The sequence below is a fragment of the Leptidea sinapis genome, chromosome 7 (assembly GCF_905404315.1).
Source record: "Leptidea sinapis chromosome 7, ilLepSina1.1, whole genome shotgun sequence".
NCBI lineage: Eukaryota > Metazoa > Arthropoda > Insecta > Lepidoptera > Pieridae > Leptidea > Leptidea sinapis.
Window position 1 is genome coordinate 1,708,120 of NC_066271.1, and position 72,089 is coordinate 1,780,208.

General features: G+C 34.3%; 1 protein-coding gene across 2 annotated transcripts; it reads left to right on the top strand.

Annotated features, from left to right (window-relative positions):
- Window positions 1-488: 488 nt before the first annotated feature.
- On the top strand, window positions 489-46,610 carry LOC126965508 (mitogen-activated protein kinase kinase kinase 15). Of its 2 annotated transcripts, XM_050809145.1 has the most exons (25): window positions 489-676; window positions 749-954; window positions 1,433-1,627; window positions 8,084-8,253; window positions 13,297-13,575; window positions 15,346-15,516; window positions 16,968-17,080; window positions 18,676-18,877; window positions 20,985-21,096; window positions 21,490-21,659; window positions 21,980-22,160; window positions 23,391-23,591; window positions 24,416-24,566; window positions 27,256-27,470; window positions 27,984-28,079; window positions 29,188-29,327; window positions 30,578-30,727; window positions 33,600-33,692; window positions 37,248-37,341; window positions 38,526-38,708; window positions 40,997-41,261; window positions 41,981-42,110; window positions 42,703-42,819; window positions 43,483-43,662; window positions 44,257-46,610. In XM_050809145.1, the coding sequence occupies exons 1-25, from the start codon at window positions 631-633 to the stop codon at window positions 44,495-44,497; spliced, it is 4,101 nt and encodes a 1,366-aa protein (XP_050665102.1). In that variant the 5' UTR covers window positions 489-630; the 3' UTR covers window positions 44,498-46,610. The 2 variants fall into 2 exon arrangements, with proteins under 2 accessions (XP_050665102.1, XP_050665103.1); XM_050809146.1 differs by lacking the exon at window positions 33,600-33,692.
- Window positions 46,611-72,089: the final 25,479 nt, after the last annotated feature.

Consider the following 72,089-nt stretch of genomic DNA (forward strand, 5'->3'; position numbering starts at 1 on the left):
TGATTTTCGTATATCATATTTAAAAAAATCACGAAATATCACGAGTTTTGTAAAAAAGTTATTGTACATTATTTGACTACTCTTTTAAAAGTTTACAATGTGATTAATTGATTTTAATAGAACCAAAATTGTAATTATCAACTTTATGCGTAGGTAATAATTTCCAAATAAGAACAGCTACGAGTAGAAATACGTGATTTCATGCATTTTATAGAGCTCGTCAAGACGATGGTCACGCAGTTATAAACTGTACTTAATGATTTTTTTGCAATCAGATGAGTTTTTGTAGTAAATCAACGATTTTATCTTTACACCATAACCATGCTTTAATTAATCATTGAGGGTAGTACTGCCACTGAATATGTGTCTGTATGGGGTTTAACCTTTTGCCTTTCTTAGCAATGGACGAAGAAACAAAAATGTCAAATATTGGCAGATGTCAAACGGACATCACTTCCTTGAATTAGGAATTTAAATAACAAGTTTCAAGCTGTAAGCTGTTCATACTTCGTGCTTGGTAGTTCGTTTATTAGTTATATTTCTCTATCATATTTATTGTTATTTCAATTATTTTGTGTTCAACAAAGTGAGTTTCAAGTAGATCCAAATGATTCGAAACTATTCAAGAAAATGATAACATTCGGTAATCCGAATAGTTCTACTGCGGAGGAGTCTGGTAGGAATTTGTAATTTTCGTAATATTGTTGCTTGTCTATTTTTCGAGTCTAAAGTAATATATTTTTTTTAGGTGAAGTTAGAAGTATCTGTGAAAGTGTATGTAGTGATGGGTCCAATGCTACAGTACAAGCCGGGACTTCCAATCAGAGGCCCCGGATGGATATAGCATGTGTTTTGGACGTGACCCAAACATTAAATCTAGCTCATAGAAAAAGAGCATTGGAAGAAGTACGATTGGCTTCCGAACTTGTCAATGCTAATTTACATCATATACATGTAGGTATATTATATATAGGTACATAATATAGTACATAAATAAGAACACCAAACTAAAATAATATATTCTGAAGTATTTATATATATTATATTACTTATATAGCAATTTATGCTTTATACATAATATAAAAAGGCTAATTCTACTGTATTGTTAAGAATATCCTTCTATGATCCTTCAGGACTACTCAAATTGAAGATTCTATAGATTCTGGCAATCAAATCAAGAAGTCCTTTAGACCAAAAATAAGATATTCCTATAACTGGAAGTTTGCGTTTTGAGTCACTATAACTTATTTTACCTTCATAATGTATTTCATCTGGTACAAAATACATGGACCATCATCAACTATAAAGTTTAGTGTTATATTAAAAGTTCTTGGCCTAACCTTCCTTCAGCCAGAAAATCTGCTTCAATGTTTTAAAAAAAAACTTATAAATATATTTTTGTTCTTGACACCTATATCTTTTATTGTTGTAGTTTGAAAAGCTGGATTTTGGTGAAACAAGTGTATTGGATACATTTTATAATGCAGATGTGGTGCTTGTGGACCTCAGCATCCAGTTACAGCAAAGCTCCTTGTTATACCATCTCGGAGTTAGAGAGAGTTTTGACATGAAGGAGAATGTATTGCTCTTTAATGACATTGATCCTGATGCAACACTAAGAATTAAGGTAGGTATTAATATAATTATAAATATAGTTCTGCAGCATACGCGGTTAAAAAGATTAGACAATTAACTGACATAGATACGGCGCGACTAGTATACTTTAGTTATTTCCATAGTATTATTTCCTATGGTATATTGCTATGGGGCAACGCTGCCGATATTAATACAATATTTGTGCTGCAGAAGAGGGCTATTCACACTATTTATAGCCTAGGTCCTAGAGAATCATTGAGAGCAAAATTCAAAGAAATTAACATCTTGACTGTTGCTTCTCAATATATTCTTGATAATGTAATGTATGTTCATAGGCACATAAGTGAATTTGCCAGAAACTGTCATAACCATAATGTTAACACCAGGAACAGACATAAACTGATGATGCCTATTACTCGGCTAAGTTGAGTTAGAATGTCTTTTGTGGGGCGATGTATATGCTTTTACAACAAGATCCCAGAAAATGTTCAAAACAAAAGTACTACGTAATTCAAAAGAATTGTTAAAAACGTTTGTGTGGTAAAGGATAAAGATAAATGACTTTCTTAATGATACCACAGATTGGGAATGGAGCGATCAGGCTATTAAATAATAATTTTAATTGTTAATGTTACTTTAATTGTAAAACATATTTTTGATGAAAAAAAAAATAGCCCTCTGAGTTTGTTGCGCCCATTCTTCTCAGGCCTGAGGCATTCATTTTGGAATGGGTGGTAGTTTTTTTGACTTTCAATAAGTGATTTCACATCCTATTTTAAACAAAAATATTTGAATTTGAATTAAAAACTACTCAAAATATTCTATAACTTCAATAGCTTCAATATAGCCAGCATCACACTGTATGTATCGAGGCAATATTATTGCAATCTATCAATCTTGCAGATATTCAGCAATATATGTAAGATTTTATTTAAATAAAGGGCTTGCATGAAAGTTGTCCAGTGACTGCTCCGTTTATTCTTGTGCCTCTCAGAGAAGGTCTTGAGAAATCCTTTTAGTCTACGATCAACTGTTTGGGTGTTCATCATATTGACTGCCAGTATATTTGGATGATTAATAATTTGCTTTTGTCCTTTCTGAGATTTCTTCTATAACACTTGTGATGCAGAGGTCATGATCGGGTCTAATGTTTGACATATACATAAAGGCATATAAAAGGCATTTATTTTCTCAAAATTGATTCCTTCAGAATTATTTTTGATGTCATTTCTAATAACTACTAGATACTACTACCGCTTCGGAAACAAATGGCGCTCTGAGAGAGAAGAAGAGGCGCAAGGAACTCTCCCAGCATTCTTTTTTTGCGCTCTTTTTAATAAAAATATACAATATTGTACAGTCATTATAATAATATCGCTATAAAATAATCACGATCTAGTCCCAGGCTGTCCGATCATTTAGATATTCAGCAGTGGAGTAATAAGATTTACGACAGAACCATTTTTTTTTATAAAACATTTAAATTTATTTATAGATAATGCCTGAACAGTGGCTGGGACTATATTATAGAAGTGTATACATTTACCCTTAAAGCTATTATGTATCTTATGAAGCCTACTAGAATTAGTTACAAGCGATCCCTTATTCTAGTGTTATAATAATGAAAATCACTATTAAGAGCAAAAAGGTGACGATTTTTGTGAACATATATTAAATTTTCATAAATGTACTGACAATGAACAGTCATAATATTTATTTCTTTAAATTTTTCTTTGAGAGACTGTCTATAACCAAGCTGATATATAGCACGAACAGCTCTCTTTTGCAGAGCAAACACTATATCAATGTCAGCAGCATGACCCCATAGTAAAATACCGTATGTCATGATGCTGTGAAAATAACTGAAGTACACTAATCTAGCGGTCGCAACATTCGTCTACTCTCTAAACTTTCTAACTGCATATGCCGCAGAGCTGAGTCTATCTGCCAGATGGGCAATATGTGGACCCACTGAAGCTTTTTATCTAACGTGATACCCAAGAAGACCGTAGTGTCCACAAGTTCCAATCCCTGGTCATTTATAAGTATGTTGGTTTGTACCTCCGCTGTGTTTGGTGTAATGAACCGTAAACACTTTGTTTTTTTACTGTTTAAGTGCAGATTATTCGTCTCAAACCAACGCACTATCTTTGAGAATGCATTGTTTACCTCGTCATCAATATCTGCACGTCGCTTCACTTTAAAAATATCTCTATCTATTTAAATCATCAGCAAACAATACAATCTCATGGCTATCATCTACTACAAACGGTAGATCGTTAATATATATAAGAAACAAGAAAGGACCGAGAATAGAACCCTGTGGAACACCTATTCCCACAGGTTTACCCGAAGGTCGTTTGCCATTTACATCAAACCCTACAAGGTGCCCCTGATATAATGTCCTGGTAACACCACACTAAAAAGCTCATTGCACAGCTTATATAAACATGGAAGAAAGTTCCTTTAAACTGCACTGTGGGGGAACGCTAGACATCCAGATAGTGAAGATGAATTTGTGATATGTTGTGGAATGTGAAATTTGGCCGCAAGAATCAGGTCAAATAGCTCTTTGGAAAACTCCCCGTCCTAAATGTGGAAGAAGACACACATGATGTCTCTATGTAGCACCAAATGCTCTAGCCATTCACAGAGCACTGAATTCCCGACAACTTAAGGTGGTTTATTGGACTTCCTTGCATATCCTTGGATCCCAGTTGAAATAACATGTGCACTAAGACCATAGATGAAATGGTTATAACCACCTTAATTCGGATCAAATCTTGCCCTGACTAGCAAGTAAATAATTATATAATATAAAGTAAATGTTATTACTTTATGAAAATAGAACAATAAATAGTGTTTTGTCACATACATTCACATTGGTTACCAAGGTGTTCTGACCCACCACATTAGATGTTTCCCATCAAACAGCTTGTAACACCTTAAAGTCTAAAACCGCTCTCGCTACACCATCACATGTGACCTGCATGGTTGTTTTTCCACCTATGACCTACTATTAAAATAAGACTGTGGAAAGTTTCAAATAATCCTTATTATGTGAGGTATCCTTTTTCACCTGTATCAGAGTAAGTAAAAATTTCGCTTCACTCTAAATAGGAGATACAAGAGGTGGTGCGCAATGGGTGTAGACCACCATTGCTGGCACTCAGCTACTGATCACCGAGCACTGAGCACTCAGGGCTAGCACATTTCAGTTATTAAATCATAAAATGATGTTGTTCTAATATGCCTTTTAAATAATCATAAATTAATTTCAAAAAGAAAGTCAAATTTATTTTCTAATATAGTTGTTTTATGTTGTGTAGGTGTATGTATATTTAAATGATCTGAGGTTTCAATAAAAAGTTTTTAAAAAGTCACAGAAGTTTAAGTACTTATCTTATAAATATGATGTTTGCAAAGCTACGAACAAAAATAAAAGCGTGTAAATAGATCAATCGAAGATTAATTATTCTTAGATCCGAGTGGACATCCGTACACTCGTTTCGCGTATACCTGCGTGAATCAACGTTATTAGTGAAGATGTTCATCTTACCGCGCGCTAAAAGTACTTTGCCTGTACCATTATTGAATTAGCGTCGCGGCCAAGTCCTCTGTTAGATTTATTGATTGCCTGGGTTATTGTTGTTAACATGTCAAGGATATTTAGATAGAATGTGTTGGTTCATGCTCGCCCGCTTACTACTCAATTAGCTACACAAAGGCTAGAGGATATATTTCCATCTGTATTGTGTGTTAATGCTTTGATTTATCGTGCTTGTTGGAACCATAAACACAGAATATACTAGTTTGTAGCTTGCTTACTTATTAAGAGAAAGATTTAAAGAAATAAACATTATGACTGTGGCATCTCAATATATTCTTGATAATGTTCTGTATGTTCATCAGCACATTAATTTGCTACAAACATAGACAATCATAATGTTAACACGAGGTACAAACATAAACACTTGTTATGCCTCTTACTCGGTTAAGTCGAATTAGTAAGTCGTTTATTGCATGACCCCTGAAAATGTGAAAAAACAAATGAGTTCCGAAATTAAAAATAATTGTTAAAAAACCTTTGAGTGGTAAAGGTTATTATAACATAAATGATACTACAGACTGGGAATGGAGCGAATACCATCAGGCTCTATAATTAAATTTCAATTTTTATTGGGTTTCTCAGCGACCAAAATACAGCCAACTAGGACTGAAACCGAACTGAACGACTCGAATAGTATTTATTATAAAGTTGTGCAGAATGGACGTCGAAGAAGTTGCAATACTATTACTATAGGAGTCGTTTGTGTGGTTACCCGGGTGACTAGCGACCAAATGCGTGTTTTAACTGTTTAAACCATGCACTTACAATATACTAGCGTATAAACATTATTAGGTCGTCTATACGCATGATATAACAATTAAATGGACGACAAAAATGAAAATCATATAAAATGAAAAAGAAAAAAAATTACCTACAATGGACTAAAAATCATTGTTAAACCTGATTGAAAATGTCCTCTTTAAGTAGCTGTTTTAGCTGTTACCTGCCTAATTGGAGTGCTGAACTAATCCAAGGCAAATTGCTTCGACAAGTCCTTGAAAGACCGACCCGCCCGCAATAGATAACTATTTTGTCTATAATCAGTTCTAGCTCCGGGAACATGCAAACGGCATGAAACATCTGGTAATCTAGCTCTCTACTTTTCATATAACAGAATTCATTTCAATCACACAAAGACAAACACGGGACGCATGAAAAGAAAACATAATTGACTCAGTAATTTACATTTGCATAATACAAGTGTTAATTCAGATCTAGTCGTAAGTAATATATGCGCTTATCTTTACGACGTGCAAAGATCTTTAAGTAATAATTAAATAATATGAATTCATATTATTTGTCAATAATTGTGGTAAATGTGTCGTTAAGATTTTTTAATATGAGAGGGGCTATCTTAAAAATATTATTTTAAACCGAAAACTCATTGGTTTTTGGCTACCGAGAATCGAACCAGGACACCGCAACGTGGTGAGAGTGAATGTTTGTAACTTATTGCACCACTGACGCTTCTAAATAATCTTACGCTTTTATAATATAACTAGCTGATATACAAAACTAATAAAAAAAAATGTTATGAAAATTGGGGTATGAAAAATAGATTGGCTGATTCACAGACCTACTGAATATACGTATATATACACTTTCATTGAAATCGCTTCGGAGGAGTTTGGTAACAAACACCGCGACACGATAATTTTATATATAACATCTATGCATTGTGATTAGCGACACAACAGAAAAAATCGAAAGTTTCAATACAGTTTAGTAAGTTAGAATAAAACGTAAACAAGTGAAATTAAAATAAATGTGTATGAGTACCTATATTAGATGTCTACACGCATTCTAAATAAATAAATGTTATATTACCACATAAAACAAATTTAGAGAAAAAATCGACAATGATAAACATTTTATTTCCTAGAAAAACACAATTTTCCATGGCAGGATCGAGTAGTCATCCCAAGAAACGTGGTGCCATATTTTAGGGAAAGGTACAGTCCACCCCAGGCCGTTGCGACAAGCAATTAAATTAATGGGAGCATGACAAATTTGCCATGGTATAGGCTCGAGATTCAATTACGGAGTATAGTTTAGAGCAGGGTCTATGTCCTATAATCTGAATATACATAATAATATGCAGTCTAAGGGATTCAGATTTATGCTAAAAGGAGCAGTCTTCATATAAAGTCCCAAATGTTGGCTTGGGTTGTTTATGCCCTGTGACCAGGTGGTGAGGTACTGAAAAGTCTTTGCAATTATTGCAAAAAGTGTTGTTGGGACGTTTCACAACACGACCTAAGACGGTCTCTTATAAACAAATAACTTTAAATTTAAAAACATTGAGCTATTTATTTTAAATTATTGAATCTACAATATGTTTGGAAAGGGTAGAGCTAGTTAGAAGAATATAAACGAAATTCAACGGCCACTCTTTTCAATCTTTAGAGTATTTTACAATGTCTGTAATATACAAAATAAATTAGTTTGTAGGAGAGGCTAACGGGATGGGGAGTAGTGAGGCAACCGCCTATGGACATCCGCAACAACAGGTGTCAAGAGATGCGTTGCTGGCCTTTAAGGTCGTATCGATTCGGGAAAACAGCAGCCGGTAATTGATTCCACAACGTGGCTTTGCGAGCCAAGAAATTTCTTGCAAAACTCGCGGTTGTGGAATGACAGATCGTCAACGTGATGCGGGTGGTATTTTGCATTTTGACGTAATATCCGGTGGTGGAATTCGGCTGCTGGAATCCACCCGAACAGCTCCTCTGAGCACTCCCCGTGATAACGCCAAAGAATGAAGCCGATCGGAGATGACTTGATCGTCGATGATTCGAGCCGCTCTTCGTTGTGTGCGGTCAAATGGAAGAAGCTGGCACATGTATACAACTTTATCGTAATCGTATTTCTTTGCAGATATCGTTACCGAATTTTCTGTTCGTATCATACAAACTTACTGACGCTGGCACGTGCGTCACCACGAATCCCGCTGCGACCAAGTTCAAGGGTGAAGAGACCGCCGACCCCAAACAACATTTGACTCTACGCCTGAAGAATATACTGCAGGATGTTGAAGTGCAGACCAAGTAAGTCTTGAACCGTTAAAATATACCATAATTACTTTTATTTTTGTTGGGATGCTTTAAAAGTTACATGTTTTCTAATTTTTACCTGAAAATTGGGTACCGACGGAAAATGTATGAAATGAAAAATTTACTACAATTATTATTAAAAAAGCTTGTGTGGTAAAGGTTACTATAATATAAATGACTTTATTGACGACACCATAACGTGGGAATAGAGCGATCGTCGCGAGGTTGATTCTAAGAACATATAATAATATGTTTGTATATTTACAAACTCATAAAAATAGATCTAGTTCATCTGGTAAATAAATTAGTCACAGTATTTATTATTATAAATGTTTTGTCGTTAATTGTATATAAAATTACACTATAAACCGATAATGCGCGGTTTCTATCTTACCGCAGTCGACGGAGAACTAAAATAATTATGACATAAACCCGCCCACAATATTAAGACCGCGACAAAAATTCCGAACGGACATTGGAATAACTATTATTGTTAATTGGAATTTGTTTCATTCTTAAATTAAGAAGATCTTTAATACTATAGACGGAGCGGAATATGTTAAACTTGAATTATTATTTCCCATTTATATTTTTATACGGAAAAAAATATTTGCTGCATGAGTTTATGATCGGTATGTTCTGTATCAGTTCGTTGCTTTGAAAATCAGTATTTTCCTGAAATATCTAATTATTTGATTTTGTTCCGCAAATGCTTAATATTTTCGTTAAAATAATTAAGAGAGTGGAATGGTTAGTTTTTGAAATTTTTTAACTATTTGATTTCAAACTCAAAATGTTACAGCTACTTATTAGTTCTATCCGCGTGGGATTAAAATTTTGGCATAAATTGTAGGTAGGTACCCTTCCTTTATCTCTTCATTACATTAAACTTTTTCCATAGAAAATTACATCGATTGTTCAGTTTAGCCGTGAAAGATTAACATACATACATTTATAATGTTAACATGGATTAAAGTAATGAAATAACAAAGGAAATGCTAACTAATTTTTCAAATAACACGCGTTCGAAACGCGCCACGATTGTAATATAATAACTCAATAAGATTCACGTTGTTATAAAAGTAAATTGGCTTCAATAGTTAATTCTATCCGTACAATCTATTTATACAGCGTCTATGGACAAATCGTATAGCAAAAAGGAACGCACGATTAAAATTACCATAAGACATTTCGCCCACGCGCAAAAGAAACATAACGTGCTGCCCGGCCAAAACATTACGAAAATGTTGTTAACATATTACTTTATTGGTTTGTCATTGTGATAATTTTAAACTTTATGAAGTGTCCTATGGAATGACCTAATAAACGCTTAAGGCATACATGCCAGCTACCTTGCTCATAGCGGGAGCGCTCGTGACCAGGGCGTACGAGTCGTATTTAAAGCTTAAAATAATACCATAATTAATAAAAAATTCAAACAAACACTCAATGTAATTTTCTTTTCTGTCATTTTATCAAAATTATATTATTTGGAGTAATAACCGTACATTTAGGTAAATTACCCAGATCAATTCATGATTTTTCACTTAGATCATTATTATGGGTACTAGATATCTGCTGATATATAGATAGCTGTGAAAGCGTCGAACAAATTTCGGGTTGACAGTTAACCTCTATTTTGAGCAATGCACGCACACTAACACACAATTACATACAAATCGCGAGTGGAAAACGTAGCTTGCCACGCACACTAAAATAATAAACCTGGCCTGTTTAGCAAGAGAAGAGACTCTGTGATAATTTAATTGTCTACATAGAGATCTAGACGTAGGTATAACGTAACTAAGATTTTTCAGTTACATGTGATTTGTAAAAATAAAAAGTACAACATTCGTCCGACGTATTTTATATAGAACTGCTAGTAATATTAATTTATAGTAAACCGGTTCTAACAAGAGTGAAATTTCGTTATTCAAAGTCAATTCAGGTTTAATACTTCTACCTTTACGCAAAATTATTATTTCAAATGCACATTTCGCCTACGCGCGAAAGATAACGCCTCTTTGTTAGTACGAAGTGGCCGCACGATCTATATACTGATGAATATTAAGTAGTTTGTAAAGCAACTCGCATTTAACGAACGACACCGCAAGATAAATGAGTTCCTTGTCGTGTGAATGGCTATTTGTGTTGGCCGCTTATTTTTGTTTGTTTTTCAAGCGTGTTGCTTGCACGATTCAATTGTGATGTGAACCACTTTATATTGGTTTCATTCACACTTATAATATGTGTAGCTGATGCTAGTGATAACCCGCGACTTCGTCGGCGTACACACAGGACTGAGAACGTAGTAGCGGCAATTCAATTAAATTTTTAAAATAAATTGGTAAATCTAAAAGTGCACGCCTCGAACGCTCATGCTATATTTTTTTTAAAAGTTAAATTTCGAATAAAATCGAATCACCTGCGTTTTTAAAAAAAAACGAGAAGGCCTACAGTAGTGATTTTCGAAAGGAACCTTCTCTGCTTAATTCTGAAAATTGTGAAAAATACATTAAGTCGTTTCGTCAAGTCGTTTTCGAGATATCCGCACCACGCCGTTTTTTGAACCACAGACTAATGGGCGTCCACGATAATTTTTTTATATTAATACGTATTCGACAACTTAAAAAAAGGATCAGAATTATTCATTAGTATCTCAGCTTTATATTGATGTGCTTTTTATAAACGGACAAACAAGCAAATTCTATGAAGCACTTTTGTGGTATCGCTATTGTTTGTAGCACACACAGTTAGCATTTAAAAAAATGTTTGTCTGTATGTAAATGTTCGCACGCCGCAAGTTATTCTTATATGTGTCAGGGTGTCGAATTAGCGTGACGGTATGCGGGCGCATCGTAATAATTTACTTTGTTAATTTTTCCCTGACGCGACAAAAGAAGTATAACTTTAAAAATATTTAATTTAAAGTTTTTACTTTGCTACGATTTTATCGTTGTTTAAATTTTTTAGGATGGTAATAGAATAATAAATGATTGCTATTGAGGAGGGGAATGAAGTCGTTGGTCGTTTAAAGAGGATGGTTAGAAGTAGTTTGATTGCATAGGTATATTTATAGAGCATTATCGATAGAAATAAAACTTCCATATTTTTGGGACAGGTCGACATAGTTACATATATCCTATACTCAGATCGTGAAAGTTCAGACAAGGGGTTAGTGTACCTAAGAGAGTTTGTATGAAAGGGTTGATATATAAGTACCACTATTTCTGCCGTTAAGCAGTAATGTGTTTCGATCTGAAGGGCGTCGTAGTGAAAACTAAGAATTTTTTGATTTTTCAAGAATCCTGAGAGGCACTGCATTGTAATGGGCAGGCGTATCAATTACCATCAGCTAAACGTCCTGCTCGTCTCGCCACTTATTGCCATAAAAAAGTGGAAAAAAAGAAAAAAGTATTTTCCTTAATAGGAGATCGGCGTAATGAATAATATCACTAAGTCCAAGTCAAATTAATTGATATTTTATGAGCGTAAAGCTCAGCACTCAGCAGTGTCCAAAATATCTATTTATTTTCTTTTTAATAGTGCGTACTGTAAGGTAAATATCAATATTTATAGATATTCTTCATTTAATTCATTATATTGTGCTATAATAAATATTTTGTTCTCCTAAATGCTTAAGTAAAAAAAAACTTAATAACTATATGCTGTCAAGGCATAAAAGGCGTCACTTGTCACACTACCACCGCTTCGGAAACAAATGGCGCTCTGACAGAGACGAAGCGGCGCTCCCTTTCTTTATTGCTCTCTTTTGAATAAAATATACAATATTGTACAGTCATTGTTATTGCTATAAAATAATCGTAATCTAGTCCCAGACTGTCCGATCACTTAGATGTGTGCTATTATTTAATAAAAGAAAAAAAATATTTCAACTAAATTTAAATAGAACAATTTACAATAGAAACACAAACAGCATATTTTTTAGCATGTACATATTTTATAGTAAAAATAAGAGTAAGCACTTTATTCTAGACCATTAGAAATAGACTTAATGATTCAACTTTCAGACTTCATAAAACTGGTCACTCATTCAGGGGGAAAATGTATACAATAATTTAAACTCATAACATCTATATATAAGTATAAAAATGAATTGCTGTTCGTTAGTCTCGCTAAAACTCGAGAACGGCTGGACCGATTTGGCTAATTTTGGTCTTGAATTATTTGTGGAATTCCAGAGAAGGTTTAAAAGGTGATTAAATATGAAAAGTTTCGGAATTAAATAAAAACAACAATTTCGTTTTTCCTTTGATATGTCCCCCGTCGATCAGTAATAGTAATAGTTTAAAATTAATAACTAATTAGAATCTTTGTATCTTCCTAACTTTCTCAGGAGGTAAAAAACAAACTTAATTTTAGCTACCTATACTTGGTAGATTAACTACAGTTGTTAACTATGACGGCAATACATCGTTTGCTGGGTCATGAATATAAATTTAAGCTTTAATATTAAGGAAATTGTAATAAAGAAAGCGTATTTTATAAGTACAGGATTATAAAGATGATAAAAATGTGTGGATAGGTATCTACTGTGATAAATGTAAAGCGATGATAAAGATTACTTTTCAATCTAAATAAGGTTTCAGACACTTTATTTTTCTCAAATATAATAATTACAAAATTCACTTAATGAGATAATACTATTCTAGTAATAGACAAAAAAAAAATTTATATGCTACTTATACCTACTACATACTTAACAATAGAACATAAATAAAAAAATAACATCTACTGTCTAAGTTATTGAAAGTACCTACTTAAGGGGATCCACATATCTAATAATTTTTTATTTTTATTTTATTTAATTACACAAAAAATTTAAATTATTTACTAAATGACACAATTTACAGACAATAATTGACAGTGTTAACGAAAAATCCGTTAAAATGTGTGTTTTTAACAATTTTTTTAAATTATTTACCGAGACTATTATTATTAAATGGACTATATTCAGTGTACCTTTTCATTTCATCTCTTCCACTCAAATTTCAATAAAAATATATCTAATTGCAGAGCCCATCTCCAAGAGAAATTCCTATCGGATTTACGGAAAGCGCGCGAAACATACAGCGGCCCAGATCTTGCCAACTATTTACACGCGATGAGGCGACGATTAGATGACCCCGGGGTTCTGTCCGGGGACACCATCCTCAACCTGCTGATATCATATCGGGAGATACAGGACTACGACGCCATTGTTCACATTGTGGACGACTTGAAGACTATAATGAACAGGAAGAACTATGTCAACATGCCCATAATACGGTTTATGTACGCGTTCGCTATGAATAGGTAAGATGGTTGGTGACGATCATTGTTTTTGTTTTAAATATTCTTGTTTTGTAACTGTATATAAATAAATAATTGCAGCTAGGTACATGGGAAAATGGCATAATATACCTAACATAAACTGTTTTAAATCCTCTGGGCCTAGGACTTTGACACTTTAACAGTGACACTTTAGGTTGTTTAGTATTATTATAGAAATTGAATTTGTAACCAACATTTATGAACAATGCGAGACTCGAACCCGCCACCTCGGATTCCGTTCGAGCGTTCTTACCAACTGAGCCAACCGTCTGAGTGACGCATGGTTCGTAAGTCTTGGTATGTCTTGTTCAACTCTCAGGTTGTGGCTCCATCAACATGATCTACTTTACACTCGATAACCTGTTCAATCCAAATAATTACATATTAGGAAATTGACTTGAAATCTAAAAATTTTACTACAAATTAAAATTTGTATAATTATACCCAGAAGTGAGTAAAAATAACAAATTGTTTTGTATTATGTTACTCAGCTTATAATAGCATTGATATCAGCAGCGTAACATCGCCTTCATCATCAGGTCGTTCTTCAATTACATTGGAAATAGCCTTCTCAAATATAACATAGTTTTTCTCTGAGCTGAAGCGAAAAATTCTAAAAAGTGAAGCAAGCTAATTTTGATTTCTTCATTGTGTCTTTTAATATTATATTATTAAGCATGGAATTGGTATAGCATTAATATTTATATTTATTTGATAGTACCAACTTGATTTTTATGATGTACATACTTTATTTTTGCTTCTATAGGATTTTATATAACATTAATATTAAGAAATTGTATGCAGACCAACAGTGGTACGAATTATGTACCTAAACCTAATATCTTGAAAAATCTTGTTACATATATACAATATCAATCAGTATATTCAAGCTAAAAAGCTTCGAAAAGATTCAAGCTAAATTGAAAAGATTCAAGCTAAATTTATAAGGCACCTTAACTTTCGTCATAAAATTTTTTCCAACTACAAAGATGGCTGCATGCATCATAATATAATTTCACTAGTAGACAGACGAACGTTATTAGATACAATGTTCTTATTTAATATAATAACTAATCTTCTGGACTCCCCAACATTACTTGCTAGTATTAACTTCAATGTACCACTAAAACGAACGAGAAATACGCCTCTTTTTTCATTATCATTTTACACTACGAAATATGGTAAAAATTCTCCCATTAACAGAATTTGTAAGCATTACAACGAAGTTTCTTCGAATGTCGACATTCATAATCGCAGTAAAAATAGCTTCAAAACAGAAATTATTAAAACATTAATGAAATACACTAGATACAAAAATTTTTGTTTATAAGTTAAAGTAATTTAAGTTGAAAACTCATTAGTTGATTTTTGTTTATATAGAGAGACCTGTAATTGGCTATTATATATACACTAATTTTTAAGACTAATTTGTAATATTTATGCTGTCGGTCTTTTCAATAAATAAATAAATAAAATATTGATAATGTTTGTGTAATTTAATGGACAGTTTTATTTATTTTAACTTTTCTAGTGGACCCATTTAATCGTGGAAAATTTCCAGTCACAAGAGAGAAACAAAAATTATAGACTATGCCAAAAACAACATTCACAATGTTGCTAGTTTAGAAATATGGCATCTAGTTATTTATGAATTAAATTAATACATTTTAAATTCTTACTACAATTTTTATGTTTAAATATTAATTTAAACTAAAGTAGTTGTATTCTTATAGTGTGATGTTTGTTTTTAAGGAGAAATAAAGAAGGTGATCGTGAAAACGCACTGAGAGTGTGCGTCAAAGCACTGGAGAAAAAGGAGAATAGATTCCCGGACATGTTGTGTTTGTGCGGCCGTATCTACAAGGACAAATTTGTTGAGTCCCAGCACAGTGATACGGAGAGTTTGAACAACGCGATACACTGGTAAGTATTTTATGGTGACCATGAAGAAGTATTCTCACCTTAGATCATCTATAAGTCTGGATTGACAGCTGTGAAATCGTCGAATAAAATTGAGGTTGGCTGTTGACCTCTATTTTGAGCAATGCAGACACACTAACACAAAGTGACATACAAATCGCGAGTGTAAGACGTAGCTTGTCACGCACATTAAAGTAATAAACCTGGCCTGTTTTCATCGGTTGTCTAGCACGAAGAGGCTATATCAAGACGTATAAATTATCTAAGATTCTCACTATACTTCACATGCAATAAACTTACACTGAAAAAATTATAAAACTATTAGATATATGATTGCATTATTTTGTCAATAGCGGCAAATATAAGCTTAAGAATGGTGATTAAATCATTGAATTAAATTAAGATTTGTGGATGTTAAGTTATAAGAAAGTAGAAGGGTTGCAAAATCAATAATTTATGGATGCCCCAAGAGTGTTTGACATAAGTCTATGCCTAAATTCGCTTTGAGTATGAATGAGTGGAATCGTAGATATCCATATCCTTATCTATAATAGTATCTATAATGATAAGCTTACACGTAACTAACTAACGAGACGGATAAGAGTGAGAGAAAACAGCAGCTTTAATTTGAATATAAATTCGGTAAAGACGGTAGAAATTCAGTTCCTGCTTAAGACTGCGTGCAAGGAACAGCGTCAAATTTGACATAATCACAGTTATATAAAATAGTGCTAAAAAAAAAATTATACAAATTATGCGAGCGCCACTGTTTTTTCCTGCTAAAATTTCGTCTACGTGGCAATCTGTCATTTGACGCGGATTTTATATTCACAATCTCAATTATTTTAATTTTGTTTAGAAGTAACCTTTATTTTCAGTGACGAAGGTATCTTTAGTTACGCATATGAGCTGAGCTGCCTGTTAGATTACTGTCATAATGTACGCCAGGCATTTCGCAGATTAGTTAGAACAGGCGGGCAAATAAAAATGATTAAAATTGTTTATTCTTGTATATTATTCGACGTTATAAGTTCACGATATATGATTGCTTTTTGCTTAAACGCTTCAAACATATCTGTTGGCTAGGAATTAGATCGGCTCCTAGCCAGTACCAGAATTATTATACTAAAATGTTCACCTATAATAAGCAAAATAGACTTGAATTCTATTTATTTCTATATCGACATACGAATGCTTTTGTTTTGGTTTTAGTAGTAAGAAATTTAATTATTGTTTTTTTTTTATTACTAACACGTCCAAAATATGACGTAAGCTATAAAGATTGTTGGGAATATGTAAAATTTTTTAATAGAAATGGTTTAAAGTCCACAGATTCAATGTGTAAAGAACAATTGGGTAACGGCTTGGTCGTATTAAGATATATCGATCGAAACAGATAATAATTGAATTTTTGTATCATTATTATTATTATTATACCTATATAATTTTTCTAGGTATAGACAAGGTTTCGAAGTGCAGCCAAATGAGTACGCAGGGATTAATCTGGCTACACTGCTCGTAATAGCTGGCAACGATTTCAAAGATTCACAGGAATTACAACATATAGGTATGTACGACTTCATTATTTCATGACGTAAAAACTACCGGTGCCAGAAATAACGGGATAAAGTATTTTTAGTTTAATTACTCTAAGATAAACTTTATTTTGTCAGTTCGATAAATTATTACTGTTATAGTAATATATGTTATACTCAAGGTGATGAGATTTGTGGAGAGAATTTGAAGGAAGTGTTGGGAAAGATCGACCCAGCCTCATATTCCACGGTCAGATTGGATATTTACTGTCACTTTACTGTCAAGGTCACCACTAAAACTGGGAGAGCTTGTAAGAAAGGAAAGGTTCATGCGACGGGTATGTCAGAAACGTGGTAAATATAGGGCAATATCAAAATCAAAATCTGATTTTAACCTTACATTTTCTTCTACTATCAATACGTAAAATATTTTGGTTTTCGACGTATAGTTGCTTAAACATCAAGTTGTTTAGCTAGGCACTTCAGAACGGGTTCGTTGAACACTGTGGCGTCACTACCCTACACACATGTTATGACGTAACGCGTTATTAATGCACACAGAAACTTTCCCACTTATGAATTTATTACACTTATAAATAAACAAAAAAATTCCTACCATAAAGATGGTCATTCAATGTATAGAGTTTCTTTACGACAGCAGAGGAATCTTGTTGATGACAATTATAAAAACGAATGTTGGAATGTGGTTATGAAGAAATTATGGTAACAAATCGCGTAGCAACAATAATGATATAATATCATACACGATCACTAATATAAGTACAAACTTTATTGAGTCTTAGGAAAAGTCTATACTCAATGGCCTAAAAAGCCTTGTTTAACGTACTATAATGTCGCCAAAAAAGCACAGTTTTTTAGGTGCCACAGGCAAATAAATCTAAATTAGGTATGGTAGGTATATAATCTTATATCTTTAAACGAACAATTCTTGTATATATATATAATCTGAATCTCGGAAACGGCTCCAACGATTTTCATAAAATTAAGTATGCAGGGGATTTCGGGGGTGATAAATCGATCTAGCTAGGTTTCAATTTAAAAAAAATGGTTTTATCCATGTTTGAATGAGAAACAGCTACAATAACATTAGAATACAAAGGTAAATTTCGCCACTATATACAAGACTATTATAGCTCAGATGGGACATTGGGTGATCCGGAAAGCAGAAGACCCCGGTTCGAATCCAGATGTCCTATTAGTTTTTTTTGTAACTTCATAAAAAACCGAGCAAGGCTCGGTCGTCCAGATATTATATATTACACAATATACGTAGTACATACAATATAACATACATAATGTTAACATGTATAAATAAACATCAGTCCAAACATTTTAATGTCACCTTAAGTTAAGAAAAAGAACTTGTTAATATAATTTGCCTAGATGCTGCTAGGTATATTGTGTAATTTTCACATTTCGCGTTGGCTGTATTCCTTAAAGTAAACATAAAATTACTCACCAGAAATAAGTACCTATGGCAGGCAACTCGAAAACTTGTGTTTTGTCCGACTCCGGCTTACATCGAAACCCACGCCACTCACATTTTTTGGCGCTTCTTAATACTGAAACTGTGCCATTAATCAAATGGTTTTTTATTCACTTCCAGGCAGGGTATTGAATCATTTAATTGGAAAAAAGGGCAGCTTGTCGTCACTAAGAGAATATTGGGATGTGGCGACATTCTTCGAGATCTCAGTTCTCGCTCAAGACTATGTGAAGGCGATACAAGCGGCTGAGTGTATGTTCAAACTGAAGCCGCCGAATTGGTATTTAAAGTCGACTATTGGGAATATCGAGCTAATTGATAGGTATGTATTGAACGGCATCGAAGTGTTAAACAATTAAAAGCGGAAAAAATCTACAGTTAGAAAGACCCTTGGGTCTAAGTGCTATTTATCATCAATACATTTGTTAACGCCACTATTTATCTGTCCTTATCCTTCTCCTATCACACTCTCTCTCTTCCCCACTTCGCTGCACCGCGCCATTTTGAAGCACGGATCCAGTCCTTCGCCAATGCCTTCACGGTCCACGCACGCGCTTGTTGCCAAGCGCCGCAAAATGAATTGTGAAGAGGAGGAAAACTACTTGAACCCGTTGGACTTCAAACAAGGACCGGATAAAGTGTCGCCGGCGTGTGTGTCACGAATTCGGGGATCAAAAACCAAAACAAATTATACGCCTCGAGGGCAGATTGATTAACTATTAGTGTCAAGTGTCATTGTGTCAAGAGTTTCTCGCCGCCTCCGCAGTTCCGCCGCGACCACGATTCATGCAATTAATTGGACCAAAATATCGCCATCAAATTCATAAAATATATTATAGCGTGAGTACTAATACTAGTGAGTAAGTACAATGTTTTGTGTCGAAAATTAGTGACGAGCGTTATTTTGATGTCGCACGGAATTTTGCGTTCAATCTAGAATCATGCGTAACACTTACCATCAGATGAGTGAGTGAGATTCCAACTTCGCTCAAATCAGGATATCCTCCCCACCTTCTGGATGTGTATACCTGTACAGTGCCTTTTTCAAGGAGCTTTCTTCTATGTACAAACAAACTGTGGATTGAGGTTCCCTGTGCGGTGTTTCCGGGACGACGGCCGGCAACGCTCCTGTGAGTCCTCTGGGGTTGCAAGAGAATGTGGGTAGAGGTGATCACTTAACATCAGGTGAACCGTACGCTTGTATATAGCCGCCATAGGCTCGTCTTTTTTTTTTCAAAAAAACGCATAATATTAATGGATCGTACGTCATTATCCATTCAGATCAGTTGTAAGCGTAATCTCGAGAGAGAAAATAAAATTTCTATAAATATATTATCAGGGATTAAAGAAAAAAGCCCGTGAACGCTGGAGTCCCCCAAGGCTGTGTGCTATCGCCCACGCTGTTTCTTCTGCATATCAATGATATGTTGGACACCTCCAACATACATTGTTATGCTAACGACAGCACTGGTGATGCCATAACACGGACCATGCAGTTCTCTCTCGGGGAATCGTTGACCAGTGCCGGTAGAATCTTATGTCCTCTATCGAGTCCTCTCTTGAGAAGGTCGCAGAATGGGGTAAATTGAACCTTGTCGAATTTAACCCCCCGAAGAATTAACTCAAGTTTGCGCGTTTACCACTAAAAAACCCCATTTGTCGTATCACCGCTCTTCGACAACACTTCCCTCAAAGCCTCGCCTAGTACGGAATTCTGGGTCTCGAAATCTCGAGCGAATGCCAATTCCGCGGCCATCTGGAAAGCAAAGCCAAATTGGCTTCGAAGAAATTGGGCGTCATAAATAGAGCACGGAAATACTTCAAGCCGGCCCACATTCCAGTTCTCTATAAAACGCAGGTCTGGCCACATATGGAGTATTGCTGTCATCTCTGGTCTGGCGCACCCTAGTATCAGCTCGATCCATTTGACCGCGTGCAACGCAAAGCAGCTCAAATTGTCGGGGACTGCTCTGTGAACGGCTAACTTGGCGCTGCGTAGAGACATCGCTACATTATGTGTCCTTTATCCCATTTATCACGGGGAGTGTTCCGAAGAGCTGTTTCACCTGATTCGTACCGCTGAATTCCACCTTCGCACGACACGCCACAAGTTAGGGTTTCATCCCAAACATCTGGATGTGTGGCGGTCTTCTACAGTGCGGTTTTCAAGGAGCTTTCTTCCCCGTGCTGCAATTCTGTGGAATGAACTTCCTTGTTTGTTTCTGGGACGATACGACATGGGTAACTTCAAAAAAAGCGCGTACACCTTTCTAAAAGGCCGGCAACACTCCTGTGATTCCTCTGGTGTTGGAAGAGAATGTGGGCGGCGGCGATCACTAAACATCAGGTGATCCGTACGCTCGTTTGTCCTCCTTTTTCTATAAAAAAAAATAAACTATTCTTGTTTAATTTTTATGGAACATTTTTAGATTCAGAAAGAAAATAGAAGAAACATCACCTGAGCAGCAGGTGTTTTCGTTTTGGATGGAGTTCTTTGTGGAGGCAACAAAGAGTACGTGTGATAATATCATACGATTCCCGGTAAGTTTTGATTAGTTATTGTAGAATATGATAAAAATATTGATAATACACCAACACACAATTAAATAACAAAACAGAAAGTCTTAGACATAAAAAAAACCTTTGATGGTATATGCGTCTACATAAACTGCGACAGCTGTGAAAACGTCGAAAAAAATTGAGGTTGACAGTTGACAACCTCTATTCTCAGCAATGTACGCACACTAACATAAAGTGACATACAAATGGACGTAAGTAAGACGAGTGTCAGACGTAGCTTGTCAATTTGTCATGCACACTAAATTAAATAAAATAAAGTACCTAAGGTAATAAAATAAATAATAACATATTATGCTAAGTAATGTACTGTGATTTATACGATGTTAGATTGTTAACAATATATTATTATGGCAGGTGGTGATATTAGAAACGACAAAAGAGTACATGCCCTCGTACGTGAATGTGAATATGGGTGCGGAACAGAAGTCGGTGGAGATACTGAACCTGTGTCTCAAGTCCATGAGGGGAGAGTGTCGACAGGTGCACCGGTGGCTCTTCACCTCCGAGATGATAAGGACGTATAGGTAATTATAACTGTTACACCTGAAAGAGATTACCATTAAGTTGCATTAAAGCACTACTTTCGGAAACAATTGGCGGTGTGAGAAAAGAGACTCTCGCAGTATTTTAGTTCTGCGCTCTTCATATTTTTTTGTATATTGCAGTTTGTCTTTGCTTTTGCTTTATAATAATCAGAATCATATTATTATGAACGTTTATTTGATACTTTATAAGGCCGGCAACGATCCTGTGATTCCTCTGGTTTTACAAGAGAGTACGGGCTGCGGTAATCACCTACCATCAGGTGACCCGTACGTGTGCTAGTTTGTCCTATTCATTTCAGTTTATACAAACGGGACGAACGCTGCCTGTTCTTATATGTGAGCGAGAATTCGGACGACTTCCAAATATTTTTGCCGTCGCAAATATTCCGACAGCGGCTGTACGACATGTTGGGCGAGCTCACGGCAGACCACGAGAAGTTGGCAGACCTCGACACCAGCGTTATGCACGACCAGTTGAAGGTACCACTATCAAACAAATTAAATTTGTAACCAAAATGTATGAACGATGCGGGACTCGTACCCGCGAGATCTCGGGTTCCGAGCACGCTTACCAAATTAAAAAATATTTTTCTTACAAAAGTATTAAAAAAAATGTTTTGTATACGCACGTACGGAACGTAGACTCGAAGATTATGCGAAACCCTTCGTGCACAAGTCTGAATCGCACTTTCTCTTTATTTTTAATAAAATTCTTGATGTAACTAAAGATAAAAAAGTTTGAAACTTGTATTAAAAATACACTCTGTAAGAAAGCGTATTACAAATTAGAAGAATACATGGAACGCAAGAATGCTCATTCAAAAGTGCCTGTCAGGGTAGTATTGAAATAAATATTTTTAATCTTTAATGGCAGTGACAGAATGAGATGAATCTATGCATAATAATGCCAATATGACCTAGTCTTAAAGCAATACAAAACCAAATCAGGTGTACTGTAATGCGATGCGACTGCTGTCACATTACATTGCATCTGTCATGGCGAATATAAGATGCGTTGTTTCATTTACAATAATGGATTGTCACGTATTTGAAATCTGCGTTGACGATCTGCTATGCGACTCCCACTGGTTGAGTTAAAAAATACTATGACGTAACATCACATTTTTTACTATAAATAAAGTATGCTTTATCTATTTTATGTTTAAAGATGTATCTGCATTTGTTTCCCATTAAATGAATTACAATATTTGTAAGGACCTTTCTATTCACTCTTTGCCGTTACGCAATTTCAATAATATTTTATATTAAAATAAATTTTTAGGTTAGCCAGTTGTTGCCTGCTGTAATAAAGTTTTTATACACCCATTCTTTAAATCCTCCATTAAAGATTTTAAAACAGTTAGCTTATTGCCAACATTAAAACACCCAATGTGCTAATAACCATTACATCATCCAAACGAGTGTTGTAATGAATTTCAGTACAACATTACAACACTCGTTTGGGTGATGTAACGGTTACTAGGACTGGCTTTTTTAATTTTAGCAGTTAGGTAACTGTTTCAGAATCTTTTATAGAGGATTCATATTATGGGTGTAGATAAAGTCTTGTATGCAACTGTTGATAATTAGGTATCAAAACACTAATGTGATACTATTATCACACCCACATTCGTGTTTTATATCCTTTATTTAACAACAGTTGCATAAATAACTATAAGAGATCGGTCGTTACTAAATGAATGCTTGTAGTTCGAGTACGAGTTGGACGACTGCAACAAGCGCGTGGTGCTGGGCAAGGGCACGTACGGCGTGGTGTTCGCCGCACGCGACCTCAACACGCAGGTGCGGATCGCGGTCAAGGAGATACCCGAGAGGAACCTGGGCGAGGTGCAGCCGCTGCACGAGGAGATCCTGCTGCACTCGCAGCTGCGGCACAGGAACATTGTGCAGGTCGGGGAGTGTGCCATTACTAAACATTTAAACATACTACCTTAGATAATTTTTTTGTCTAGATAGACTGTGAAATCTGCAAAAATATCGAGAAACAATTGAGGTTGACAGTTAACCTATTTGGAGTAATGTACGCACACCAGCATTCCATTTCATAGGCTATTTTTATTTTATTCATTGGGAGTATGGCATAATGCTAGGCTAGTTGGGAGAGCCGGTGATTATTTACAAATTAACGGGTTGAGAGATTAATACGAGGACCTGAAGTGCCCGATAATATACACATCGGGATTGAACGACTCATTCCTTACTCTCGAATTAATAATTCAGTCTCTTAGCTCAACCACACACACTTACTTAAAAGATAGAATATTGTCGTAATTAATTGTCAACTATGCATAGACCAGCTATCTTGCCGCCACAAGCAAATCCATAATATAGGACATAGGTTACTTTTCATCCCTGAAAAGTGAACATTACAAAGAGCAAGGGTCAAAGGTTATTTTTTGGTCCACACATTTTTTTATGACAATAAGGAGCGAGACGAGCAGGACGTTCAGCTGATGGTAATTGATACGCCCTTCCCATAACAATGCATTGCCGCTCAGGATTCTTGAAAAACCCAAAAATTCTGAGCGGCACTACAATTGCGCTCACCTTGAGACAAGATGTTAAGTCTCATTTGCCCAGTAATTTCACTAGCTACAGCGCCCTTCATACCGAAACCCAATAATGCTTACACATTGCTGCTTCACTGTGCTCCTAAAGGAGCCTTACACTGGTGAAATTCTTATGTTAGTTTCTTATATTCATTTGTTGATCAGTACTTAGGTTCAATATCGGAGGACAACTACTTCAAGATATTCATGGAGCAAGTGCCCGGGGGTTCGCTGTCTGCGCTGCTGCGGTCCAAGTGGGGCCCGCTCAAGGAGAATGAGGCCACCATCGCTTATTACACCAAACAAATATTGGAAGGTTATTAGTGATTTAACATTACAATTCAAATATATATATTTACCAAAGGAAGTGACAGTAACATAACATATTGCAATAAGACTTTCTACACGTCGTGAAGCTGCATCGGTTCGTAAAGGGGCTTCAAGCAGAAGAACTGATAAATTAGATTTTGTTAATTTATATAATTCTCATCTATCGTCGAAAAGGCAGGAATTGATGAGTTAATTTTAAACTTCAAAAATTATCTTTAACCGATTCATCTAATATTAGGAAATTTTCGAGTACCAAAGAGAATTTTTAATTCAACAATGCAAGTAATACATTAAAACACGCATTTATATATCCTAAATAAAAATTTTTTTCTATGTTTTAGTTCAATTTTCTATAAAAAGCCTGTTTTTTAGTTTGATGAAAGAACGTCTGTAAACGACCGTGTTATTAAAGAACCGTGACCATATTATGTAGACTAACCAATGACGTTCTATACATATAGACAATGCACCTCATACAAAATCAAAGCCGAAATATGGCACATGCCACAAATTACAACATTATAAGCTTCGACTGCTATGTCTATACATTTCTGCGTGTACTACGGTTTTTTATAAAAAATTTATTGGTCAATAAACAGCTATGTAAACACTATTTTCAGTTTCAGCTGCGTATTTTGAATTTAGAACCCGATTTGGATAGTGACACCAGTTGAGTAGCAGATTTTTTTAACCCAGACGACAAAGTCTCTATTTTACGATTAAGATCTGTTCAGTCAGAAGTTTTTTACGTTTTTAAACAGAAATCATACAAACATTGTATGTTTAGTTATTGGCTTGTGTTTATATCTGTTACTTCTTTACGTTCTAAAGGAATTTGGATTTAATAAGTTAAGGTAACCTTTAATGAGAGAAACTAATACTCAAATATAATATTTTTATTTACTTACTTAAAATAATTAGTTAACCTGGTTATTTAAATTTAAGTTCCTTTTTCAAATTAAATAAAATTTGTCTTTTAGGTTTGGATATCTTGTCCAGCTTATCTTTTTGGTGTGTTTATAGTGTAAGCGAACAACAACATATATTTGTATGACAGCTTTTGTCAAATTTTAAATGTGGTAAAATCCAAAACATTTAAATCCTTTAGTGGTGAAATATAAATATTCTTATTTGGTTTGTAAATTTCTATTGCTACCAACCGGCGCCAATTCTCTTTCATTATTTCGTGTACGGGAAAGCTGAAAAATATTAGCTTTTACATATTTGCGATGTAAATAAGTATATATATTTATTATCGATATTTCCGTGATAACGTGTAAATAGCACTAGTATGTAATAGTTCACGTATTGTAAGCCGTTCACATTACACAAAATACAATGTTGCTAATCATTGTTCACTAGGCATTTAAAAAAAAAATAACAAAAAAAAACCGACTCCAAAAATAACAATAATCGTTACTAGAATTACATTTATTAATTAGATTGTATAAAAATACGTAATTATTTTTATAATTTTTAGTTCATAATATTATATCTATTGTTTTGGAATAGTGTTTTTAAAGTCTGTTGTATTTTTGTTCATTTTTTATTTTTAGTGAATCTGAACTACACTTACTAATAATTTGTCTAAATTTGTAGATCTACTAAATTTTGCAATGTAGAAATGAACGTAAGTGCATTGCATTTTATTACAAACATAAATTCTGCTACAGATCGCACGCTTACTGTAAGTCGTTAAGGAGTTCCATTGATCGTCATCATATTCGACTACGACAATTACTTGACCATACCGACGTTACGGTAGGTGACTCAAATATCCGGATAGCAAAAAAAAGATTCGGCCTAGTATCGTTAATTTGCTCCTAAGAATTGAAGACTTCCTTTACTTTGTTATGGATCCCTTAAGCAGAACCTAACCAAACTATCACCAAATTACCTTTGAATTATATCCTTTCCAATAAAAAAAGAAAAAATTATCGAAATCGGCTAGCGCGATATTGAGTTATTCGTAAATTTGTTGCGAATTTAAGACTTTTATGGTTTTCTCGTGGTTGCCATTATCAGATCTGGACCAAATTGAACCACACGGGAAGCACAATAAAATCTATTCACCCAGTCGAAATTTCTGAGGTAGCAAACATAAAAAAAAACCGACGAATTGAGAACCTCCTCCTTTTTTGAAGTCGGTTAAAAAGAATTATCCAAATCGGTTCACCCAGTCGAATGTTCTGAGGTAACCAAACATAAAAAAAACTGACGAATTGATAACGTACTCCTTTTTTGAAGTCGGTTAAATAGAGCGACTCTATTGTTTTCATTTCTGACTGTGTCCTTTCATTTGTCCCATTCTATTGGTATTGTCTGGGGCTTGTCAATAATATTGTACCATATTTAATGATATACTATTCGTTTTATTAAGTTACTTCCGCTTTTTGCATATCAATCTTATATAAATAAAATAACATTACCGATGATAAGTCACACCATCTTTTTTTTGAGTTGTGAACGTATTATTTAAGCACTTTCTATTGCACACTTAGGCTTGTTGATTGACACACAGTTGACACACGACTAAGGAGAAAAGTGTATTTACATTGTCTTTAAGCACACTTTTGCCGGTTATCTGACTGCGAATGAAATGTCCATATGTATAGAAGGTCATTGAGACTAACACAAAATTTTTAACGTTGATTGTATAAATAAATAAATTTCAGGATTAAAATACCTACACGACCAGAAGATCGTTCATCGCGATATCAAAGGCGACAACGTTCTGGTGAATACATACAGCGGTGTGGTGAAGATATCGGACTTTGGTACGTCCAAGCGATTGGCTGGACTCTGCCCTTCCACCGAGACATTCGCTGGAACCTTGCAATACATGGCGCCTGAAGTGATTGACAAAGGACAAAGAGGCTATGGTGCTCCGGTAAGCACAACTAATGTTTATTTTTTTAAACAATGATTCCTGCTGCCGAATTTCCCCTTCGCACGACAGGCCACAAGTTAGGATATCATCCCCACCATCTGGATGTGTGGCGATCCTCCACAGTGCGCTTTTCAAGGAACTTTCTTCTACGACAAAGCTGTGTAATGAACTTCCTGGTGCGGTGTTTCCGGGCGATACGATATGGGTACCTTCAAAATAAGCGCGAACACGTTCCTTAAGGGCCGACAACGCTCCTGTGATTCCTGTGGTGTTGCAAGAGTATGTGGGGGGCGGTGATCACTTAACACCAGATAACCCGTACGCCCGATTATCCTCCTTTTCCATAAAATAAACTCATACTCCATCCTCTCTAAATACTCTAGCGGCTAGGGTATTTTCTGTACAGCTGCAATTTTAAAGGTGCCTCGGATATACTCATTCCGAATTTTGTACGTACTCCTTGTTTGTCATATATTAGTTATATTCTGTTAATTTTGTTTATTGTGATTTCAGGCTGACATTTGGTCGTTGGGTTGCACTGTGGTAGAGATGGCGACGGGAAACCCGCCCTTCATGGAGCTGGGGTCACCGCAGGCTGCTCTGTTCAAGGTAAACATTTGTCGTTAAGAAACTAGGACATAATCGGGCACCAAATGTGCTGATAATGTTTATCACAGGCTATTGCTAAATTAGCTTATAAAACTCATCTTTTCAACTACACACTTTTTGGTAATTTTTTGGTTTTATGCCGTTGTAACATCTTCGTCGAATCTTCTCTTCTAAGTAATCTTTCTTTCACTTGCAACCGAGCTGTGGAATGACCTTCCCTGTGGGGTGTTTTCAGGACGATACGACATACCTTCAAAAAAAGCGCGTACATCTTCCTTAAACACCGGTTATTCCTAAACTTATCTAATGACTAAAAACTGGATTGAAATATTATAGATGTTTCCATCGCTTAATTTCAATGCAAATTTTCCAGTGTTTAGTTTATTTATTTATTTTTTACTTATTAAATATAATGTAACACACATAGAAAATTTACATTTTACATTATTTACATTATACAAATGATTTGAGTTTTTTTAGTGTTAATTCCGCCAATATTTGTTTTTAAACAATTTGACACGTGTTTCGCCTCTACACGAGGCATCCTCAGGACGTGTTGTCTCGCCAAAATCGGACACGTGACTGATACTATGCTAAAGAAAGAAAACAATCAAAATTATAAAACTAGGTATCTTATTTTATAGAGCTTACAGGCATCATACTCTCAAATCTTTTCTTACATTCGTTGACCAAACATCCCATCAAACTGGCAAATAAATCACACTGTGGAGCGACACTGTTGCAGAGAAGTCATTTGTTTAAATTTTTTTATGACATTCTGGGACGAGCAGGACGTTCAGCTGATGGTAATTAATACGCCATGCGCATTACAATGCAATGCCGCTCAGTATTCCTGAAAAACACAAAAATTCTGATCGGCACTACAATTGCGCTCGTCACCTTGAGATATAAGATGTTAAGTCACATTTGCCCAAGTAATTTCACTTATTACTACGGCGCCCTTCAGACCGAAACACAATAATGCTTACACATTAATGCTTCACCGCAGAAATATACGCTTTTGTGGTACCCATAACTTAGCCGACATCCTGTGCAAAGGAGCCCCCCACTTGTAAATACTAATTGATCGATCGTATAATCAATGTAGGTTGGTTACTACAAAATGCACCCGGAGATACCAAACGAGTTGTCACAAAAGGCGAAGAATTTTATACTACGGTGCTTTATACCGGAGCCGGAGAAGAGAGCGACCGCGGCCGAACTGTTGGAAGACGCATTCCTTTGCGAGTAAGTATATTGTGTATATACATATATATATATATGTTGCAGGAAGGTATGAGTCGTATAGATTGTTGTTTGTGTGCAATAACGCACAATATTATTTGATCACATTTTTTTATAATTTTTTTTATTATTAAGTACTTTTAAAATTATAATTAATGTAATGCCCAATCAGAGCAGGGCACATACCTCCAGCGAGACGCCATCTTTAATTGTCTGGGGGATGCGGATAGTTCTATTTGTGACACTCCTTTTTGGAGATCGATTCGATTGCAATTGGTCGAGTTCGATAAAATTAATTAATTATCTATAAATTAAATGTTCTATTGAAAAAAGTATTCTTTTAATGTACTATTTTATTAAAAAGAACGTGGGGAGAGTTTCTTGCGCCGTTTCTTCTCTCTCAGAGCGCCATTTGTTTCCGAAGCGGTGGTTCTGTTTGAAGTGACATCAAAATAAATTGTAAAGGAATCAATATTGAGAAATTAAATGCCTTTTGCCTTTTGTGTAAACATGTATTTGGGACTAGTCGTTCTCGAATAGCTATCAAATTATATTCTTCTTGTAGTTGTATGATCTATAAGTAAAATATGTTATGAGATATTATGTTCAAATGTACCTATTTCATTAATTACTTTTCGATGAACTAACACTTTTTCCTTTCTTATTTGAAAAATTCCTTATTAAGTCTATGTATGCCACTTAACGTTAGGTGAATGTCAACTGCTCAGACAGACACTTGTTTCTACAATATTTCTATAATACTTTATGAGAAGACATTATGTCAATTAGTACATCACATAAAATCACAGTTAATAATTATTTATTGTTTGGAGTTAACTTTATAATTTCTTTCAAATCTTTATGAGAGACCAATTTTAACTGCTGTTGTATTTAAGTTCTTTGTAATTAAGTATAGTTTCATTATTCGTTATTTATCAAATTTATGTTTTCCTACACAACTAACTTTGTGGCGTAAATGCATTCAGTTTTGAGACGTTAATGTTTTTTAAGATGATTTCAGTATTAAATAATTCAATAGTGATTACATTTGATAATTTTTACATCTACATAGAGCCTCTTGCTGCTAGACAACCGATGAAAACAGGCCAAGTTTATTTCATTAGTGTGCGTGACAATCTACGTCTTACACTGTCACTTTGTGTTAGTGTTCTTTTTTGATTTTTTTTACAGCTGTCATAGTCTTTCTAGACGTATAAATGTTCTGTGAGATGTAAATTACTTACGATTTATAGAAAGAAGAAGCCAACGAATCGTCTTGGTAGCAGCGTGGACTACAGCCGCAGTATATCCGTGCCCGCAGACAAAGCCCGACCGCTGGTCGCGCAGAAAAAAATATCGGAACCGAGCCTGCCCGGAAACCTACCCAGCTCTCCTGAAATCGAGTAAGTTTTCGTATGGCCTGCTCAAACACGGAGTAACGCCCTGCGGTTAAATTTCAATGTGTGACAATGACAATGAGACAGTGACGTTAATTGTCATTAGCTTATGTCATACTCAAACATTTGTAGCTATGCTGCGTTATTGATATGTTTGTCGCTTGTGCACACGGAGCTATTGTAGAAAGATCACGATGAGTAGTCTCATATGGACGTTCTATACATATATAAGGACATATCATTCGCAGTCTGTTAGCGGAACGTCAAAGTGTGCTTTTCTCTTTAGTCGTGTGTCAACTGTCTCTGTTCGAATTGAACCTGAACTGAATAAAAGTTTTACATTGCTGCTTATTGTCCAGAAATATTTTAAACAACTGGAGTAAATGCGGTAATGTATAGACATAGCAGTCGACGCTTAATATAGTGTAATTTGTGGCATGTTCCATAATTCAGCTTTGTTTTTATACGACGTGATTTGTCTATATGTATAGAACGTCATGGACAATTGCTAATATATGTATCGACAGTAAACGCGTGTTAGTTTAAGCTTCTTAGAGTTCCGAATGAATGGCATGCAGTTCATAATAACTCAGGAATGGTTTTAAGTTCTTTGTCACTTGCAGAGAGCCATGAGCTGCGGTGATTAATTAGTTTCTTACATACAGAAGAAGTATTAATAATTTCCATTTCATCAAAAACTTCTGGCAAAAGCATATCAATTGCTCTTAATTGATCGTACTAACAGTTCAAGTTATGCAGTGGAACACTCTCTCATTGGTCAAGACTACATCTACAACACTACGGTTCTGCGCCTGTAACATAAGTTTGGTCCTTTAGCCAAATGACAAGTAGTTATTGTTTTATCACAACTGATCTCATTTATTAGCAATACCCATGCTTGACGACCCACATAGCCCATGGTTTGTGTCCCTGACCCAAAGAGCTTAAGGTCCCGGGTTCGAATCCCGGTAGGTGCAAACATTTATACGATGAATGGATATTTGTTTCCGACTCATGTTTGTATGTTTAAGTATGTAAATTGTTGGCTCTGCCTATTTTTGGGCAAGATAATTTGTGTTGTGATGTGCCAATATTATTATTATTATAGTGCTATTCTAGCCATCAGACTTTATAGTTTGACTTTATATCATAACGTCATATGATTCGTCGTATAAATTTTGATTCGCGCTCTTTAATGCTTGCTATCAGAACTTTTATCAGAGCCTTTCAAACCTTTGACTAGTCACTATATTTTTGACTTTCTGTTATGTCATTTCGTATAGAATGTACATCATATATATATTTCTTTGTATCAATGAATATTTTTCCATAAAGATAATTTTACAACACATAGGTACCTATTGTTTTGTAAACTGATTTTGAAATGCCTAATGCCGTTTTTATTATTTTTGTTTACATTTTACACTTTGTTGTAACATGTTTTATTTAATAATAATATTGTGTATTTATTTTATAATAATGTTTCCATTCACATGTCCCATTGTTGCATCGCATTTTTAACTCAACATAAATCGTTAAACACACTTCGTTAATGTAAACGACCTCAAAGATCCTTGAAATTAGTATTAAACATTCAAACGACTTCTGTTTGCCCTCCGCTCAGATTTTCGAATTTCATTTATGTAAACCTCGTCTCTTGTAACGAAACATAAAAGCTAACACATTATCAAAACTTTTTTTTTTTATAATTAACATTTAGATTCGACAGAGATAAACCACTAAACAATCATATGACAATACAATATGCCTGTTATTTTTATGATCAAATGCAATTTCGACAACCCTTGGATTGTTTTTAATATTATGAAATTTAAGCGTCGGTAACTTATTAAAGGTTGGTCCGTTTACTATCACCATGGAGCTCCCGGTTCGATCCTCGCCCGCCACGTACCAACGTGATTCATCTGGCGTTACGTCTCGTCTGTCTTTCTTCCATAAAATATATGAAATTCATTTGAAACTAACATGTTTTTCATGAATATACTTTTAAAACGATTATTGTAATACTATGACTAATTAGCTGAATCATATATCTATAAATGGCATGTCAACTGCTGTCACACGCAAAATACTTAAATAATCGTAGCTCCCCATGGTAGTAACGATTCTACGTTGACGGACGCAGATAAATGAAATCCTCTCCCAAAAGCTCCACCAAAGTCAATTCCATAATTTCATACAATACCAGATCTCGTTCAACAATCCATGCAGACCCTTGCAGACAGTACTAGCCCAATGAAATTTTACATTTTCTTCAATGCAATACCCGGCAGGATGTTTTGTTTCTTTAATATCTTTTGATCCTTTACAGCAAAATCCGTATTCAATTATATAAAAATTGTATTTTCGTGCTTTTGAGCCATTTATTGGGACATGTGGATGGATATTCTAGTGGAATCGTACACGAGGCTACTTCGATGCGAAGATATTTTGGATACAACAGTTTATGCTCTAACTTGTACATGATTCAGTATTTAATTTTTTTTAATAAATAAGCAATATCTCATGGTAAACGCCTTACAGCTTTATAGAGACACCACATTACATAAGCATGAGTTTTTTATTATTTGTTGATATGTGCAATGCTTTATGGGTAGATTCTACAATTTTATTTTCATAATGAAATTCGTTTTAATAGTTATTAACTGCAAGTTTAGCAACTTATAATCTAGTTAAAAGAAATGTTGATAGTACGGATTTCCACTTCCAGCTTTTAGTCTTAAATATGTAAACCGCGTCATTATTGTTAATCTTATAATAAATTTATATGAACTGCTTTTTAATTTACAATATTAAAATAACATAGCATAAAAGTAGCTCGTTGTACGATTGCACTAAGCATTGTTTCCACCGCTAGGATTAAAACTGTCCGCTCTAATCCGACGATCACTCGCACGGCCTCCTCCATGCTGTCGCCGATATTGATTTACCCACCGGACCACTTGACCAGGTATCACAATTATTACTACCCACACATACACACACACATACAAGAATCATGTAATGGAGATTTTTGTAGATTATTTGGCAAGTATTAGATTGTCTATCTATTGACGCGGAGCGAGGGAGTAAAGCGGTGCTGCACACTGTGATTGAGTTAAATTCACGACGTATCTGAAATAAACAAGACACAATTAGTATTAGACTTAAATTAAAATATTGATTTCTTATTTCATTTTTGAATGTGGATAAAAAAACAAATAACATGATAAAAAATCGAATGCTATTGATCAAACAACAAAAAAGTTGTGCCAATTTTTATATTTCAAGCCACAATGAAATGCGACGTCACACCTTAGTATTGCCATAGAAGCTCTACACAAATTTTTGTTTTACGAGATGGGGAAAGAAGTCCCTTAATTTTCTATTTCTTTGTTTTATTTAATTTTATTAACTAAATTTATTATAAAAAATATATCAAAAATTCAATGAACAACTGTTTTCTCTATCATTTATTGTATTCCTATTTTCATCCTACTTCGCATTTCCACTGAGCTGTACAGATTAGAGCTTTTTGTTATTTTTATTCTATTAGTCCATATGGACTAGCTGTTCGCAACTCCTCTCTTTTCTTCTCTTCAATAGACAGGCAATTACAAGATACAACTAACTGCCGATTCCAATATCTGATTGATCTCAGCTAAGGTAATCCATATCTATGTCATTTATGTCATCCGTTGATCGATCCTTAATCTGCTTTTCAGTATACCAATCTTCATTTCTAAATATATATTTCTTTTTTTACTCCTACCCAGCAACAAACTGAATTGCACCGTTTTGTAATTTAATTGCTTGTAACAACGTTTATTTTGTTTCAAATGAATGCCAAATATATAATTCTCTTCTTTTATGTTAGGAAGATACATATAAATATATTTACTTACCATAAGGAGTGACAATAATATAAAATATTACAACAACACTTGCTAAATGTCATGAAGCTATATCAGTTCGTACAGCGGCATTGACATGGGTAGAAGAACTGATACTCACAGCTTAACTTGTTAATCATATAATAACTTAGCCTACTTAATATAATATTACACAATTTAAGGGGGCCTGCGCAGAACTAGACAATAACCATACATCATTATCCTCTATATAATCTACTATACTAAGTAAGCCTTCTTCGTCAAAGAAGCTACAATATATTTGTTGAATTTGTGCTCAGTGATTCCCAGTATATTGGCTGGTATTTTATTGTACAATTGAATACCACGACCCATAATGTTAGTTGACGTAAATAAACACTATAAAATAAACTTTACATAATATATTTAATTACCTATAGTAAAATAGTAACAAATTAAAAACTGTGCATTGAATATTAGTGTGTGTTTGGTAGTAATTGTCCTACTAATCAATAATACTAACGACAGCAGTAACTTATATCGATAATTTATTTAGTAACTAATCACACGTGTCTTCTGATGATTTCGGGCACCATGATAGACTGTTTGACATTATAGTACAGTCAAACGTCTTTAATGTTTAGGCAGAAGTTTAAATTTAGAAGAGCGTTGTTTGTAGCTATCAATATGTTGTAATTGTGCTTCGATTTATAAAACTTGTGACAAGATTGTTAACGTTACAGATTATACACACATCTTCATTACATCAGATTTCAAAGAACTGAGTGTGAAAGATTACACTGCCTAATCTTTAATGTTTAGTTAAACAAATCACACATCAGATCGATCAAAACCAAACATTGACGTACAATAAATAACTAGACTCACAATCCCACTCAAAGATTGTTTGAAGTCATTCGTTCAGTTGTGTTTCACCCGCGCTTTGAATGCAACGCCACGCAATGACAAAGTGTTCAGTGAAAAACTGTTCAAATAACAACATATCCACACTTAAAAAGCATGGAGTCTCGTAGTTCCGGTAAGCGACCCTTTAAATTAATAAAATTGTGTAACTAACTTGAAATTTTAATTCATTTTGCTAAATTATTACATTATTTAAAACATAATGTTTTAATTCCGACTAAGAGCATTTACCAGTGGGAGGCTCCTTTGCACAGGATGCCGGCTAGATTATGGGTGCCACAACGGCGCCTTTTTCTGCCGTGAAGCAGTAATGTGTAAGCATTATTGTGTTTCGGTCTGAAGGGCGCCGTAGCTAGTGAAATTACAGGGCAAACGAGACTTAACACCTTATATCTCAAGGTGATGAGCGAAATTGTAGTCCCTACTAGTGTAATACTGAGCGGCACTGCATTGTAATGGGTAGGGCGTATCAATTACCATCAGCTGAACGTCCTACTCGTGTCGTCCCTTATTGTCATAAAAAAGAAAGCATTAAAATACTATGTGTTTTATTAATCAACATTCACACACAAAATGTTTGTTACCAATGGCGGACGCAGTGCCAGAGTGGGGGCGCGAGGTCTAGTTTTATCTGCCTAACCTAGTGATTTACTACTAATATTGTGAATTGTAGGAACACGCACAGTCATTGAAAACAATAATTTGTTATTTTCGTTCATAACTTTTGGACATTGTTTTTTTTTATAATTGTGTTTAGTAATGGTAACTGATGCACCAGTTTTTTTATTTATTTTAAAATAACTATTTGTATCAATATTTCTACATATAATAAGGATAACGGTGACTGTATATTTTGTGTCGAAAGTATGACTTGATGACTGCGCCCGTCACTATGATTTGTAGATGGAACGCAGCTAGTCTCGTATCGATATAAATCACCCACACATTGTCATTCATCATATTATTAACAGTATGTACCACCTGTTACCACACTAGATTATTGGGCTTGTCCTAGTGCCGTTGAAAACGCGGACTATGAAGTCTCTAAGGTCTTTTATCTCGCGCCAAAAACCGACAAAAACCGGAGAGCAATGCGAGAACGTGCGAATTTTGTGCGAATCGTTTCCACATTTGCTTTTCTCGTGTTTTTCTCACTTTCTCGCTATTTTCTCGAGTGAATGTAGAGCGGGCTCGAGCCCAGTTACAAAACTATCGGAACTACACTCGCGTCTTGCTGCATGCTAACGTTTCTAGAAGCTTCTATCTAGATGGTTCTAGATAGCCCTATTCGCGTCTACGCCGGCATTAGAATAAGTCTCTATAGATCGTAAATTATTATTGTTCTCATTAATTATTATTCTAGTTTTAAATATATTTTTATCTTGTGCAGAATGATTTAGGATTAACAATATAATGTCAGCTGTTTTAACATTAAAACTAATTATATTATAGTGTTATGAAATTTGTTTCTATTAAATAAATATAAATAATAAGAAACTAAAATTTCAAAATAACTACTCTAATTACAATACTATTTAAAAAAAATGGTTTACAAAATATTAAAACACCTGTAACTATAGCTGTATTTTTACGTTAGGTTTTTGCGCATAAGATACAATTTTATAATCCCCTGAAAATGTGAGCCTGTTAATGTCACGACGACGAAATGTCGGTTTAAATAATTAATAATAATAATAAACTACAACTGTGAATACTATTTTGAATTACAGCACTATGCCTAACACGCCATCTGCCGAGGAAATGGATAATAATGACACAATATTGAATCGTAGGAGCTCGTCCGGTGGCCTCCTCTCTCCAGAGGTTAGTTAATTAATTAAGTATATCGCTATCTCAGTTCCAAAGTGTAACAAGTCTGAAATTCAGTATGTGTGAGTTAAGTATGAGAAATTGTACCGTAAACGATAACCTGATGGGTTACCACAGAGAAACAAGTCGATAAGTGAATACAGTTTATTTGTTACTTTCAATATATCTTCATAAGTCTAGGATATTTTCGTTTCATACAGTAACAACTCGAGTTCTTTTTGTATTTTGTTTGAGAACCCTTTTCGAAATTGTTATTCTGTGTATCGATATATATTTTATAATGTGAAAGTAAAAGAAATATTACCTAATATTTACTATTTTTAGCCTTAAGCGAAACATCGGCCAAAATACATATTTTTTTTAAATAATTATTGTGAGATTTGACGAGACATGACGCTTATTGTCCCTCTTATTCCATATCAAATAGAACTTTCCTTAACGAAACCATGGACTGAAATTCCTTCCGTGTTTCCCGGTGGATGGATCAACATTAACAGCCCAGTAACGTTCATATGATTCCACTTTTTCCAATTTTTTTATATTTATATTTTATTAGGTACTCCAGAAATTGTCAAGCAAAAAAAATACTTGAAACTATATAATTACATATTATTAAATGTATTAACTTATGAATTAACTTATACGATTTTCCAACAAAAAAATAATAAGGAAAAAATTTAAAATTTTGCACAATAAAAAAAGAACTATATTAAACAAAGGAGTTAACACATGAATATAGATATAGATTGTTAATATTAGTGCATAGTTATTACAATTTACAATGTATCATGTTATTAGAAAAGTGTATGGGCGACGGAAAATCAGTTTTACTGTTGCTTATATATTTTTATTTACAGAAATTAAATTTGAAAACAAAATGTATGAACGATGCGGGGCTCGAATCCGAGTACTTTCGCGTTCCGTGCGAGCGCTCTCCCACAGAGCCAACCATATAACCACAACCTCAGAGTTGAACAAGACATACAAGAATAATCAACGATACGTCGCTCGAACGATTGGCTCAGTGAAAGAGCGCTCGCACGGAATGCGAGAAGACGCTGGTTCAAGTCCCGCATTGTTCATATATTTGTTTTCAAATTTAATTTATGAAATTAATCCCAGATATGAGAGTTATCAGTTTAAAAAATAACAAATTCCTTATATTTTTATTTTTTTAGGTGGACATGCCCAACGTTCCCCGGTCCTCGATTGACATAGAACACGACGGGTTCTACCTGCTGAAGAAGGACTCGCAGCGGCGTCTCACTCTGTCCCGTGTGCTGGAACAGGACAGCGAGAAGATCTGCTCCAAGTGGATGCTCAGCATACAGCAGGACTTCGGAAATACTGTGCTTACTATGGTTAGTATATTTATAATAATAATATTGACACACTATATAAAATAGGCATAGACTGTACTATGGAAACAAGACAACGATATATTTAAATACTAATAAAACATACATAAATACTTAAAAAACATCCATGACTCGGAAACAAACATACATTTTCATCACATAAATGTTTGCTCCTATCGAGATTCGAACCCGGAACCTCTTGCTCAGTAGGCAGGGTCACTGACCACTGGGCTGTATGGGTCGCCATCGTTTATCTTTTGGAGCCACCAAAAGATAAACGATGTCTACTACACATAGTTACAACGGCCGGTCATTTTCCTGGCAGATGGGACAATATAGATTCGAAATAAAATTAATTTAAAATAAAATTATAAATTCTTGAATAATACCTGATCGCAGCGCCATCTACGGAATTTAATTATAAATCTAAATCTTTAGACACTTAAAATTTCATCAATATTGGTTATGCTGTATTGGGGTGTTAAAGTCCAACGGAATAATATATGAAATGAAGATGATCAAAGCTATGAATCAATTTATTAGATTTTCCAGTTAAGGCATTGTATTGAACAGACATGTTCATGTATGACGCGTCATCACTAGATATGACACACTAACTGACTAATTCTATGTGTAACAAACTAAAATAGTTGCATTAGGTTGATGCTATGTCTAGTCATAGCTTTCAACTTAACGTATCTAGGTGCTGAGTGATACAATATATTGTACGTTTGTGAGAAATATAAACTGTATATAAATAAAGCATTGGTAAGTATTGAGATATGACGTTGTTGAAAAGGTTGAATAGTTTCCAAGAATAACATTTTGTATTGATATAAATATCTTAAAACTACATATATATAAAATTAATATATATTAAACTATATATATATATATACATATATATAATCTGAATCTCGGAAACGTCTTCAACGATTTTAATGAAATTTAGTATACAGGTAGGATTCACTTTAAAAAATGTAGTTTTATACGTGTTTTAATGAGAAACTGCTACAATAACATTAGAATACAAAGGTAAATTTCGCCATCATATACACGACTATAATAGCAGACAGATATAGATAGACATAGATTGAGATCAGATTGGACATTGCGTGATCCGGAAAGCAGAAGACCCGGGTTCGAATCCAGATGTCCTATAAGCTTTTTTTGTTCAAGTTTTGTACATTGTTGAAAATCCGAGCAAGGCTCGGTCGTCCGGATATTTAATAATTAATCAAGTATGATAATGTCATTTGTATGTACTTGTCCTTACGGCAATGTCAGTTTTACATATCTGTGGACCAAATTTTACATCAAATTTTAAAATTCATGAAGCAAAAAATAAGCCTTTTGACGAAGCCTTTCAATCGGTATGGATCTACAGGGTATTTTTTCTCGTGTAGCGTGTTCGATTCCCGGTTCAATCAGGCAATTATTTTCAAATCTTTTAAAATTTTTTTTTAAAGAAATCATAAGATCATATAACGTGTCCACTATAGTAAAAACAATACAAAGAATTCAATTGCAATTTTTTATTTTGACGCATTTAGCAAAATAGTCGCAATTTCACGTACAACTCTGAAAGAGGGTCATTCGCAGCACGAATACATCATAAATCACGTAATTGTTTACTATTACCAAGCTTGTTTAGCAACCCGTAACATACTCAAGTGGGTATCACGTTTCAAGTGGCTGGCACCGGGTTTGGCGCCAAAAAAGCTCATCAAGTGGCTTCTGCGGGCTCGAGGGACGTGTTGGCAAATAATAATAATAATAATAATAAAATATTTTATTTGCAGCTAAAAAATGTGTAATTAACAAAAGTAAACTTACCAACACAAAATATATTACAGCTTAAAATTAAAATGAAACTTAAACATAATAGAAAAAAAAGAAGCTCAAACATCAGCTGCAAATAGGCACAAGCTCGGCATATGCTGACACACATCATGTATGTCCAGCGCCGATCTTCCGCTTGAGCCATTCTGTGACCTTGAAGCTGTCCCAATACGAATGTACGCTATGATTTGTATAATTTTTTATTTTGTTGTGAATTATACGTTTTCATTTGCGACTGGTTGCTTGCTCTGTGGTCTTCAATACCATTCCTTCATTCATCAGAGGCCATTTCCGAGAGAGGATACTTCCCAATAGCCGTGGAACACCTGTATATATTGTCTCACCCACAGTGCATGCTATGCCTTGTTTGGGGCAAGCTAATTTAAATCGTATACCTGCCTCTTTAAACAAATGATAACTAACATATTGTTTTCTCTGTAAACTTTCAGAATCACTTAGAGACCCTTCGATGCGCTCTGAAGGAGTACATAATGGATCAAAATCGTAACGTTATAGAGCAAGCGATCACAACTCTCAAAGAAGACCTGGACTTCGACTCGAACGCGATCAATGAGTTGCATTCAGCAATATACATGTTCCAAGAGGCTGTCAACGTTGTCTTGAGAATGCACAGCATCAAGCCCCATTGGATGTTCGCTTTGGACAATTTGGTGCGAAACGCTGTTCAGGCGGCTATTACTGTACTTTCCCCAGGTATTTTTATTTTTGTATTATTTTTATTTATTTATGATCAGAATCACAAGTAATACATAAACATACACAACAAAACAAGTCTTGAGTACTGAAGATAATTAATTATACGACAAATTTCTGCTTGCAAATAAAGACAATCCATAAAGGTATTGTACAAACAGGAATCCGAACCGAACCGAACTGAAAGCATGGAGAATGTGAACCGAAGCGGAGACGTCCAACTTCAAAGTACACACAGAAAACTTTTTCATGATTCAAATTTAATGTCATTTAAATTACTTCAATCAACAATTCTATCGATATCTTCCCGCAAAAGTGAAGCGTCATCGTGAGTTCAGATCTCGTATGCAAGAAGTTACTACTTAACTAAAAGAGATTAAAAGATTTTTTTTTAAAGTATTTAGAATTTAGTACACAATTGGTCATATTGATATTGATATCTAGATTGATCTTCGGGAAACCCGATGTAATGTAGTATGATCGGAAGAAAATGCCTTTAATAGCCATATTTAAGGATGAGAACCATGATGGAAATAGTCCACCAAAGTCAAGCCACTTGCAATCTGTAATGAAATTTGTCGAAAGTCTTCGAAAAATCTATAATTTAAAGTTACAATAGATTAGAAGAATTTTAGAATCTAGAATCAATTGTCTACGAGAGTTTACATGAGAGAGATCATCCTTCTAATCAATGAATAAGAATGTATTTTGGTCCTCAGAGCTGGGTGCAAATCTGGCGGCTACTGATGGATCACGAGGTCAGGCTTGCCACGAGGCTGACGTCACACCTTCGGCGCTCTCGACCGCTACTTCCACGAGGGACCATCGGCTGCGACTCGACAACCTCAAGTATAATAACTAACTTGTATAACTTGTAAATGAATTATGTTTCGATAGGATCGATCCAAATGTTGTGTTTTTTATTGAGTGTATATTCCGCTAAGTTTTTTCCTCTACCAATTCGACACGTGTTTCGCCTCTACATGAGATATCCTCAGGAGATGTTGACTCACCAAATTCTGGCGCGAGACTCATGTAATTGCGTCCCCATAGTTGGGTGCAAATTTGGCATGATGAATATTGAGTCTCGTGCCAGAATTTAGCGAGTTTACGTCTCCTGAGGATGCCTCGTGTAGAGAAATACGTGTCGAATTGATTAAAGACAAAACTTAGTTGAATGCTAACTGTAACTTTAATAACTCTTGGAGGGCTCAAGATGGTGGTTACCAACATATTTTATAATTTTATTTTATTTATTGATTATATTTAGGGGTTTTTATTAAATTATAAATTAAAATTAACCAAATTGTCAAATTGTAATAATGACGACGGGCTTTAACAATGGGGTGGTCAATTAAAATGTTTTGAATTCTATTATTACAGTGATTTGATCCAAAACAGTGAGTAGTGTTAATAATTTCAGGTTGCATTCGGTTTTCAGGTTGCAACAAGAGCTAATGGAGAGCTACCAACAGTATCAGTCATTGTTAAGGTTGATTCTAGAAGAGCAAAGGACTCAGACGCAAATAATAAAAGAGTTCGTCGAGAAAAGGCCTAGGTCAGTATATATATCGTGTGGTAATTAAAAGAAGGGGGGGGGGGGCGTTGTTACTTACCATCAAGTGCAAGCTAATTTGACACAAATATACAAATTGATAAAAATATAAATTCAGTCCAAAAGCTTTGGACAGGAGCTCTTCAAATGTTAAAATGAACTAAGAAAATCACTAAAGACATATGTTAACAAATCTCACAAGTTAGATTAAGTGAGTTTTGTCTTTAATCAATTTGACACGTGTTTCACCTCTACACGAGGCATCCTCAGGAGATGTTGACTCGCCAAAGTCTGGAATGAGAGTCTTATAAACATGGACTCATATATATATATATGTCTCGTGCCGTTCGTCATCTTAAGACATAAGATGCTAAGCTCATTTGTAATTTCAGTAGCTACGGTGCCTTTCAGACCGAAACACAATAATGCATACACATTACTGCTTGATGGCAGAAAAAGGCATCGTTGTGGTACCCATCATATAGCCAGGCGTCCTGTGAAAAGGAGCCTCCCGCTTGTAAATGGCCTTAGTCGTCTCTTACGACATCCTTATGTTTGCTTTTAAATAATTCAGATTTTTTTTGTCAAGTAAAAATGAAGTTTGACATAAAGAGACAGAACAGTTCGAAGAATACGCTAAAAGGGGATACTAATTATTTATTTTAGAACCCATAGTACGAGAGTAGAGACTGACTACGATGAGGAGCTCTTCAAAGAGATATGTGAGTGGATGTCGCCCCGGGGGGTCCCGGAGGAGGCTTCGAAGGCATTGGCCGTGCAGCGATACGACCTCAACGATCTGTTGACGCACGCGCAGAGAGAAGACATTGCCAAGTTGAATCTAAGGTAAAATTCCGTTGTTTTATGGAAAAGAAGGGCAAACGAGTGTACGTGTCAACTGGTCTTAAGTGATCATTGCCACCCACGTTCTCTTGCAACACCAGAGGAATCACAGGAGCGTTGCCGGCCCTTAAAGAAGATGTACGCGCTCTTTTGAAGGTACCCATGCCGTATCGTTCCGGAAACACCGCACAAAACTCAACCACCACACATCCACACATCAGATGGTGGGACGATACCTAATTTGTGGAGTATCGTGCGATTGTTTTGGTAATTCATCCTTCACCTCAGCCGGGAGACGTCCACTGCTGGACAAAGGCGGTCCTGCACTGCCCTCGTCCAACCTATTCGATCCCGATCGATCTTGTGGGGGTCTACCAACATTACATCTTCCGGTACGTGGTCGCCATTCTAGGACGTTACTGCCCCAACTGCCACTTCAGTTTCACAACCCTTAGGTATTCATAGTGTCCCAAAAAGTTCCATGCGTCAAATTGAAATTTTCTCTAGAGTATTTAGCGTATGTAAGTAAGATTTGTATGTCACTTTGTGTTTGTGGGCGTGCATTGCTCAAAATACAGTTTGCGATACTATTCACAGAGGTGGCGTCGAGCTCCGTCTATGGCGTGCGATCCTCGACCACAGACTACAGAACAACATTCTGCGCCGTACGAGCAGCACGGAGACGGACATGGACACTAACTCTATGGTCGTAGTGGAGTGTACCAAATGTAAGGGCGCCCGCACACTGTCCAGCCGCTCGTGCGGCAGCAACCCGACTGTAGTGATTAGGGAACAAAATGGCGCCGATCCCGAGTACTACGACGGTGACGCTCTGTGACAGGCGAGGGGGTGGTGCACTCTACAGTGAGGTGACTGAGTCTCGACTTACATTCTTTATAACGGAACCAAGCAATACACTTATTTATATCTAATTAAAAAATCCAGAGTGATTTAACTTCATCTGCGTCCTTCGGTGCTGAATTTCCAAATGTTTAACACAAAAGAAATATTAAATATTTAAAACAAATTATTCATTTTCAGAGAATCTTAAATTTAACTTACATATTATTGCGTACATGTTATGCGTATACGTAACCAAATAAGTAAAATAAAAGATTATTATCGACATGATGGAGACAAATTACGATTTGTGTTGTGACTGATTTTTGTATAATCCATATTTGGTAATATCTGTCATATTCAAATTTGTAATTTTAATATGCACCGCAAGTTTTTCAGAAATAATAATCAAGAGAGTAAATGTTGTCAAAGCAATTTTAATCTATACAGCTAATAAAAAAATATATGTGGAGAATTAAGCTGCCCTCTCCCAACCTGTAAGCATATAAATATTATTAATACAGTACTTAAGTTTCACTTTAAGGCGAAAATATTGTTCTAATGACATGAATTAGATATTGGGTAAAAGTTACATTAACACATTTGTATTGCTTCGGTTATTGAGAGCTTGTAAAATAATAATGGAGTCGAGAACACATAAAGCAATTTAGCGATAAAATTTGTTTAACATAATAATATTCTTCGTCTTTTCAATTTACTAATAATGAGTAAGTTCCACACAGAAACCAATATTTTTATAAAAGCTATAAAATAGCAACGCGGTGAATGTTAAAATTGAATACATCAATTTGGAATTGTTTATCAATGACAATAGTAGTAAAGCTTAGTAATTGCATTTAAATTAGACATAAAAAAGCATAAAAGGCATTTATTTTCTCAAAATTGATACCTTTAGAATTCTTTTTGATGTCATTTCTTATACTACTAGATACTACTACCGCTTCGGAAACAAATGGCGCTCTGAGAGAGAAGTATTAAATCAAATCACTTTATTCATATAGTTCAAGGAAATGACGCTTTTGAATGTTGCTTAATTTAACTCATTTAGTGACGTCAATATACGACACCTTTATAGAATTGTGCCATTGCAAAGAATTAGTTTAAGTGTGAATATAAAAACGCTTTAGAGAAGAATGGGGCGCAAACATGAATTTATTAAAAATTAATTATGCTTAATCACGTATTCTTTACTACTATTGTCTAAGCTCTGTTATACCTTAATAATAATAGATTTTACGTCGCTTTGTATTGCTTGTGCCTCGAGTGTATCACCCTTTTTAATATTTTTAATAATTGCTAAATAATTATAATTTTATGTAAATGGCAAGACAGACAGACAAAGTCAAAGTGAAAGAAATCTAATTACTAATTTGTTATATGAAATAGCGTTAATATGGGATATAATTTGAATATTTCAACAACAAAGTAAAAGTAAAATATTTAGTTTAGATTCTGATAAAAATTGGATCCACGCCAGAAGCCAAAATGTAAAAACTAAATTATTTAAATTTTGAGTTTGAATTACTTCACAGGATCATATCACAATTTTGTTAAAATTGCGTACTTTACCAATTATTTCTTAAATCGATAGTGCGAAAATTATTTATGAAATTCAAAGTAAAAAAATAAGACTATACTGTTGTTGTATTGAAATCCTGAACCTGACGTCTCTAAGATGGCGGCTTGTCCCCATCCTTACGCGTGGGAATTATATGAACAAGTTTGAACACAATCACAGATAATTTATTTTATTTACATTTTATACGTGTAGTTTAGTGCATATTTAATTTACTGTCTTTTTTGATTTTCTTTAATGTCCAATAATACTTTTTATATCGGACTTAAGAGGAAATATTACCAGTAATTTTTCCATACATGTATTGCTTTGCTCCTAGTAACTGTATTTATATTGACAATTCATGATATTATTAATTTGAAGTCGATGTTTCGATTCAATTATACGAGTAATATATCGAGATACAACTATGTTACATTGGCGACATAAAACCGAACAATAAAATTAATAAAAAAAATATATAAATTAAAGTGAACAATTGAATTTTCAAAGAAACAATATGTATATATATATATATTTAAAAAACGACGGCGACACACCTACGAGTTCTGATCGGGTACGTTAACCGACGCTAGCGCGCGGCTACTAGGTAACTTACAGGTTGCTCCAAAATGATCTTAATGAGAATTGATTTATTTTATTAAAATGTCACAATTTTGCTGAAAGACTATTTATTAAGAGCTCTGCCAAATTATATAATGTAATAATTGAAGAATTACAGATCTACAACAACTTACAGATCGACAATAGACTCGTGTCCTCCTTTTCGTCAGTCTTATTAATAAATTTTAACAATATCATTTTTGTAACGACACGGACACCTGCCCCCAGTTTTGAAGTACTTATTGTTAAAGAAATAAACAATTTTTGTTTTATTATTATTTATTGAGCATATTTTTTAATTTACTTACTACGTTTAATTAACTCAACCCGTGCGTTCATTTGATATCGTCGAATTATAATAACAAAAAAACTTTGTCTGTCTGTTCACGTCTCGTATCTGCTAGTCTGTTGTATATAGAGTGTTTCATTTTAGCGCATAATAGTATCGCGATACAAGATCGCTTCACAGACAAATGCTTTATCATGGTGCTAACGTTGTGATTACGGGAAGTGCCTTTATATGCTTTAGAAGTAACTTATACAATATTGATCTTAATAATTATAGAGCTATGTACAGTCTTGTTATTGTAATTGTAAGTTTTAATCACATATTGCATATACTTTATATAGATTTATTAAGTGTTGTAAAACTAAATATTATTTCTATAAATCATTATTGGCATAGCAATAATAATTAAGTGTTCGGATATGTGATCGTGTTTACTGTATGTATACGTTTTTTTAATATAGACACTTTTTTAATTTACCAAGAATTTTTGGTAGATGGCATTTGAAATACGTTATCAAATAGATCTTATATCCAACGGTGAGAATTACTAAATATTGGTTAACCTGTATTTCTACTTAAGATACTATATACAGGTGGTTTTGCGAGAAGGGCGGTAATGACCAAGTCGGAAACTACGTGTATTAGAGATAAATCGTGAAAGGAGACATGCCCTCGATTTATAAGAAAGCAATAACAATATTTAGTTTTTAAATTTCTAGAACTTTTGGTGGAAATAGACCCGAATGATTTTTCTAGAAAAATTAAAAATTGTATTATTGGACCAATGGACTCTGTTGCTGATAATCTTTGCAAAGAAATGTATTACAAAAACAAAATACAACTTAATATCATAAACAGCCTTCTTACTGTAATTATTAAGGTTGTCTGGCCACGCGTGTCCGTCTGCTTGGGTTGCTTTGTTCTAGACGAAGCTATCCAAGTCTATCAAAGTCACGCGTAGCGAGTGTAGGTACTTACTATTACATTACATTTGGCTTGGCACCGACTTCAAAGCTATCAATATGTAGCACATACAAATTAAATTATTTTATTAACATTTTACATTTACAAATATTTTTTAACATTAAAGGTAAAGGTGTATTAAATTAAATATTTAGTTATTTAATATATTTCAGTTTTTGAAGTCGGTCTTTTTATATATCAATAATATCATCTAGGTAAACAAAATTTTTCATAAAAAAATTTCATAAAATGAAAACTACTGGGCCAAACTATATACAATTTGTATGGGACCAAATGGCATCTATTCTCCATCTAACTAAAGAAAAAATACATAAATCCGAATATAAATCTCAGAGTAATCGGTGTACATACATAAAAAAAATACCGATCGAAATGATACCCACCTCCTTTTTGAAGTCGGTTAAAAATGAAAGGAAATACAAAATGTTTTTGTTTTATTATTTTTACACGGAAGAAAGCACATCTTCTATTCAAACTGTTTGCTAGAAATCTTACTTTTTTTGATGATATTCTATCGAGGATATGTCCTTTCATGGTATCAAATTCAGTAAGCTTAATGAGCTTAGAGAGAGACGTATAAACTTATGCATTGTAGTGAACGGAAACCATTTCGAGCAATTTATAATTACGTAAACCGAAATATGAAAAGCAATTTGTAGAATTTTTCTATTTCCTTTTATTTTAGTAATACATATCTTTCCAAAGTTTGATCCTTATCAGCAACAGAGTAAGTTGGTTCAATAACACAGGTTGTTTTTTTTTTTGAAAAATCATTCAGGTCGATTTCCGTCAAAATTTCAAGAAATTTTTTAAAACTAAATATGCAGTTATAATATTCTTATAAATCGAGGGCATGATTCCTTTCACAACTTTCCTCTAAGACTCGTAGTTTCCGACTTGGCCATCACGGCCTTCTCAAAAAACTACCCTGTATTGAACTACTGAATCTGTTATGATGAGTGACAGCATGAAAGCATATAAGGTATTAGCAATTAAGGCGGATAATAGATTATATTTGCTTCAAGACATTTTATAAACTCAAAGATGATCTAATTATAAATTTTATTAATGTAAGAAGAAAGTTTATTCTCAAATAAGCAATTATAAGAAAAATATTTATTAATTACTACAGTTGTCTTTAGAGTAAATGTATTACTTAGTATAAAATTAAAATATTTAATGCCTTTTTGTAAAAGATACAATATACAAAAATTGGAAACGGTATTTTTTTGTAAAAATATTGTATGCCATCTCGATTGTGTTTTTGGTATTTTAAAAATAGTTTTCACTTAGCGTTTAGTGATATCTTATATAAGAAACAAGTTAGATAAAGAAATTATAAAATCACTACTTAAGTAGTTCTTAAGTTTTGTTTTGTGTATCTTTAATTGATAATTCGTGCCATAACTATTTGCATGTTTTGTATTAATACAGATGTAACGGTTAAGATGTTAATAATGTGTCGTCCGAAATGCGTGCTTACATTTTACATTTGGGTTATATTAAAATAAACATTATCTTAGATTGAATAGACACGTGCTTCGTTAAACAGTGATGTAACTATAACAGCTTCAGTGACCTATCAATAACGACGTCTAAAATAGATTTTATCTTTTTCTATTACAAAACATTGATTAGCTTATGTTTAAGTAAAACGTCGTAAGCCACAACATAAATTGAAGTGAAGTAATGTGAAGTGAAGGAACAGGAATTAAAGAAACGTAATGCAAATTTTGTCAACTGTCATCATATAATCTAAATCTTCCATATGAATATGATCTATACATTAGGCACACCTTAGACAAGCTTCGACTCATGTTTATAACCAATGTCTAAAAATGGTTAAACGCTAAACAATAGAAAGACACAGATTAGTAAAATAACTTTTTTAAAACAAGTGTTCAAAACATGTTTAACTTTTTTGTAATAACACTAGATATTATCCAGGGGGAGTTTTTAAAGGCTAAGCGCTTCTAATTTATAGGCTCATTATCTGAAATACAGTCTGAAATATTTAGATCTCAAAGGATAATGGTCCTTTTGCAATGGCAAAATTGTACATATTGGCATCCTGATGTATCCAAAAAAAGATACTCATATACTCTACTAGCTGACCGTACAGACGTTGTTCTGTTCATAATAAAAAAAACTCTTGCTGATGGAATTTTGGAAAATCCATAGCTGACCTCTACTCGGTGAAAAGAATATTACTACCAAATTTCAAGTCTTTAGCTCTAATGGTTGCAGAGATATCGTGATGAGTGACTATATACGTGGAAATCCCTTATATATATAGATAAGAAACTTAATGTAGCTGTATGATAATGATTATTTCTTCAAGTTAATAAGGTAACCATTGTTTCTGAAGTTATGTATGTCATTGATTGACTTCCACAATCATTATTACTATTATTTTTTCATTTAAACTATTAGCAAAAAGGTTATCAGCACAAACCAATATATATTATTAATTTAGGTTAGGTTTTGAGAGAAGCTAATTTCATCTGTTATTATTTGTTATGTAGCCTAATTTCCTATGTAACTTTTACGATATTAAAATAGATTGGCCATTAAAACAAAGTGACTGTTTCCTTCATCAAGCAAATTTCACACTATGACATAAGTAGAAGTGTAAAATTAAAGACTTTCTGACTTTTGAAAGTTAGCTCATACCTGTTAACTGTAAACTTCTGTAGTATTTAGGGATACCTACAGTATATAGTTTTTTCCACCACGTGCTGCAGCTATGACACAATTATAATTGTCTAGTGTCACTTTATCAATAAAAAATAATAATGTCTTAAAAAAATTAACACGTATCTGAATAATTGTTCTTTAGCTTCATTGACATTTCGGTGCACATATTTGCAAGTAATTATGTATTCGAAACGTCTTATTAGGATTATTAATAAGCTACAATAGCTAAGAACCACAGGCTATGCCGTAACGATTCACGATAGATGCGACACAATTCACCGATTAGTACCAGGCAGTAATAGAAGCTCAAACAAAAGACGCTACGCTGCTGTGCTAGAAAGAGATGGCTCGTGTTGTACTTACTCCTCTCTCCATCATTATTACGAAGATAACGACTGGAACCTTACTAAAATAATTTGACACATTAGACTTTGAAGTATTTTGTTACTAGGGTTTAGTGAAGTTTTCGTCACTGTATCGCAACTTCTCGAGGTCCCCATTCGTCAGAAAAGGTTGCCTGTTAATCAATTCGCACAGTTTTACATAAACTTAAAATGGGAAGGTTATGCTCATACATCGCAGTCATGCCACGTGTACAAGCACTGAAACTCTCATATCTGTTATCACAGACGGAACTCTTCGAAAGCGATAGAAAATGATCTAAAACAAACTGAGTAATGTTATAACTAGCCTACTAAATTGAAAATTGTTTAGATCACATAAACGTTTCATTGTGCTTTTGTACAACTGATATTAGTATTATAACCTTTAAGAATTACTGATAGAAATGCCCTAAGATTGAAGATCCGGCTCCAATTTAGTACATCGTGTGTTGCGTAGAGGTAACATATCTTCATATTTTAAGTTTATCTAAAGTCACAGTTAAATGAATCGGCAGTAAATTAAGTAATCATGTAGATCTTAGACCACAGTGAAACTTTCTTACTAAGAATTGACTAAGTTTTAAGATTTGTTTTATGTTAACATATTAAAGCATTATATTGTTATTCTAATACTCAATAATATTGTGAAGTACAAATACATAACATAGTTATTATTTTACATTGTGTTTTATTTCATAAATATTAAGATAATAACCTTTATTTCTCAATATATTTCGTGAAGACAAAGCGTTTCTTGCAGAGGATATGGCCAATTTTTATATAGACGTCGGCATTATTGTACACGAATACTCTTACGAGTACACGATACTCTTTAATTTACTATAAATAAAAAAATGAAAGTTGTCATATCGACAGCCTAGACGAAAAGGTTACTAAATGTAGACACTTATGTATACAATGAGTAACACGTTTGCGCATGAAAAATATCGCACACTCGTAACATTGACAACAATGTAACATTGACATTTGACTACTAACTACAACTAAAAAAATACCCATCAAGATAATGAAAATGAATGCAAAAATCAAATTTGTCATCAAATGTCTACGTACATATTATGTCTACTGTGACTGTTCTGTGTACATAACATAATCATATTGCATACTTTGAGTAATAAGGAATATCGTCTATTATGAACATTTTCTATGGTGCATTAAAGCGGAAGTTAACAAATATAATATACTTGCATTTATTAATACTTTAAAATAACTAAAAAAAGTAACAATTTTAATACTTATTGATTTCTCACGTGCTTTTGAAACTTTAAATATAAATCTCCTACTTTCCAAGCTAGTCTACTATGGTTTTAGTGAAAATAGTATTAGGTGGTTTGAAAGCTATCTTACTAATAGAACACAGACAGTCTCAGTGATAGATGAGCAGGGTAACACAAAATTTTCAGACCGTGCCACTATAACGAAGAGAGTTCCCCAGGGCTCTATTTTAGGGCCCCTTATTTTTATTATATATGTTGCAGACATAATTAAAAAAATAAAACACTGCAATTATCAAATCTACGCTGATGATATACAGCTTTATTTTTCTTTTCCGCCACACGAAGCCCAACAGCCAATAGATATTATAAATGCTGATCTTCATCAAATATTCATGTGGTCTGAAAAAAACTCACTGATTTTAAACCCGAATAAAACTAAATATATGATCTTTGGCAATTGTAACGGCTTAGAATTAATTAATGTATTCAATGTAAGACTACTCATTAATGATAAACATATCGAACGCGTACAATAAGCTCGCAATCTTTGGTTGATAATGGATGAATCTCTAAGATTTGAGAAGCATATAAATAAAGTGATTTCCAACAGTTTTTATAGATTAAAGGTTTTGTACCAAATTATACCATTTATAACCACAGAATTGCGCATACGTCTTTGTGAGGCTCTTGTTCTATACAAGTTTAACTATACCGATACAGTGTATGGTCCGAGGCTGCTTGGCAGAACAAGAAAGTCAATACAAAGAGTACAAAATGCATGTGCTCGTTTTTGCTGGGACATACCGGCCCGACAACACATTTCTCCATACATCAAAGAAGTAAATATTTTAAATATGGATGCTCATAGACGCCTTCATTTAGCCATACTTCTTTTTGGTATTATTAAGACAAAAACGCCAAAATATTTATATAGTAAATTGGAATGGCTAGGTCAGCACAGCCACTTAAATTTTGAAACAAGGTTCGCATTCAATGTCCTGTCAGTCCCACTCTATCACTCCGCCTCTTTTAGAGGAGTTGTAGGTACAGTGCCAGCAAGTGCTGGAACGATATACCACCACCGTTTCGCAATTTGAAGACTGTTGGAACTTTGCAGAAAAAAGTAAAAAAATCTCATCATTATGTCTATTTGAATTATTAAGTATCTGCTCACAAATTATGTGCATAATTCCTACATTATTAGATATATCTTATTAATACTCGTAATATATAATGGGATCGAAGTTTTAGTTTGTTTCTGCCAATATTTCTAAAATTGCTATTATTTTAATATTTATGTAATATTCTGAACAAGTAGAACCTAATTTCAAATGGTCATCTTTAAAAAAAATATTATGGAACCCTTAATAAAACTAAATGTATTTTTTAACAATAGTAGTTACTCAATGGGTCACCTGGGGACTACTGAAAATCAGCGCTGTGTTGGTATTATTCCAATGCAGAATGACGCTGAGTCAGTTCCTTTTGATAACAATAACTGCTACACAGTGCTTTAAAATTAAGATAATCACTATAATATTATGCATACATTTGTTTTATTTATCATTTGTATATTTTTATGCTATAAGTTTTTAATTATTTTTTTTACCTCTGTAAGTCTTATTTAGTTGTATTATTCTGTGTGGTTTGTGTTTGTTATTAATAAAGTTTTCATTCATTCATTCAAAATCAAAACTGACAACTTCAGAGAGGTTAAAAATTGCGTGTTAATTCATCTTTCTATTCTTTATTATAGAATACATTCACAATGTAGGTACGTGTAAATGGAATGTACATTTTTGGCCATGTCCTTTATGCAAAGATTTTTTTACGTGGAATATCAGAAATAAGGAGATGCGGTGCTGGCTTTGAAGTGAGAATATGCTCGAAGGTAGAAGTCTCTTCGTTCGAGAATAGACACTGAAACTAGTTTACTGCAAGAATTTTCTTACAAAATGCGGGTTTTATGGAAAAGGAGGACAGACGAGCAGGGCATCTGGTGTTGAGTGGTCTCTGCTGACCATTCTCTTGCAATACCAGAGGAATCTCAGGAGCGTTGCCGGCCTTAAGGAAGGTGTACGCGCTTATTTTGAAGGTACTCATGTCGTATCGTCCGGGAAACACCGCACAAGGAATCTCATTCTACAGCTTTGTAATACGAGGAATACTTCCTTGAAAACCGTACTGTGGAGGACCGCCACACATCCACATGGTGGGGATGATATCCTAATTTGTGGCGTGTCATGCGAACGTGGAATTTGGCGGCAGGAAACAGGTGAAACAACTCTTCGGAACACTCTGATAAACAACCTGATAAATGCGATAGAATACAATGAAGTGACTCTCTACACAACTCCAAGTGATCCAGCCGTTCACAGAGCACTGGGTCCCCGACAATTCGAACTGCTCTGCGTTGCAAGCAGTCAAATGGATCGAACTGATACGGGGATACGCCAGATCAGAGATGACAGCAATACTCCTGACCTGCGCTTTGTAGAGCGCTTGAATGTGTGCCGGCTTGAAGTTTTATCCTCCAGATGACTGCGGAATTGGCAATCGCTCGAGATTTCGGGACCCAGTATTCTGATACTAGGCGTGGCTTTAAGTGTTGTCGAAGAGTGGTGAGTACGACAAATGGGATTTTTTTGTTGTAAACGCGCGCGCAATCTTGAGTTTTCTGGGGGTTAAATTGGACAAGGTTTAGGTAATTTATCCCGCGACCTTCTTAAGAGAGGACTCAATAGAAAACACAAGTTTGTTTTGTGATAAAGGACGAGACGAGCAGTACATTCAGCTGATGGTAATTGATACGTCCTGCCCATTACAATGCTCAGAATTCTTGAATAACCCAAAAAATACGGCGCCCTTCAGACCGAAACACAGTAATTTTTACACATTTATGCTTCGGGGCACTGATGCCGGCATTCTTGTCAAAGTAGCCTCCCACTGGTAATTCGGTCGATGATTTCCCGAGAAAGACCTGCATGGCCCGTGTATATGGCATCATCATTGCTGTCGTCTGCATAGCAATGTATGTTGGAAGTGTCAACTGGTGACCTTATAGGTATATCTCCTGATAGAGCTGGCGGTTAATTATGCTCTCCATGATTTTGGAGAGCAGTAGTTTGCCGGATCCTGTCCTGTGTGTCTGTCTCCTTTTTTTGTGTATCGGATCGACAGTTGCTGACTTCCATGAGTCAGGGACTGAGTATGAGTGCCGGAATAAACGCATTAGCACCGGCGTCAACTCAGGAGCACATGATCTAAGCACGATCCCCGGTCCTCGACACTTACCTATGCGGAACACAGCGGCACTAGGCCGCTACTTCACGCCGGTAGTCAGTGCGGGTTTCTTGAAAACCAGAAATTAATTTAGTGCGGGAAAAATTAGCATCTTGTATATCTTGATGTCGACTGCTGGTATGACCCTCCTAATAATTGCTTATCATTCACTTCTCGTACCAAAAGTAGCAAGTGCAGAGATGACATATCGTCTTTGATTCGGTTTAAAGGTAAAAAACAATGGTTTATCTCGATTTCCGGCGAGAATACAAGTCCTATGGAAAGAAGTAAAATAGCAAAGTCGTAGGTAATAAAAAGATCTAGAACTTTTGTTTTTACACACTTTTCACATTGCCTTAAAATTTATGTGAAATGTTTATTATTTTTATCTTTTACATAAACAAAATTTTCTGCACATTATTTGGTGATGAGTTACCATGTATAAATATTAATTGCTACGAAATAACAGGTATAAATTCTCTGTGAAATACCTTTTGATGGATGGTAACCGAGTACCCAGTAGGCATAACACACAAGAAACATTCTTTCTTAATCAAATTAATTCGTTTGTGAACGTAGACCATTCTGAATAATGTTTAAAGGGATATATCTGTTCAATAAATAACACAATTTTTGTTTCATATAATTATTTGTTTTCAGTTGTCGGACGGAACTCGATTCATTTTCAAAAAAAAATTAATTGTGACCTAGTAGGTAACTAGTGAGTTTCGTTATAATCGGGCGGTTAAAGACCTGTTAACGACACAATACTTATTGTTAATAGTTAACGCCACTCAGACATTTTTTGACGACCTTTTAATAGGCAATTGGGAGTCTAGTTGTTTATAGTACGTCAATGGATATTTAACAAAAACCAGAGTTAAGCTAGCTTTAATCTTAGCAGTAAAAGGTTTAATTAGCAGCACCGTGACAGGTACCACGTAGTAGACTACAATGTCAATCCCCTGAGGTAAAACACACCAACTCTTGTATGTAAACGAGATTGTAACAAGTAATTTGAATACGATCTTATTAGCGAGACGTATACACTGCTACGTTCAGCCGATATTGTTACAATTTAAGTTCTCGACTCCCCCGGGGCGCCCAAAGACGTATAATACATTAATTTACCCAATGTTTGCGGGATAAAGTCTGCTGCATTTACATATTTGTGAAATGTGTTAACGTATGTTGTGATACCAATAATAAATTTCTAGTTATCAAGATATAGATGTAGATACTAGATAACTAATAAGTATATTTGTAGGTAATAAACTTTAAATTAATTCTTAGTTTTTATTATTTTTCTGGTTAAATATTTTATTTTATAACATGAACGTCCGCTATAAACGTATTTATGTAACTTTTACATTACGAGGTGGGAATTGGAGATAAACTTTATATTGTGTCTTTTTACGCAATAATAATTCCGCTGTTCTGGTTTTTTTGGATATACAAGAAACAAGGGGTGGTAAAGGTTGAGAAATGTTTTTGCTAGTCAAATTGACTAGTTAAAGAACTTGAGGCAAGTAATTAAAATGTGGTTTAACATTTTTTTTTTAAGGATATAAAATTTATGATTTCGATGAAGAAGATGATGAAGAATATGCAAAATGTTTACAAATAGACTTTTTTTTATGAAAATAAGGGACAAGACAAGCAGGACGTTCAGCGGGAAATTCTGAGCGGCACTACAACTGCGCTCGTCACCTTGAGACATAAGATGTTAAGTCTCATTTTCCCAATAATTTCACTAGCTACGGCGCCCTTCAGACCGAAACACAGTAATGCTTACACATTACTGCTTCGCGGCAGAAGTAGGCGCCGTTGTGGTACCCATAGTCTAGCCGGCATCCTGTGCAAAGGAGCCTCCCACTGCTAATAAAATTATGATTGGTTTATTCCCAGGTAAAATATCAAGTTTATTTGTAAGGCCGTCAGTGTTTATATGTCAAATTTTTTTGTATGTATTATTATCTCATAATATTGTCGCGAACTTTCCAAACAGTGTCCATTTTATCCCGTCGTTTTATACACAAAAAAGTTATGTAGTATAGGAAAAGTTTGTATAAACTGCAGGAGACGTCTACTCAATTACTGAAGCGACTTAATTATATTAGATATGCTTGAGACTTTGGATTTGAATTTCAATCGAGGAGCCGAAACCCGCGTCAGGTCTAAAAAGAATTGTTAATTTCATTAGACTCGCCCGAGCTTTTTAATGTAAATCAGTCTTGATCTCATTATCTTGTATTTTACAGCCGATCTTATTAAGTTGTGGGGGTTTCGATAGATCTGATTTTATTATAGTCTGCTTTTTAATGATTATTTTTTATTTATTTTATTTAATTTACGTAGTTGTCAGTTAGTATTTTTGCATTATGGCATATCTAGCAAATAAGTGATCTAATATGCTGTAGATTATATAAAAGAAAATAAAAAGTCTACAGTTGCAGAGAACGCCGATAGAAGTGAAAACTTGGATCTTTTAGTATAACTCAAAAATTAATGAAAGAAAAACCCGATTTTAACAATGCACAGTTTATACACATTGAACTTTTCACTAAATCCATTCATTTCACTTAAAATATACTCAGCACTAATATTCCACTATACGTCAGCTGTATAGCTACAGATATACTGCTATAAGCATTTTAACATCCATAAAGTGTCTTACTATAATATATATATATATATATATATATATATATATATATATATATATATATATATATATATATATATATATATATATATATATGTATATATAAATATATATATAATTTAATAATATATATATATATATATATATATATATAATTTAATTATTTATTTATCGAGTGATGAGCATGTCAGCGACGTGAACATATTAGATCTTCCCCTACCAAAAAGTGGCCAACGCGGTTAATAAGTTTTCACTTCAGAAACGGGATCAAAATAATCATCGTAAACGTTGCTGTCGTCCAAATGCATTACATGCTAGAATTAGTCAAGGATTAGGTACATGAATACATAGTATACTCGAGGAGTCTTCACCGCTGGCAGTGAACCAAAACGTTGTAACTTGCATAATATGAGTTTATACCGGGACCGCTAAGCGAAACCTTGTCGTCTGAGCCTCAAGCAATTTGCGCAGAAGTGTGTGCGACCGACGTACTCTTAGTATAATTTATACGTGAATCGAAATACGTTTGTTATGAGTTGTTTATGAAAATAAGGGACGAGACGAGCAGGACGTTCAGCTGATGGTAATTGATACGCCCTACCCTACCCATTATAATGCAGTGACGCTCAGGATTCTTGAAAAACCCAAAAATTCTGAGCGGCATTACAATTGCGCTCGTCACCTTGAGACATAAGACGTTAAGTCTCATTTGCCCAGTAATTTCACTAGCTACGGCACCCTTCAGACCGAAACACAGTAATGTTTACACATTATTTATTTATTTATTTACTTTAGTAAAGTAACCTCCCACTGGTAAGGAGTGTTATAATCATGCCATACATTGACGATACAGTAACATAAGAAGAGTCCGTTGATAGAGTGGTATAAAGAACACGTCGGTATCGTATGAGGTAGAACCGTTGATGCTCATCACCACTTCGCCCGCCACGTACCAATGTGTTATCGGTTTTCGAACTCATATGTGCGTTTATGAAAAGGCACAAAATGCATTTATTTTCTCAAAATTGATTCCTATAGAATACTTTTTGATGTTACTTCAAACACTATCACCGATTCGAAATACAATGGCGGTCTTGAGATGGAAGAGGCGGCGCCGCGTAGGAAATTCTCCCAGCATTCTTTTTGGGCTCTTTTTAAATAAAATATACAACATTGTACTTTCATTGTTATTGCTATATACTCATAATCTAGTCCCAGGCTGTCCAATAACTTAGGTATTCAGCTGTGGAGTAGTAGGATTTACGACAGAGCCATTTTTAATAAAACATTTAAACTTACTTATAGATAATGCCTGAACAGTGGCTGAGACTTTATTATAAAAGTGTATACATTTAACCTTAAAGCTATTATGTATCTTGAGAAGCCTTCTAGAATTAGTTACAAGCAATGCCTAACTTCTAATATTATAATAATGAAAATCACTATTTAGAGCATAGGTATTAGGCTTTTTATAAGGGCAACGCTCTTGCGCTGCATAAGAGATCTGCTCGTTTCAAATAGTCTTTGATTAGTCATTAAAATAAAGTTAAAATAAATATATAATATTATGTTCAATCTTAGTATATTTATGAAAGGTAAATATAGGTTCACAACAATCCTCACCTACTTCCAAAATTCAGCATCTAAGAATGATGTCTTCTCGGAAGCATTTCAAAGTCGCCTATGTCTTATATCTCTGTATATCTATGGCTCTGTATATAATAATAATATTGCCACACGTACCCAATTATCTTTCCCCAAACTAGGCATAGCCCGCACTGTGAGTGCAAGACAGCGATATACCTAGTACAAACATATTCATTATATAAATGTTTGCACCTTCTGGGATTCGAACCTGGGACCTCTAGCTCAGTAGGCAGGGTTACTATCCACTGGGCCGTATTTCTCATCTAATATATATTATACTAGCTTACTCGACAGACGTTGTTCTGTAGATGATAAAAAAATACTGTTTTATAGGAAATCGCCAATAATATTTCAAAACATCAAGAAGTATTTCGTAAAATATGCTCCGGCCTGTTGTTATAATGAAATTGTTTCACAGCGGAACTGTCAAACCGTGCGTCACTAAATTCTCTCATAGAAAATATGTCCATACAAAACAAATATTGAAAATAAAAATGATTATGGGTCCCAAATCGAAATAAAAACTATCCTATCTCTCAAGTTCGACCAAACTGCACTGCACCATGCCATGCACCCATGAAGTTATCCTATTAAAATCAGTTCATTAGTATAGGAGTCCATCGCGGACAATCAACGTGTCACGTATATATATGAAGATATAGCTCTGTATATATAATATAAATCTGTCAGTGAAAGTGTTAGATACCACTCGGCACATCCGTTGTCGGATTGAGATGTAATCACAAGGTATAAAGGTTACTCAAACGGTTTCCAGAGTGACAAGAATCTCGTTTAAAAACTATTTAGTTTCGTTCTCGGGAGACGAAATGAGAAATCGATTGATCGCCTCGACAGACGGTTTCGCCACGTGTTGAAAGGTCTTAGATAATATAATATAAAACCTTTCAAGAGAATAGCGCTTCAAGTGTCTGAAGTATCAATTCAGCTTGTAAAATGACTACCAGGGATGGCTGTATCGGTAAATTGTTACTGTATGCTTTTATGAAAAATCCCCTTAGAGACTGTGTTATGTGTGTACTTTATGAATATAATTTACGTGTTTTGTATCTACAAAAAGCTTTATTAAAAATGTTTCTGTAGTAAATCCTATTGTACTATTCCACAGCTGAATATACGAGTATAAGCTATTGTAAAGCCTGGGTCTAGATTATGGTTATTTTTTAGCAATTACTTTTGTGATAATTGTATATTTTATTAAAACGAGGGTAATAAAAGAATTGTTGGAGAGTTTTTACACCATTTCTTCTCTCTTAACGCGCTATTCTGAAGCGGTAGTAGAGTTTGAACCGACAGCAAAATAAATTGCAAAGGGATCATTTTTTTTAAATAAATGCCTGTTATATTGTCTTTAACGGATGAGTATCAGTACAGTTGACCGCGATCAGGTTACTTTTATATCTGCCAATTAGGGAAATTAGAAACTCAGTATGGTGTCGAACTTCTGTATGTTTTTATCAAAAATAAACAGTTTTTTTATTTATTTATTCAATGAACAAAATTATCTTAATATATATAATAATGGATACTCGCAAAACCTCTAAGGTTTATGTGCGAGCGGTAAGTTCGCATTACAATAATTGTTTTAATTACTTAAGACCTAATATATAGTAGTAATATTAAAAATATTCGTCATAGGTATTCCTGGTTATTAGCTTCTAGATAGTATTTTTTTAGCTTTACTTTGAAATATTTCTTTTGCAGATATAGGTATATCTATTAGATCATTAGGTAATGTATTTAATATCCTAGGTAATACATAGTTACAGGTTCTTTTATCATACACATTGTTATACATAGGTAAACAAAACTTATTTAGGTAGGCTAGTTTCCTGGCTAAAGCTACTCCGAGTTCCAGAGAAAGAAGACATGTCTGTGGTTATGAGACAGTATGTCAGCCAGTGAACTAATAACTCTGCGTGTAAAAACAATGAAAAACAATTAATAATATTTCTCACCGTAATTCTTCATGGAAATTATTTCTATAGTTTTACTTATAGTTCCATGTTAATATAACATTATTAAGAATCAAGTTCATTTGTAATTCACTCAATCTGCCTTAGTCAAGAACTTTTTAGAACAACTAATTGTAACATAAGATGTAGAAAATTTAATTGTATATGATGTGTTGGACGCATATATTTTATATGCGTTCACTGGTTGTACTTTAATAGATAAATAAATATCTTTATATATATATAATTCTTGTGTGCGTGTGTATGTCACTGAACTCCTCCTAGACGGCTGGACCGATTCTAATGAAACTTTCTGTGTGTATTCAGGTGGATTCGAGAATGGTTTAGATTCACAATTGAACTACCTCCTAAACGGCTGGACCGATTTTGATGACTTTTTTGTTTGTTTCAGTGAATTTGAGATTGGTTTAGATTCTCAATTCCGCCCATATAATATAATTCTCCTGCTCATGTGTATGTTAGTGAACTGCTCCTAACGGCTGGACCGATTTTTCAAATTTAAAACATGTGTACAGGACACCGTCTGTTGGGTCCACTAGTATGTTTATATTATAAACATTCCTTTACAACAGCTTCTATTTTAGGCTAATAGTTGAATATTAAAAATAGGTAAGAAATGCAAAAAAAGCCGTGACTTAAACGGCAACTTAGAAAACTTAAGTGTAAACAAACCGATAATTCAATAATACCTTTTACTTCAATAATATATCTGGTTAAGTTGTATTTCATAACTATTGTTAAGTAAATAAAATAAATAAAAAAGCCATTTATTCTACCTACCTTAATAGTTTTGCAATAAATACATTCAATTGCATTGCAAATTACATTTATAAATTAAATCAGAGTAAGATAATTATTGTTAGTGATGTTTAAATCCCTATTAGGTGAGTCTGGTACTCACCTAATAATTCAATAAATACATTCAATTGCATTGCAAATTACATTTATAAATTAAATCAAAGTAATAATAATAATAGTAAATCAAATTATTGTTAGTGATGTTTAAATCCCTATTAGGTGAGTACCAGCTCCATTTTTTCATATGTCTTTGTCTCCTTCTATTATGTACAGGTATGTTATTCAACCGACATTCTCTAGACATATAAGTTAGATAAATAGAAACATAAACAAATGGAAAGTCGTAAATACAAAGATGTTTTCCGTACCACTGACTCGAACAAGGATTCGAAGGAATGCGCCCCAGCCTTGTGATATTTTATCGCGGACCGAAAGGAACTTAGGGATTCTTCTGTTTGAACAAACGAGCAACAAATGCGTTGCGGAAATGCAACCCGCTTTTACTCCACGAAGCAAAGCAATTCAAAGGGATATTGCTCGAAGGTAACAAAGGGAACAAAATATGCACCTTCTATTCGCTAAGTGCTTCTCACTGAATTATGTTTATGATAATATCCTAAGATTATAAAGCTTCTAGTTGCAATTTCAACCCTACGTAGAGAAAATACTAGTAATATACGGTAACACTTGAACATCAAAATAATAACATAGCGAGTCCGTACGAAATATTAATATGCATACAAAGCTGAAATGTCATTTGTGAAGGCGAAGTGTCTGTGTTATTACACACAATATTTGTTTAGGCTCTCATTCGAGTTGTAACGCCGGGATTTGCATATTGCTAGATATAAGCTATCTTAATTTTGGCGTAATACGGCGGGCGTGATTGTATGGGGCCGGGTGTTGCCATATGACACTGTTGCCCAACAATTTATTGTCTCAATTTGTGTGCAGACTGCAGACTCAACTTACAATTATTATTTGATATTGAACGGAACTTGTAACAGCTGATGTAATAACTTTGTGTTACTTATGCGAACTTATGAATAGAAGCGGTCTTGCCAAGTGTGACTTAAGATCAAGTTTCAAATTAAATAGTTATATTTGTCGTGTGTTTATTTTGTTATTTTGAGAATAGCAGTCAAGTTACTTCTCGTTTTATATGAATACTCTTAACATTTTTATAAGATTATTTACATTACAGTATATATGTGTCATTATGTTCGATGACTTTTTGCCATTTTGTAGGTAGTAATTATCTCGTGGCTGTATAAATTTTGGGACTTCTGTACAAGAGAATTAGTTTTGGTAGTGCTCTCTTAATGTTAACATGACACTGCATACAGAATGCTGAAGATACTGAAAGAGTTGGAAAGCTGAAGATCAGGGCTACAACGAGGATGCATCAAACCCTCCCAGCTAAACTTTCATAATCCCTGATCGGTTAAAGATGTGTGTAGTTTAGCGTTGCCGTGATGAAAGATTACATCCTTTCTATTGAACAGTTCCGGCTATTTTCTCTCAATTTCTTATTTCTTTCAAATAAAACACTTCTTAAAGGATTAAAACGCATTTAATTGTACCTAACTGTGATTTTACATTAGTTTATGCATAATAGTTACAATTTGATTATTATTTTATTAAACCCAACGTTTCGTGACCTTTTCAGAGCACGTTTTCAAGAGGATTGCGGTTGGCAGGAGTCGATATAGTATTTGTCATATTGGTGGTCATGGGTATTCATTTAGAGAATTTTGCATCCCAGGTGTTATATAATTTTAGCCCGTCTAGTGTTTGTTTCCGAGTCATGGATGTTTATTTGTATTTATGTATGTAAGTATTAAATATTATGTATGTAAGTATTTAATATTATATATTGTATTAAATATATCGTTGTCTTGTATCCATAGTACAGGCTATGCCTAGTTTGGGGTGTCAATATTATATTATATTATTATTTAATAAAGTGAAATTTGCAAGAGCCACATCTCAAGTGAATTCCCGAATGTACATTTTGTAAAATCATCGGTACAAATATTTATGAAAAGTATTAATTTGCTAAAAAAAATAAAGTAGCAAAATCGTATTGTGGCAGGAGAACTCCAAACACGTGCAACTGATTTGTGTACGTGACATGCGAGACATATAGCAGGTTGGTGGGGGTCATCGCTCTCTGTAAGAAATATAATGTGACACTGTGGTTATCTACTATATCATGTACTTAGTAGTGATCTACAAAAAAGGGTAAAATTTTTCGTCAATGTTACGTTTTTCCAGAAGAAGATTTATAATTTGCCTTATGATTTGCAGGAGCAACTTAAGAGAAATACTTAGCACTTATTGAGAGATTATGACATTACCATAAAACACAATCTTCATTCAGTTAAATTGCATTATTCCAACTCAACCATACTCCTAATTCCTTATTTTACGATAATGAGACTATTATAAATTATTATTATTACTTTAGTTATTTAAAGAAATTATTGATAAACCAATATAAATATAATAAGCCGAACCTTTGATTATATAATAAACTGATAAATTAAAAAAAAATTAGTATCTCTCAGTTTAGATACTAAATCAAGAACAAAAAGGGATGATTTTAAAATGAGACAACTTAAATAATAATTTCAGCGTATTTTTTTATTACCACAGAGTAGGAATAGATACTTAGGTACAACCACAGAGTAGGAATAGATACTTAGGTACAACCACAGAGTAGGAATAGATACTTAGGTACAACCACAGAGTGGGGATGGATATTTAGGTACAACCACAGAGTGGGGATGGATACTTAGGTACAACCAAAAGCGAACTTCCTTTTTACTTTCCTTCCAAGTAAAATTGGCGTAACGGTGACGTTATTTTCGTTCTACTGGTGCCATGAGGGAACGAGTATTTTATAAAGATTTTAAATTTGGAATATTATAGTTTTCTCACAACGTGCAGGTTTGTATATTATTCATTTCAAATCTACATAAATAAAAAAACTAGCCGACCCGATATATACGCTGCTCTCTTCGAGTTAATTAAATCATAGGAATAATAAAAAAGCTCATTAAAAATATAACAACCAAAAATAAAAATTATTACAGAAACTATTTATTTGAAAATAAAAACATCCAGACAGTCAGTCAAACACATAAAAAGAGTTTGGTGTAAAAGAAAAAAAAAAGATTGAATCAAAGCAAAAATATCGTGAATTCAAAGAAGAAATAATAATCTCTTGTATGATTTAGAAAAATAAATACTACAAAAAGTTTATAGTGAAAACTCGCAATTTCAAAGGACCGAATGAATGCACTCGACGGGGCAAAGATGGACTCAGAAGCAATAAAAATACCAAGCGAGGGTCAATCAGGTTAAGTGTTTGTCCGGACTATATACAGGATAATACATATACAAGATTTATATTTGAGGGAGTTAGTGGCGAAATTTCTGGAGTAATAGCATTGTTTAGACCGTTGCGTGGGTTTGGTCGGGAGCCATAATGGTATTCGGAGTGACTCTGTTACATTCTCCGTTCATATAAAATACTACAAATATCACGGTACTAAACTATTCAAGAATGTGTCGGGTTCGCGTATCAAATAATTTCATATTTTACCAGTGGTTTGCACAAGATGCCGCCTAAATTATGGATACCACAACGGCGCATTTTTCTGCCATAAAGCAGTAATTTGTAAGCATTATTGTGTTTCGGTCTGAAGGGCGCCATAGCTAGTGAAATTACTGGGCAAATGAGACTTAACATCTTATGTCTGAAGGCGATGAGTGCAATTGTAGTGCCCCTCAGAATTTTGGGGTTATTCAAGAATTCTGAGCGGCACTGCATTGTAATGGATAGGGCGTATCAATTACCATCAGCTGAACGTCCTGCGCGTCTCGTCCTTTATAATCGTCCTAATACGATTTTAAAAATAACTTATTTGAGGTGAAATTCCCTTCGAAAATACAGGGTGGACCAAAAGTCCGTTTACATTTAAATCGGTTGCCACGTCTAGCAACGGCGGCGGAGGGGAGTGGAGAGGTTACGCATTGCAAGGGCGGCCAATGGGAATTTAGTACCGTGGCGTCGTTTAGCGGTAGTCAACGTGCATTTTGTGTACGCGAGTACTATCGAAACAACGATTCTGCGACCTTAGCTCAACGAAAGTTTTGCAATCATTACAAGATACGACACAAAAATCAAGCTCCATCAGGTGTGTTAATTAAATAATGGGTGCTCAAGTTTGAGAAGACAGGTTCAACAATGGATTTACCTCGATCTGGCCGACCTTGAACGTTCAGGGACCCCGAAAACGTGAAGCGAGTAAAATCGTCTGTTCGTGACCAACCTGGACTATCAACTCGAAAGCGGTCTGCTTTCCTTAACGTGTCAAGATAATGATGTATTAAACCGCATTCTCAAGAAAGATTTAAGTCTACATTCCTATAAAATCCAAATGGTGCAGGAATTAAGGCCTCAGGACCATGCCACTAGGTTGCAGTTTGCGAACGAAATGGTAGAGCGATTCACCAGTTTTACAAACATTTTTTTCTCAACAAGGCACACTTCCACCTAAATGGGCATGTTAATAGACAAAATTGTCGTTATTGGAGTGACACTATGTCATGGTGATCAAAAACCCCTGCATTCCAGCCAACCAACCCAGTCACTCTTGACGAATTAAAGGATCGTATTCGCACAGAAATCCAAAACATCTCAACAGAAACATGTAAAGCTGTCATCGAAAATTTCCGCTCTAGATTGCAGCAAGAAGCCAGAATAATGAAGGATTGCATATGGATGATGTGATTTTTAAGAAATAAATTCCCCTTTTGTTTACTATCGAAAACAATAAACAGTTTTGATCTACTGTAATTAATTTTTTTTTAATCATCATTCCAATTATAAACGGACTTTTGGCCCATCCTGTATAACAGACCGTCTGGACCGTACGAATCGTGTGAGGCGCCCACCGGACCGTCCGATGGTCCGGTCGTACCAAATCCAATCATGGCTTACACTCTACTAAAGTACTAAAAATAGGCTACTATGACTCACTATGAAATCACCCACTGATGCTATTGTATTTTGTTATTTTATCTCCTGACACTATTAATGCGTATTGATATCAACAAGGAAACATTAAAGAATAACTTATGGGAGAATATATAGGCTTTACGTTATAAAAAAGGACGATAATATAAAGAAGTTCAGTGCAAAATACTTGAATCACCCCTAAATGTTGAATCTCATAAACTCACTGAACCGTTTATTAAGCCTTAAGACTGAAGATTAGCGAGCTCACAAATATTTCTTTTCGGCTTAAACTTTTAGCCGCAGAGTAAGGTGATTACTGACGTATATGTTTATAATCTAATAATATTAATATTTATTATTACTGAATGAAACAATTTGCTAAACTTTGTGGCGACAGTATTCTTTTTTGTTAATTCAAGTATGATGCTTAAGCGATGTTAAGAGAAAAAGCATAAATGGTATATAGCCAAATCATCTCCAGATAAAAACATTCAGATGCTCAAATAAAAATCATTAAACCCACATTTTTTGCGATGAATAAAAAACATTGATAAAGTGCTAAATTTGACGCAATAAGCGTTAAAATGTAGATGCAAGTATTTTATTAAATCAGGAGGAGGCAATTAAATCTCATTCCTTAATTACAAGTTTTACAAAAAAATTAAATTCAATTGCTGTTGTTATAAAATATGAGAATCTCAATTAATTAAAATAGTTCATAAAGCATTATGACGTTGACTTGCGGGGGTGAGAATTCCGAGAATTGAACCTTAAATTTTCCGTCAATATCCTTAGGAAAATATTAATAAAATTTTCTAAGGTTTATTTCGGATTGACTTTAAAATTATTTAGCTCTTAAACTATATTTGACTGCGGTGAGCAACAGGTTGCTTCTGGAAAGTTTTCTCATATGAAAACTTAACTTAATTTAATGTAGATATACTCAGATATAATAAGCGCGTAATGAAAACAACATTTAATTAACAATAGATTTTTTTATTTTTTTTGTATTGAACAACGCCAATGTTAAAGCTACATTTTTATATTCAAAAGTAAAGTAATTAATCAACCTATTTTCAATTCAATTCAATTTTCAAAATAGGTTTTCAAGACTTTATTTTCAAATATTGAGGATACGCTTGTTTTTTAGTATCGAGAAAACTTAATTATGATCGAGTGTCCGCTCTTTTACCATTTTAAATAGTATAGTCAAAAATGAAACTGAAAAATCAGAGCATAAATTGAAACAAAATAAAGGACAATGTCGAAAAATCTCTCAGTTTTATATTTGAACATCTTGAAGATAGTCTTTTAATATGAGTACGACTCATCAAAGAAATTTCTTAAAGCGCATACAATAATAATGTTTAATTAGTGCAAAGCTGTTATAGTGCGTTGACACTTTTTAATTACTACAAGGACGTCTGCGAGCGTTCATATTGTAATGGAAACGAAATTCAATAACCTTCGCAACAATATGCGTTCATAACGCTTTTGTCCACAATTTTGTCTAGAGATCAACTTCAAAATTGTTTCATTTGCTACAATCTTTTTGCAAATTATTTTTATAAGACGATTGTAATAAATCAAACACTAAGGCTGGATTGCGTCAGATTAGCTGTTATACTTAGGGTTAAAGTCATATATAACGTTAACAGAAACGATAACTATAACACAGACTGCGGAATGTGCACCATGGTATTTCTTGGCATAGTTTGTTTTTTTTTTTTCTTTTTTTCTCGAATTGTCGGGGACGGAGTACTCTGTGAACGGATGGATCACTTGGCGTTGCGTAGAGACGTCGCTTCATTGTGTGTCTTCTACCGCATTTATCACGGGGAGTGTTCCGAAGAGCTGTTCAACCTGATTCCTGCCGCCGAATTTCACCTTCGCACGACACGCCACAAGTTACGATATCATCCCCACCATCTGTATGTGTGGCGGTCCTCCACAGTGCGGTTTTCAAGGAGCTTTCTTCCTCGTACCACGAAGCTGTGGAATGAGCTTCCTTGTGCGGTGTTTCCGGGACGATACGACATGGGTACCTTCAAGAAAAGCGCGTACACCTTCCTTAAAGGCCGGCAACGCTCTTGTGATTCCTCTGGTGTTGCAGGAGATTGTGGGCGGCGGTGATCACTTAACACCAGGTGACCCGTACGCTCGTTTGTCCTCCTATTCCATAAAAAAAAAAAAATTAAGTTAATGTTAGAAAGTGAAATATCAAGTCAACATCGAATATTTATTTAAACCTTTTGACTGGGACCAATTAAGCTATTTAAAATTAACAATAGCTTTAATCGGCAAAGTTTGGATGGTTACCGTGAACGTTATGACATCATCTAAGAATTGTCAATTGTTTATATATATATTTTTTGCTTAACCGGTACTATAACATGTTTGTTATTGCTAAAGTTAGTTGGTGCCATCCAGCCTAATTATTAAATAAAGTTTTAACGTTATATTTTAACAGGAAATCAGTCGAAACTGCTTTCAAATTCAATCATTTTTATTATACATTCGATTTAATAAACCACTTTGAAAGAAATGAGAATTTGCCACCCATTCGGAAGAGAAATGCATGAGAAAAATGTGCGCAAGTATATCAGCGGGGTAATTTGCAATTTATATCTATTCATAAATTACATTGGTTGCGACTTGGTGACTAAACAAATCCTTTAAGTACTAAATTATCACATGCACCTTGAAAGGTATAACAATGAACTGCAGAGGGGCAGACATTCAAAAAATGTTCCCCAAACTATCATAGTATGTATCAATTTAAGAAAGAACAGGGTGGTAAAATCGAAATAACTACTGAAGTGGTACGCAAAGGGAGGTCACAGAAAAATTTTGTTTACGGAAGAGAACATTTTTATAATTGAGCAAAATTTTAACAAATAAAATGACCGTATTTATTATGCTCAAAGCTCTAAGGAAGCTTCCCAATTAGTCGACAGGGTGCAACGTGGGCACTATCCGACCTCAGTGATGGTTTGGTGGGGCATTAGCTATGAAGGAGTGACTGAGACATATTTTTGTGAAAAAGGTATCAAAACATCCGCACAAGTGTATCAAGATACCACAAGATATTCTTGAGAAAGTAGTGAAGCCCCTTAACAACACCATGTTCAAAAACCAAGAATGGCATGTATTAAACTAACCCACTGTAAAAGTTATAAATGTTATTTGTAAAAGAAAATTTTTATTTTATTTGTTTCAGTATTTATGGTAAGACTAGGTATTAACATCACAAATTTTGTAAGGAAATTAATTTCAGTAGAAGATTGTAATGAAAGGTGATTGGCATCTCATATCTCTCTAAGGCATAAGATTGTAAAGTAAATGTCTTCGGAATGATCGAAGTTATATTCATCCAACCTTAAGTGAACACTGCTGGAGACGATATTAAAATTTTCAAAACCACCCAGGTGTCGTCTACGTCGCAACCTCGGGCGAATCGAAATGTTTTATTTATAAACTCGACACTCGAATACAGACTAGAAATTCTCTCTTAGACTTTTCTCTCGCCTTAATAGATAGTGTCGTAAATATAATGCGTAATACTACTACGATATTCAAATATTTTATTTGAAATATGACAGTGATAAATTAAATTGCCCTTTCAAATTTCTCTTTCAAGATGAAAGTAAGAATCCTAAAGGTCGAGCTTAGGTTCGTAAGGGTATACTCGTATTGAACATATACGAGAGTAAATATAATATCTATATATTGTAATTATCTTTCAAGTGTTCAAAACATTTGTAATAACACCAATTATATTGCTTTTCGTATTGTCACGTGGAAGTTATTTGAAATTTATTCAGCAAATTGAATCGATTTGTTTATTTTTATCTGAAAATCTGATCTATGAAATAAGTGTAATTATGCTTCAGTAACACGATGACACAGTGTAAAAACAATTGACAATCACGCAAAGGTATCTTGCTTTAAAGTAATAAATATATCTTCAAAGTTGGTACGTATTTCTGAACATTTTTTTTAAGTTATATTTAATTCTTTTTGTATATTTTTTTTAAATATTGTTTACGATATTAAAGGTGGACACTAAGGAATATAGTTTAATGATAACATTACACATATACTCGTATAATATTTAGTGGTAGGTTAACAGTCTACCTATCTAATTAATAAATCATTTTGCACATTGAGATGACATATAAGTGTATCATAAAGTATCAAACACCAAAATCTATCTATCTATATATATAAAAATGAATTGCTGTTCGTTAGTCTCACTAAAACTCGAGAACGGCTGAACCGATTTGGCTAATTTTGGTCTTGAATTATTTGTGGAATTCCAGAGAAGATTTAAAAGTTTGCATAAATATGAAAATACTCGGAATTAAATAAAATCAACAATTTT

Coding starts and splice junctions, on each gene's coding strand:
- LOC126965508 (XM_050809145.1), top strand. CDS start 631: ATGATAACATTCGGTAATCCGAATAGTTCTACTGCGGAGGAGTCTG. Junction 18,878..20,984: donor AATATCGAGCTAATTGATAG/GTATGTATTGAA, acceptor GAACATTTTTAG/ATTCAGAAAGAAAATAGAAG. Junction 22,161..23,390: donor TTATGCACGACCAGTTGAAG/GTACCACTATCA, acceptor GAATGCTTGTAG/TTCGAGTACGAGTTGGACGA.